The 72,089-nt window shown below is 31.7% G+C and overlaps 1 protein-coding gene across 1 annotated transcript; it reads right to left on the bottom strand.

The window, feature by feature from the left end:
- Window positions 1–17,937: 17,937 nt before the first annotated feature.
- Window positions 17,938–47,280, bottom strand: slou (homeodomain transcription factor slouch). The gene is made up of 2 exons (XM_015519465.2): window positions 46,178–47,280; window positions 17,938–21,084 (listed from the first exon to the last, which is right to left on the bottom strand). The coding sequence occupies exons 1-2, from the start codon at window positions 46,899–46,901 to the stop codon at window positions 20,432–20,434; spliced, it is 1,377 nt and encodes a 458-aa protein (XP_015374951.1). The 5' UTR covers window positions 46,902–47,280; the 3' UTR covers window positions 17,938–20,431.
- Window positions 47,281–72,089: the final 24,809 nt, after the last annotated feature.

The following is a 72,089-nucleotide window of genomic DNA, read 5'->3' as shown; positions in this document are numbered from 1 at the left end:
AATCCTGTTACAAAATATTCAATATTAGGTTTATAACTAATACCTACTTACTCATTGATTATTATAATATCAATAGGTTTAATTCAAATACAACAATTGTATTATTTATTATATACATCTATGCACTGCACACTACAGTCACACGATTCGATCAAAATATAGTTTTTGAAAAAATATATTATATTCATTGACCACTACACTCGATAAAAATATATTATATTAGGATGTACAATGTGCATTGTACATACTCAATAATACCCTAACGATTTTTCGCAGAAAATTTTCGAAAAAAGTAAAATTTTTACTCGATCGTTTCATAATATAATAGTACTAATAAGTAATTATAGTAATTAATTAATATATATTGTATATTATAAATTATACAATAATACTCTTTTGGAAGTGTTTTAGGCTTTAAGAACATTGTTTATCGAACACGGTTAAAATTATTATTAGCATATTGTATGGTGTATAGTATAATATACACCGACTACACGTTTAACAATACTGATTCACCTAAATTCTCACACGTAATTTTCAATCAATAAGTCAATATTAACATATTTTATACTGCATAAAAATGCTAGTTAGAATTCGATATCTAAAGGATACATTATTAGTGGAGACGAAATCAACAATTTCCTCGTCGCTGACACAATGTCTAACTGTATATCTGCCACGATAAACCTATAGCTGAAACATACTATATGGAATTATTCACTTTATTATTCGACCACGAAAATAGATAATATTTTGTTATTGCTGACCAACCACCGACCAGCTGAAACTAACCGCTTGGTCCGTGGCATAATGATATAATGTAATATGAATATGAATATTTCGTTGTGACGACTATCATTCCAATGTTTCTAAACGACCTAAAATAATATTGTTATTTGTCGGTACCTTCGCGACGAGCCCATATAATCCCACCGATCGTATACGAAAAGAAAAAAATCATAGAAATCAACTGAATTTCTCTAATTGCATTCATAAAAATAATTCATTCTACGTATTTTATTGTCGAGCAGCAGGTGCTATCAAACATTACGTATATTACGCATGTTGGACATAATATAACAGTCGTAATGCATTTCGGTCGTTCCAGAACTGCAATACGTTTGGACTATTGAAGATCTGTAATGACATGTCGATGTAACGCTATTATTATAATACACATTATATTCGGTACGAGATTCTATAATAATAAAATCATAGTCGTACACCACACCAATATAGCAATCCACGACTTTGGTCGTAAACCTTCGTCGTCGTTTCGACGATTGTGTTGTTTATACACACACACACACATAACCACTCAATTAACGAGTATCATACACAAGTGTGTGTGTGTGCGAGTGTGCGTATATATTATTATTATTATTATATAACAAAGTCTGTCCCGTTCACGTGCGCACGATAAATCAATCGTCGGGTCAATCGGTTTGTGACTCTCTCTTTGGCCATATACCTATAACACGACCCCGTCGTCGTCGTCTCTCGCCCATATTATGGAAACACACCGCCTGCTGCATAGCTCCTCGTGAAATACAGTGTAAGTATAAATATTATTTGTGTGTGTGTGTGTGTGTGTGTGTCGCCATGCTCGAGACGTCTAGTATTTTCCATCCGTCCGTGGCACTGTCGTGAAGCCCTGAACGCCCCGATCGCCGGCTGCGCTAATGTCTCTCTCCCTCGGCTTTCCATCACTCCAGGACCGTACCGGCTAGACAGCAGTTAATAATTAGCTCGATCAGGCTATACGATTACTTTAAACACGACGTGTCTTATTTAGCAGCCGGACTCGACTGCTCCGATCGATGTAATTCAATAATATTTTAGTACCTATGTCGCTATATGCATAGGTATAATAATGTTATAACGAACAAACGAGACAAGTATTTTGCGTTCACGCGTATACATAAATCTGCTGCAAAAGTTCAGATCGCTTTGTTATAGTTTACTTAACACGTGCACTATAATATTAATAATATTATAATAAATTAGATATTATTATAATAAGATAAATAGATACCTAATATTATGTGTCTTTATAAATGTTATATCTTTCACGTTCTTGTTATAATTAAATTGACGTAACTCGTTTAAGCCTATTTACGTAATTTTCCTTTTTTTTATTTTTTCCAATTAACTAAGTAAAGTATATCGTGTTTTTTCTTTTAATGTAAAGCGGCGTTTAAAATGTTTTTACGTAACGCAAAATGTTGTGTTTCGGTAATGTTTTAATTTGGTTAATCGGTTACTACGGAAACCGTGTACTTTGGTACGCAAGCGGATTTACACTAGCAAAAGTTTGTGAGATGGAAATTGTTAATTAATGGCGTTCACTCTCTGCGCCTTCTCTCTTTGTCGCTCTTTCTACGCGCGGCTCGAGCTTGTCTGAGCTCATTTCAAACGAATTAATCACGACGACAGACTCGACAGAGACGCCATTTTGGAAAACGTGAAAAAAAAAGTTAACCGTAGCTCAGTTAAATAGGCTTTACCTACCAACTCCATCAATTAACGCCCTCTTCGTTAATCATTAATGTTGTTACAATATTATAATATTGTTACACGATTTAATAACTCGCCAGTAGGTATATACCTACGCCGCCGCGCTGCGCCGTTTTAATAAGTTATTAAAGAGATTTCATTGAATTTTAAACAAACAAAAGTATCTATTCACTTTAGTTTTATAAATAGACCAGAAAGTTCTACAGGTTTACCTACTTAGAAAAAAAAAACATTAGCATTTTAGTGATCAAAAAAACTAAATCCATAGGTTTGGGTACTTTATATTTCACTAAACGATGAACCTCTGTAATTTGTGAATAAGTTCGTTTTTTTTTCGGTTACCTATTACTATATTTTTTTTTCAGAGAAATAAAATAAAATTTATGGTTAATTTATATTCATAGAATGTAGAATATTATTTATTTTTAAAAAATTAGACTCGCTAAATGACCTCAATTTAACTGTTACGCTTTTTTAAATGATCTGTAAAATTTACCGTGCACCTTACTAGAGTTTGCTTGGTTTTCAACCCAATGTTATATTTTTAGATCTTCTGCTATCATCAAAATGTTTAAATGTTTTATTTTCATGTGAAATAGACAGTTATTTGTTTAAAAAAATGTTATTTAAAATGTACTTTTTAAAATGTAATTCTGCATAATATTATAATTACATTATGATATGTAATAATTGAAGCTACAGTATTTTACAAATAAAACCGTTTATCAGTCTGTTGTTACTATAATAATATTATATTTATTTCTAGTAGCAATTTGTCGAAACTATAATAGTTAATACTTAATATGCATGATTAATACATTAATCATCAATCATTATACCTACAATTAATACATTAATTAATTATAGTTTTAACCTTTTATTTGCTGAAATATAATATCAACACCTAAATGTAAAACAATTTAGAGCATAATTAGGTGCCTATATTATATTTCAGCAAATAAAAGGTTAAAACGATAGTGAATAATTGTCTTATTATTACTGTAACAATATTTCTAAAATTATTACGTTGATATAATAATTAAATTTATTCTTTATCGGTGTTATCTATTATATATAGTGGTTAAACATTTGAAAAATTCTTGGTACCTATCTAATATGTTTTCAGACGATTTATGCGTAATTATTTAATATGCTATATTATAGTCACAGCGATTCAAACATATTTATGCGTAATATGTGGATATAAAAATATAACACGAGAAAAATGTCTCGAGAGATGCGAAAATAGATTTAAATCCGGGCATTTGGTAATGATCCGAATAAGAGTATGTTACGTTTTTAAAAGGACTGTTGCCTTATTATAACTCGTAATATATGTAACAGACTAAAGACAGAGGCGGTACCGGGAGTTAAAAGATATAGTCAGCCAAAGTTAATAAATTCTAATATATCAACGAGACGATTAATTACACCATTTTACTAATTTTATATTACATGAGCCGTTACTCGTACGTCCTAACCGTACAAAATGAACGTCAACACGTGTTGAAATCTTTGATCTGCTCACGATCATTGATGGTGTCAGAATTTTACACTTGCATTAGCAAAAATAATTTTCAGAAACATTATCGACTAATAATCGTCTGATTATTATAAGATTTTGTACTAGCAGTTTGCATGTTTTTTTTTTTTTTACTACTTTGTGAAACAATATCTACCAGTCACATTATACAATACGTCGTCGGACGTATCGATAATCTCAAGTCTGTATATATACTATATATATTATATATTTATATGTACAGGTATGTATTATAAAAGACATCAAATATATTCTACATATATATTGTATTTGTGTATTCATCTATACGATATGTTAATAAGGTTAAGACGAAAGTTTCAGAAATTTACAACGGCGAATTTAAGGTACCTATAGGTATATATATATATATATAATATTACTACGATTCATATAATGATTAGTTTCATTGATCATAACTTTCGGGCCGTATGTAGGACATTTATTAGTTGACCAAAAGTGGCGATAAAGTGGATAGTTTGCTGTTGCATAATTACTGCCATAAGTCCCGTGCAAGCGATAAAACAACTAAAATATCTGTACTTTTAAGATAAAATACACAAAAAATATATTTTATGAGAAACTACTCATACAAATTCAAACACTGTGCACGGTTAATTTTGTTTTTGATGACTTTTATTAAGCAGTTAATATCTTTATTCATTAAACAAGTATAAATATTTAAACCTTGAAGATTTTAGTGCCGTTTTAAATACTATGTTAATTATTATTATTCGATCTCTTTCATTTCGTTGATTTGAATTATTTCATTCTAAATCATTTCAAACGAGAAACCAATTAACGGGATCGTTACGATATCCTTCTAGGGAGAGGGCAAAGTGTTAATCCTTATGCTCGTATAGCGCCATTAAACGGCTTAAAAACCCTCTTTCACTCTATCAAATTATTATAGAACGGAAGTAGGCGGAAACCTAAAGAAGCGAAAGCGACTTTTATCATAGGTCAACAAAATAATGTCGACGAGGTTTTCCAACAACGGGCTGGGAGAATCTTATTTACATATCTAAAAGTTCAGTTGTTACCGCTCCCATGGCATTAACAAAGCTTTGCCGTCAATCTATAAGACTGCCAATCCGGTATGGTGATGTTGCGGAGGGGGAGGGATAGGGAATCGGTAGGGTAGATGCAATACCCTTTTATAAATGGGTTTAAATCCCGTGAAATGCATCTGACTTGAACCTTTTACCAATCGTTTATAAATATTCAACTTGCCATTCCGTGCTCTCAGTATCCGATCACGCGGCTGCAGCTGCTGCAGCTGGTCCCGTAGTGCTTTTAACGAAGAGGAAAAGGTTTTTTAAGAAACAAAGCTACTTTGCCTTTATTTTTTCATTCTATTTTGATACGAAACAGTAAAATACACATGTACCTATTGTATTATTGTATATATTATAATATATATATACAACGATGTTTATGCGACAATATTATAAATCCATTTTGCACACTAATATATTATTGTTATAATTCCACCCACGGCTGCGACTGTTATAAAATACAGATGAGTGCAAAACTCGGTTTTAATCTCAATGTTTTTTATCAGTTCGTATAACCTGAAAATAATCTCGTTTTCATACACTTATTTATATATATTATTAATGCATGTGCATATTAAAAATATATTATAATATGATAGTTTATATATAAAGTAAATAAATAGGTAAATGTATTTGCTTTGAGTATTAAAATTGTTGATTTTAAAAATCAAAAACTCAAGGTCACTGATACAGTAATTGAGAATGTCGTATACATACCTAAATTAGATATGTTTATAATTATTTGATCATCTAGGGTAAAATCAGACGTTAATACGTTATATAGTTATTATTTTTATTATTGGAAAACGTCATAGAGTTTTGAAAACCGTATTTAAAAATGTTTAGAGTGACGATTTTCAAAAACTATAATTTATCGTTTGTTTTAAGGGCAAATATAGTGATTTAGTATTAGTACTATTGTAAGTATTAATATTCAATACTAAAATTCGTGTTAAAATTAAAATACAAATAATTAAGTTTTTTCAATAAATATTTACCGAGTCCACAAAACGTATCTGCAAGTATGATTATACGTTTCGTCATGTTAAAGCGTCAAAATACTCTAAAAAGTTTAACTGGAATTTTCTAACAATAAATAGAAAATATTATGATAATATTAATTTTTTTTTTAACTTTTCTGACAAATTGCCATCATCTGCAGCGAATCTATGATAGTTAAAAGACTACATGAACGTTTTGGACTATTATTTAGTAGAAACAGTCAATGTACAAAATCTTCTCATCAGATATATTAACATATTGATTTATCATATAAACAATAATTATTAAACGGATTAGTCCTTGATATTTGGTTATACGATTTTATAAAAAATTTCTAGTTTCTAAGAACTATAAAAATTCTTACTAGGTACAATGGTTACTCGTGGTAAGTTAAAAAAAAAAAAAATTATAGATATTAATATAAATTCATTCGTTCCAATGAGGTTGATAGTAAAATGCTTTATTTAATAACTTCACTATTACTATTTTAAATTTAATTATTTAATAAAATACCTCAAGTTTGCATGTATAAACAAACAGATATATGTACATAAATGATTTTTTACATTTGAAAATAAATTAAATGTTATGCTTAAACGCGTGTTGAAAATAAATGCTCACTATAAACATACAATAATATAAGCCCTGAACCAGGATAATATACATATTAAAAAATGTTAATTATTTTATTTCATACTACATCAGTTATGTCAAAGTCAAGATTTTTGTCGAGAAAATGAGTATAATTTGTTCTAAAAAACGCAATATTTGAATGTTTTAAAAATAGTATGACACTTTACTAATACATTGATGTTAAACTTAATTAAACAATTAAATTAAAATTATTTTAAATCTGGGAATAACACATTATAAGAGGTCCTTGGAAATGTTGACGGCTGTATAGCAATGACAGACACAAGTCGACACTTAGTTGAGATGTGACTACTTTTTAACAACTACAATGTGCAGTACACGTATTTATATTTTATGATTTTATGTGAGCCTTATAGTAATGGTGACATATAGTGTAATACGTTTGATGATGTGATGATGTTTTGGACCATTTTAATATAGGCTTATATTTTATTCAAGTATTAAGTCGATTTATTTTGGATAGTAATAAATAATACATATATTAATTTGTGTTGCCTGACCTATGAAACTATGGGGTGTAGAAACAGCGTTTTTGTTACTTTTTACAGTCAGTGAACGTTCAGTAACAGTAAAATATTAAATCATAAGACACCGGAACACCACCTAATATAGCATTATATTATAACAAAATACTTAATACCTATATTATTTTTGTATCTTGCAACGATGCCGGATTTAACCGAGCCCAGATTTATTATAATGATAATATCAAAAGAAAAGTTCGTGTGTTTCTGTATAAGCAAGCCAAATCTATCGCATTCATAGTTCTAAATTTTAGTTTTCTTTTATGCAGTCCTATACTTTTAACATATTTTAATACTCTAGTTTTGAAACTTTACAATTTTAAAAGAAGCTTACCACACACTGATTTTTTGGCTACGAAAAACGAATATTTTTATATGCATATATTGAGGTGTTATCCATAAGATGTATATTATATATTATGTATGTCATATGCGAGATGATCGTTGAATTCACGGAAACACACTTGTACAGTGTAAAATGTTTATAGTTGTCGGAAGCGTTTTTCCGTTAATTCGTATATGGTATACGGAAAACTTGCAGGGTGCAAAAATGACTGGTCGATCTTACGAACGTATATGTATATATATATATATATATATCCGCGTAATATGACTACAATATAACATTATATTATTATCGTGTTGCGTTCGCGAGAGGGGTGATCGTCGTCGCGAAATAATTGAGTTTAATGACCGGCTCGCACGTATACGCGGTCCCAAGACACAAACAAAGCGGTACTGCAAAATAATCACAACGCGTGGCGGACGCGAATAATCGAAACGGGGAGGAGGCGCACCCGTCATGTGGAGATGAGATCGTTTCGCGGTGCACGGGACCGTGACTTAGGAGGATGAGGTGGCAGTACAGTATACGTCATGGTATCAAAATATAATGTATACGGATACGAGTCAAAATGACCCGCGTAATGATGCACACACCGATATAATACGCCGAGACCGATGCAGATCGAGTTAATATGTCGTTCCCCGGCAAGAACAATGACACACAACTCAAAAATGCAGCAATTGAGAAAATTACATTTAAAAATAAAATTATAAAACTGTTTGAATATTTCTTTTAAATTTCAGATATATGTTTTGTTCTCACGAGTTAGGGATATGACGTTTTTCCTGGTGGCGCGCCGATTCGTATGTTATTACTGAAATATCGTAAAAATTTTTGATTTTGTGTTATGACACTGTTCGTCTTTCCGGAGTGCGGTGATTTATACCCTCCCCCCCCTCTATAGATGACGCACATAATATATATTTTATATGCAATGCTCTTTCTGGTCCTTTCGGTCCTCTATATTCCTTTCTGTTCCTAATACGTGGCTACACTACCATAATGCACAGGCGACATATTTTATTGCTTTACACATCGATATGGGGTCCTTAGTCATAGTTATGGGGTTCTAACGATACATAACGTAATCGCCAATCGGTGCGCTCAATGCTCATCCATTAATTTTAATAGTGCGCTGCCTTGTACAGGGTGTTTCATTAGGTAAGTACCTATCAATTATATTATTCGGATGTGTGCTGCGTGGTTTTAAATTTTTTGTACATAAAACGACTTCCGCCAATCTACACGTCAATGCGAACGAGAAATTATTATATTATAGATTCTTACTATATTATATTACGTCATGGTATGTCACAAACACGTAGGTATATTCTATATATACCCCCTCCCCCCCCTCAAAAAAAAAAAATCGTATGTATCTTAATAATACACTATACCTATGGGTAATTTCATCAAGTTTTAGAAAATATGTTTATAGTAAATATTTTTTATTTTTTAATGTTAATCCTAAATATTGTAATGTGTATTAAATTAATCACAAACGATTGTGCCAACAATAATCACACTAATTTTGTGAACAATATGATATAGTTATTAGTTACTGTGTTTATAATTATCTTTTTACGAAAAACCCACATTTCTTTTTAACATTAAGTATAGGTTTATGTTTATCATCGAAACATTTCCAAAATAATTATAAATTCCTGCAGTATAAATGTAGGTATGATGATCATCGAACTATAGGTGACAGCGTATAGGTTCACTCATCGTTCGATTACATTGTTATAATATGTCATATGTGCATGGGAGATGCAAAACGGCACGTATATCGTACCTACGTTTCATTTACAGGCTTTGTCGGGTGTACCGTAGGATTTTGAATTTTGGATTTATGAATAAAAATAAATTACCAAATTACCGCTGTATGTTTTGGAAAAAAATATTTCCTTTTTGGTCTACCTCCACCGAGTATATCGTTGCTCAAATATTTATACATATTATACCTATATATATAACATGTTTATTGTGTAATAGTGATATTCATTACAGAAACACCCTGTATATAGTATTAACTTTAAATCGTGTGTGTGTGTGTGTATTCGTCGGTAGACCCTTATATGCCAATTATAACTAACTGCCACCCCAGGGACGGGTATTTGTACCCCCACGAGAGGGTTTGCGCAGCTCCTTCCGGTCGGTTTTATTCCTCAGATGACCATAATAATAATAATAATAATAATAATGCGACATCGCACAATGCGCGGCGGTGGACAAACGACAATCGATGTATTATTTCCGCAGTGTCGATTATATTATGACGACGACGTATACAACCCGGAGGACCGTATAGGTTATAATATAGTCGGCTAATTGGACGGGTCTTCTTCGCCCCGGTGCGATTTATGATAATCGAAATCCTTCGTATACACACACACGATACTCTACCAACCGGTCGCATAAAATTTATACGTTATTATTGGCGTTATTATTGACGTTATAATATACGTTACTACGTTGTATACGGTTTCTCCCCGAGGACGTTATAATGGCCGTAGGTGCGCGCGGTCGTTGTCACGAGATCAAGAAACGATCGGAAATGATTACGATAGTTTCCGATTTCGTTTTTTATTTTTATTTTTCACCGACTACTCCGTTTGTAGTACCTACTATAATACAATATGACGTTTTTAAATTGGTCTCGATTTCGAAGTGATGAAGTCACTGCTCGCACACAAGTTTGAAACGCGGACGAGTGAGTGTCGATAATACAATAGCAATAAAAATTTTTTAATATCATTATTCCAATATATATAGGCTAATAATTATGAAGTCCGATCTGAAGTAGTTGATCTCGACGGTACGCATGATAATCGTGCGAAAACATATTAATATGTTTACGTTACAAATTTAAATTGTGATGACACATCGGCACTATACGCATAAAGATATATATAGTGTTGAAGATGCACATGGCGGATAATATGACCGGATGCGTACTCGTAAGTGGGAACACGGCACTTGCTGCAGACCGTAAATTGAAGTTTCATTAATTTAGGTTCATCGTTTTATAATATAGATCTATCGTTCGAAAGGAGGGGGGGGGAAGAAATCCATATGTGCGAATTCATTTAGTCGTCACATACAAATCTATTATGAAACACAGATTCGAAACGTGTTAAAAATATTTTCGACAATTAAAATTAATGACGCAGAACATGTGAAGAGGTACAGAATATAATAATAGGTAGACACAATAATATATTATTGTCATCTATAATAAGTAATCATTATATATTTTATTTACAATTGAATTGTCGACTAAGTCGATGAGATATTATTTTTTTAATTAAACAAATTTCATTTTTCACAATTGAATTGGTTTAGCCGAAAAAAACATTCAATGATAAATGTGAAACTAAAAATACAATTATAATAGCATCGGGATCAGATGTCGGGATTTTCTTACCGTAACGCGATACTTACATACAACATAGGTAGGTGAAATGTATTGTTTTTGTACCTACGGAATATCATAAACCAAATAAGTAATAGCTGGTGGGCTTACACACACAAAAACTAAGCCGTAAAAATATATTGATATCCTTAAGCCATCAAAATATCAAATAACTTTATAGATTTGATAATAAATAATAACCGCATATATTCCGAACCAAGTATACACAATATATAATATTTTGTGACGATAGAAAGACAAACGTGCCGCAGGAGTCCAATACTTAAGTATCGATAGCGCGGGGATGACGTACCTATCTATATGTATAATGTTATATACCTAGAAGCAAAACATTTTATTCCCTGCGTGTAGATATATCCGTGGTCCCGTGGTCGATTAGAAAATCATTTCAAGGCCTCATCCGTCTAGAATAGTAATTATAGGTACGCTTTTTCATCACATCCGGTGGTAATTTTTTATGTTTTGTTTTTTTTTTTGCCACACGGTGTCGATGAAATCTGAAACACGTAGGTACTTACTGCAAAAATTCACATTATTACCAGCACAACCCACTCGCATATACCTGCATGTATAGCATATTATAGGTATGGCGTATATAGCTGTGATATTAAACTGTTTACATAGATTTACTACAGTTAACAGTATTTATCTACACAATGGCAAATATTGCTTACTATATTACATATTACAAGTGTAAACCTAACTGCCCTTACCTATTAGTATATTATACGAATATATATTTTGGATTATAATTAATCGATTATTTACTGTGGCTATAGGTAATCTAGATATCAGGTACGTTATGTTTAAAAAACATTTCTCAGTCTCATCGATTTCGAATGGTTTTTATTAAACAGTTGAAAACGGGGAAAAAATCTACAGTTGTAAAAAAATCGATCGATAGTTTATTATTATTTTGCTTAATAAACAATATTGCATGTTAACGTAAGAACTAAAAAATAAAAATTTTCGTTTTTACTGCAGTGATTTGAAATGTCAGTATACTTGGGTTGATAGTCTGAGGCAAATAACATTGAAAAGAGACGATACGGAAATCAATAGCCTATGAACTTTGGGGTAGGTATATGATATATTATATAAGTGGAACATCATAAAAGTCGATGGGAAGTTGAGAGTAAATTTTAAATTAAATAATATTATACACTGTAATATTAAAACCTTCGGGACTTATTGGAAACACGATACTACTTGCGTTTTTAAATGACAAATGAATAATTGGTTTTATTTATTTTTTAGCCATAACCGCTTATACCCCTAACTATATATACTCCAGTTAAAGTCATACCTTTAATAAGATATTGCAAACGAATACATTTATTTTTATTATACATAATTTTACCTATATGTATATTGTATATGTAAAGTTATATTACATTAAATTGTATTTCAATGATCTTGTCATTGATAAATTGATAACATCCTTTAAAGAATATTAAGTTTATATTTATAAATATTTTTATAATCTAGTTTTATATATTTTTTATTTTAATACCTACCTATTTATTTCAATTATGATATTTTTTTTTTCGATCATTTTATATCGAAAGAAAATTACAATGTATCAATGTAATAAGTCGGTCTCATATAGCTAGTGTTCTACCAATAATAAATTAATTATTTACATAATATCATATCACACCCTATACAAATATTCAACTTGCTTGAAATTTTATAATATGTTGACATTTAACATTTTCTGAAATCCATATTAGTTCTATCAATAACAATTCAGCAGAAAGTGAGTGGAATACATTTATATTTTATCGAATAATAAATCACACTTTGATTAAAAACCTTTTAAGAAAGTATAAGCTTGTATACGGCTAAACATATTTCAAACGGTTAAAGTCAGAATATTATTTTAGCGAGCTCTTTTCGAAAAATGTATATAATTCAAAAAAAAAAGTTTTGATTTATAGAAGAAGAAAAATGAATGTATAAATAATTCATGTTATTGTATGTGGTACGATAAATCGTAATTAATTCACTATTCCTGTAGAATATTATTGTATTATTCTAGTCGATTTAGAATGAAAATACATTCAATTTTATGTATTGCATTTTATCCGTTTCACTCTAATTTAACAATAATCGAATTTTTCAATATAATAGTTTTGTTTGATGTTCAATATTTTATATTTCTTAATATTATTAGTGATTAAGTTATAAATTACAATTATAATTGAAAAAAAATCTATTTAATTTACAACATTTGCATACTTACCAATAAATATTAAACATAATAATTAACTGCCAGGAAAATTATAAATTTTGTTACAGCCGTGAGCATTATTAATTTATATCGTAGGTTATAATTATAATTTAGTTTAAATATTGATTTTAAATAGGTACCAATGATGTATTAATGTGAATGATAAAATATCTGGATATAATAGGTGTATATAGTTTAATTTAATTTTTTTTTTGTCTTCATTTAAGCTACAACTAGTGAGGTTATAAATTAAACAATGATCTATTTTTATAACAATGATGCGCTATTAATTCTTAGATCAAATTCAAAATTGTTATAATATTAATTTTGACAGTTTCAAATTTCTAAATTGTTAGCTAAAAATACAGTCAAATATTTAATTTGATAAAATGTATTATTTCATATTTGAAGAGCATAAAACCTAATATTGAAGAAATCATTTGGCTGCATACTAGTTGCGGTCATGACGATTTTTGAGATAAACAGATATAACAGTTGCGGTCACGCCAATTTAGGTACTATCTTAATTGCGGTCATAGCTTTATTATACTCTAATTCCAGGCGAAATTCATATTATACGATAAACATATTTTTCGATTTAATGTACACAGCGTTTATAAATAAAATAGATTAAATTGTATACTCCGAACAAAGTTTCGAATATTCGAATAATTTAAACATAAGTATCAACATTTTTAACTATACCTACACAATAAATAATAGTGTGTAAACAGTCCTAAGTATGTTATATTTTCGATATAATATGGGAAGGAAAATGTTGTTTGATACATTTTTCTAAATTAAATAAATAAACGAAATATTAATTTCATATTTAATTATTATATAAACTATATTATATTATATTATTTAGTATACTTAGTTATTATTATTTGAGTAACCGCAACTATTATGTAACCTTTTTGATGGGTGACCGCAACTAGTATGCAACCTTTTTGAGGGATGACCGCAACTAGTACGTAATTTTTGATTATGACCGCAACTAGTACACACCGAATCATTTTAATTTTAATGATGTAAATACTTGGATTCTAATACATAATTAATATTAATATTGCGATTGTCTTGACATGAATATATTAATGTTTACAAATTATTACCGTTGATTATAAACTAATAATACTAAAAAAGCGGGTAAGTCGTAGATGTCGCTCTGCTGTACAGCTAGTATGGGTTACAAGTGGGTTACTGTAACGGATGGAATTAAATTCGAATCCAATGATATTATTATATCATTGTATACGAAAAATGATTCTGAACGGAGACGGTTTATCTGTCTAGGATATATTATTATAAATTATTAAAAATTTTCAAATCTTAGATTTAAAAAGAAAATTTTATATGGATTCCTATAGCCTTAAATAATTTGCGAATTTCGTAATTTTTGTGTATGTTGTCAAGATTCAAACTTTGAATGCTTGTAAAAAAAAATTGTGACTATGTATTTCTTTTATTTTTCAACTGCTATTGTAAAAATATGTTAGGAGCCTTATATTAAAGGCTTTTCTACCCAATAAATACATTTTTATCAATATTAATTTAAAAAAACCTAATAATGATCGAAAATTTCGTATGCCTATAAATAGCTCAACCTAAATTGAAATTTTTGAAAATTGCATGGTGGATAGAATATACTTATATTAACAATTGGTGAAAATTTCATGTGTCTATAGTCATTTGTTTTAAAGTTACATAAAAAAACCAAAATCGATTTTATCAAAAACTGATTGTACGTAAAAATTCTCATTTTTCCCTTAATTTTGAGTTTGTTTATCCTGATTATTTAGAAAAATATTGAAAATTTTTTACTTTTGACCCCCCCAAAGTACCAACTAGATTCACTTTCTGATTTAATGAGGTACTGAAGTCGAAAATCGAAGCTTTTTTACTGCCCCAAAACGTGATGACTGTCACAAAAAAACACACACACATATCATGGTAAAATCAATACATTCCTCGCTCTGCTCAGAATCTAAAAGTCACAACGAGCTTATATTTATTTATACAATTCATTTTAACCAGTGACTCTCAATTTGAGTGTCGTGAGATTAGTAGACTTGCCACGAAATTATTGAAATTACGAAAGTGTCTTAAAAAATAATATTTTTCTCAGTTCTAAAATTTAAAAACTATATAGTACCCATGTAAATCCTGCGTACTTATTGTCCACCATATTTTATTTTTGATACAGGTAAGAATGTTATAGCTTTGATAGGATTACATATTTATTATTGATATAGGTAGCTAGGTATCATTTATAATTTATGTATATATATAATTTAAATGCTTTATTTTTCAAATATAATTGTAATTTATAGAGATCATTTATAACATTTGCTTAGGTATACTCGAACAGAGTACATGTAGACATTTTAATTTTTTTTTTCAAAACAATAAAAGTATGTTTGGTTGTAACTTATAACCGAATAAAATAAAAACTAAGTGTACCTATATTGTATATATATGGGGCTTCAAGAAATATCCAAGGGTGCAGTGGGCAAAGAACCATTGATGAAAATACTGCATAAAACGTAAATAGTAAACACTTTAACTCATAATGTGACAAAAATCGTTCTATAAATACATTTTACCATTAATATTTCACCAGAAAATGTTTTCTTTGACAAATTAACGATACGCACTACAACGAGCAAGTTATCAAAACAATTTAAGTCGATATTTATTTTGTATTTATTTTAGGATTCAAACATTGGTAAAGTCCATTCGTTTATGTTTAACACATGCCGAGATTATTACTATTATGTATTATGTTGTATACATGTCGTATGCAAATGTGTTTTCACGAGGCTTTATAATATAACAGCTGAACGATAATACATAATAAGCTTCGATAATGATTTGTGGTCGATGGGGTTGGTACAGTGTATCCGAAACCAATATCGTAACGAACCCGAAAGTCCATCGTTATAATATCTCCGAGCGGAAAACTTCAAAAACGGTGAGTTAGACAAAAAAATGTATCCCTTTGACTGATATCCAACACCAGTGGCACCCCTATATCATTGTCATCGACGACGGGGATCGCCCGATACCACAAGGAGGTGGGATGTTTAAAAAAATGCATTGTACAAAACAAAAGGGATTTGTTAGGTAAAAGTGTACAGACAATAAATATTTTATTAGAACAATTAATTTAGTGCAAACAATTAGTTTTTTTTTTTCAATTATGTAGTTATAACTAATTATCGATTTCTGGTCATAGCTATTTAAAACAATTAGTTATTTTGTTAAAGATTTACTTATTAGTTATTACCGAACTGTACCTATATGGACTGTAGTTGCAAACATGTTCTAAGAATCTTAAAAATAATGTATTGAAGCGCACTTAAAGACACTCTAAAAATAACTGAATTTGATCTGGACGATAATAGAAGGTTGGACAAAACAAGTCTTACCTGCAAGTAAAATAATTTAATAACAATAAATTATTTCCGGCATTGATTTCTGCAGATTCTTGTGGCTCGTTAAATTTTCACTCGAGTACCTACGGATTGCCAGACTCAAACATCGATGGACCTACTCGCATACATACGAATACTATAAGTGTTCATCCGACAGTACTTCTATACCAGCTTTTTTCAATCTGTCCCACGCGAACCAATATATTATTTACACAATTTTAACTTTTTTAATATTATAGTTCTATTATAATTTTCAATCGTCGCAATAACAAATGCCAATAATTGCACTCGCTTTAATGCATGATTGGCGGTTAAACACAGTTCAATTATTATTATTCCATTATCGGTGCGTATTTTCGACACGGTGTGATGAATATTAATACGATTTCTAAGAAAAATGCGAAATAATTTCTCGTCTACACTTGATACAGTATACAATATACTAGATTGTGAATTATATTATATTATTACGATATATATCGTATTTAAAATTTTCGTGAAATTGTTATTCAGAAGGATTTTTTTTCGATAATTTCGAGTTGTACATGGTCATCCAAAATAAGAATATATCACGTTAATTTTTTCACTTTGTTGGCGATCCATCCAAATTAATTATTCGTGACCTATTATTATAAATATAGTTCGAGTAAAGCTGTGCAGCACACGCGATTCGCGTGTTTTATAGCCGTCACCCGTTTTATTCACATCATTACGTACGTCATCGATCTACTTACTTTTTGTCGCGCGTTGCGTGCGGTCTCCGCAAGTCTCGCGAGAGATCGGCGGCGCGACATCGTTATAATATAAAATAATATTAGAGTAGCAGACCAATAAAAAATGATTTATTGTGTACACAGGCACCCGTCGCGTGCATACGCTGTACGCAGTACACGTTTTTACTAATATATATTATAATGACTATCGCGGTCGATGTTTTTTTAAATTACGCTTATTTAATCCCTCGTGGATTTAGAGGACGGAGTGCAAAGAAAAAAATTTCCTAGAATAACAACCGCTAATATATTTTAACATTACAATGTTTGTGTACGGACACATGTGTCGCCGCTGTTTGGGGTAGGTACCTACGCGTGTATAAAATAATACGATATTACACCATACATATATATAATATGCTGATATCGGGCGCGCAGTCGCGAGGGGGATGGGCCAAATGAAAACAAGAGTGCTTACGAGCGAACATAATAGGTAGTCCGTTTATTTTTCATAATTTATTACTGTACATGTGGTAGTAATTTACAACGAACACGATAAAATAATAATAATATAATACAATATCATATAGTTTATTTACACATATAGCAATAATACTTACGCGTACCGAACAAACAATAAAAATCGACCTAATTCTATACGACGATAATCTATATATAGTACAATGTAGTTATATAATGGATGTGTACACAGTACACGCCTATACACATTAAAATATTATTTTAATAATATTTTATGTTTATGTGTGTTTCGAGTGGTACGTTTTGGAAACAATTAAAAGACCGGTTCGACTGAATAGTAATACAGTGTACCTATATAATATTTATGTAGTTCACAAATCGTAGGTAAATCGGTATCGGTATTCCGACAATACAATAACTATAACGTATAAGTAAAATAATAATACATAATTTAACTGCATTACAATTTCCCATATATTAATGTAATATGTCGTCGGTTAAAAGCAAAAAATCATAAAAAAAAATAATAAATTAATAAAACATGATTAATAAACAATAATATAATATTACCTAACAATAATAATGTGTATAAAAATAGTAATATTTGTATTAAATTGCTATATTATTATTGCAAAATTTAATCTATGGGCATTTACAGGTCGGATATGTAATAAAGTCAAATAAAAAAAAACTGTTACGAATTTACGATAGTAATCTCTGGCCTACTCGACTTGATCAAAGAGTGTAATAATAATAATAATAATAATAATAATAATAATACAAACAATAAACATAAAAACTGATTAACAAAACAACAATAATATAAAACATACATATATTTTATGAGTTTACAGGAGATGTATCATGATGTATATTGCAGAGTGATTCAATTTGTTCCGTATAAATTTCGAAAATGTTGGTTAAGCGGAATAGGTGCCCTTAAAAATCAAGCATTTGCATAAGGCCAGAAATGGTTTAACTAACTAAAATGATAGGTACTATAAATATATAGGTACCTCCTCAAAGTCTGAACAGAACAACATAGTTGAAACACCCCGCGGTATTACAAATACGAGTTTTTAGGTCACCTTATGGTTTGGCTCGGAAAACGTGAAATCTATACATTTTGTAAGACCCGACCGAATTTTATTACTATACATAAATTACACAATATACATAACATATTATATTTAGTATATGATAACAACATTTTTTTTCCTCCACAAGGATAAAACACAATTATAATATATTATTTGCTTTTAAACTTGTCGACCGTTCGACTATTTTGGACACGGTTCGGATCGCTACTAATGACTATTTTCTATGCTCCATATTATGATGTTATTATATACAATAATAATATATTAATTATATTATATTATGATATATAATATATAACAATAATAAGACATAAAATCGTAATAGTTTACATAAGATATCTAATACAAATAATAATATTATGATCATATAAGTTTGTCGTGATGGGCGCAGAAGGGGTACGGGAAAACATTAGTTATATGTATAATATTATCATAATATCGCGATGACATAATTTATTATTATCATTATACGTATGGACGCATAATATGTATATAAATATAGTGCGATCTGGACTTGGATACGTCGAAAACATTTTTTTGTCGTATAACAAAAATACGATTTCGAATGATCTTTAGTGCCGTTTTAAACAATAATTTTATAATTGCTCATGCTGCAGTAGTCACCACTTATTGGATTCACTTTTTAGGACCAGAGTATTTGAGTTTACATTAATCCGATATGAGTCGATAGGGTGAAAGTTCAATAAGAACGAAGAGATTTACATATTATTGTGCGTCAGAATTAAACAAATTTAATTTGACAGCTTAACCGAGCTAAAAATTAACATTCGTTATAACTTGTTTGTTTATTTATTTAAAAAGCATAAAATATATTATTATGCTTTTCTCGTTTGTCAGAATAAAAAGTTAATGTTGAAAACGATAAAAACATTTTTTTTCATATGACTTTGAATGATGCAAAAAGAATATTTTCAAAAACATGGAGGAAATAACATCGATCGGTAAAATATATTATGCGAGGTAAAATCGGGAAAACTACGAAAATGTGGTGAAATATGTCGTTAAAAATAATGCACATCGGCATGCCCACTCGTACGATTAACCCACAAATTTTTTTGGTATAGGTAAATGACCAATCCGGCAGGCGAATAAGTTCATTCAACTCTGATGCTCAGTCCAATGAGTGGCGACTACTCAACCGTATCATTATATTAACAAATTATTGTCGTCGCGGTGTCTGGTCGCCGAAGTCGTCTTCGGCTTGGCGGCGAGCAAATGATGATATCGTACACAATTATTATTATTATTAATATTTGAGATCTGGCCGACGCCGTCTCGTCGCGGTCGTCACACGCTGGGCCGGCCGTGGACGAAGCGGGTGCGGTCGCGTACTGATATTGCGATATTTAGGAACGAGAGACGGGCAATTACGACGGCGGATGGTGGCCGCCGATCGTGGAGTGGTGCGCGCCCAGGTGGTGGAAGTACGCGGCGGCCGCGGCGGCCGAGTAGCTCTGCGTCTGATAGTGGTGCGCGGCGGAATAGGCCAGCGGGTGGAAGAACGGAGGTGCTCCGGCGGCCGACGACCCGGTCGGCCCGGGCGGCGGCACCGTCGGGCTGTTCACGTCCAGCCCGGGGTTCTGTTTCTTCCACTTGGTCCGCCTGTTCTGGAACCATATCTTCACTTGGGTTTCGGTGAGCGACAGCGACAGCGCCAGGTTGAGCCGCTCGCACACCGACAGGTACCGCGTCGTCTTGAACTTGTTCTCGAGCGCCACCAGCTGTTCGTACGTGAACGCCGTCCGGGCCCGCCGCGGTTTGCCACTGCCTCCGTTTTTCGAACCGCCGCCTCCACCTCCGCCTCCGCTACCGCTGCCGCCTCCGCCGCAGTGGTCGGAAGACGACTTGGATTTTTTCGCGCTGCCTCCGCCGCCACCGCCGCCGCCAACGCCAGTCGACGAACTGCCGTCGCCACTGACCTTGTCCCGGTCGTCGCTCATGTCGCTGCCGCAACCGTCTCCACTCACGCTGATGTCCTCGTCATCCTCGTCCATTATGTAGTTGCGCGAACATTCTTCGCCTGTGAACAACAAAAGTCGAATACGACGATGAGTGTTTATGTCGTCAGCTATTATCAAGTAATTATATATTAAAATAGTATATTGTAAAAAATAACCTAACCTACACTCTAGACCCGAACCGACCGAACCGAAAAAATGCCGGCCAGGGGCGTAATTAAGGGGCGATGAGGGGGAAGACCCCTCTCAAAAAACCCCTCTTTATTTCACTGTTGACGTTTTATATTTGCAGGTTGGGTATGTTTTATTAACGCTTACAGATTTTGCTAAACCCCCCCCCCCCAACCAAATTCCTGATTGCTCAACACGATGCCGATTTTATGTGTTATTATTGTTATTATATGACGAACATTTGCGTAATCGACGAGTTATTGATGTCGATCACGCAAATTTTCGGATTTGAGAACGAACCCAAACTAAAATATGGAGCGTAATTGAGATTTTATTGAACAGAAAAAATAGTTGAACAAATATATTTTCAGTATTTTTGAAATACGAAATAAATAATTTAAAATAATTAATTAATTTTTTTAGAAAATATTTATGATGCATACAAATATATGCAAAAGTCAATTAAAATCGACGAAATATTCACTTTTCTTCTATAGAATTAACAAAATATGCATTTTTAATTTTCAATTTTTAAACTCGACATTGCACACCTCGGAATTCCAGCTTGGTCTGCTATATAAATCGAGAGCTTACCGAACAGTATGCAACTCATGTAAGTTCCAAACTCTAACTATAAACCTGGTTAAACCGTAAACCGCGCAAACACGATGTATAGGTATAGGTATAAAATTGTAAAATATCATAAAATGCGGACGAAGAGATGTTTTTTTTTTTTGCACGTCGTGCGATTATGTCGTAGAACAAAACATTACGTTTTCGTGGCCCAACTCTAACAACAGTGTTTTGTATACAGATTTATAAACATTTTATTAAATAGGTAGGTACACACCACTACAGCGTGTTTACATGACGTCGTATACCAATCCGGCACAGCGTTTCCGGAGGGGTAACTTTTCGTTTTATTCGAAGGATTCCGTATAGGATTGTTTTATCGTCGTCTAATGTATATAGTTATATAAGTTGTCACCATCGCGTATATATATATATATATATATATATATTATATATATTACCGTCGATAAGGGTGGTCGCGTCGAACGACGAGTGTACTTATAAAATAAGAGACGTCGAACCGTTTTTCCGCGGCGCCCATATGACTACGACGAGTATATACATAGCAGGTATAATTGAGTTGGGGGTTTTTTTTTGAAAAATATATAGCTACGAATACCTACTAGGCACACGATTTAAAAAAAAAAAACGGCCTATAAACTTTACGCATTTTCCAAGAAATATCAAATAATCATCCTCCTTATACCGGCCAAGTGTATTAACGAATCACGCTTTTTTTTTTTTTTATGATTAGCGAATAACTGCGGAGAACTCGCAGTGTGAAACTGTTTTTCAGTTTCTCCGTCCGTCCGATTTCCTTATGCAGAAAGGTCATAAAATATTCCATTAAAAATTCAAACGACCCGACTAGAATATTATTTGTACTTACACAATCCAATTCCGTTTTCCCGGAAAAACAAATGGCATTCGTTATTTGCAGGGAAAGTTAAAACGCAAACCGTAGATATATACCTGCTCATAAAGTAAGTATAATAGGTAGGTACATAATAATATTTATTTTGAGAAATTAGCTTTATTGCGGTGAATTGTGTTCAGCGTTTTGCCGTTTTCGGCGTAAAATATAAAACTGATAGGTACATAGTTTAAAACTCCGTGAGCGGAGATCGCCTGCAAAATCGAATAGTAATAATAATAAAAATTAATAATGATGAATCGTTGTTGTGATTACATTGATGAAAACCGTCGACGAAATAGACGATAAAACAATGATGTGTATAATAATTATTATTGCGCTCTGCTGCTGCAGGTATGGCGAGCACCGGAGATTATACGCCACGGCCTTATCGTACACGTTGATAAGAACGAGTCACAAAATATATTAGTTATTTATTGAAACGATATAAAAGAACTCATCAATAATCATGCTGGCCGCAAAAGATGCGAATTCGAATCCGTCGTTAGCAACACAGCAGTTCGTCTGATATCGAAAAAAAAAATATTACATAATACCCTAAACTTCGCTGTATCAATTATAAGTGGCAGGAACCTAACTGTAAATCTGCGTTTGCACAAAACTCCATGAAATCGAAAGTTGTGTATATCCATATGACCACATCTTACGGACCTTCTAAGAAAGTTCGAAGTCATATTAATGAGATTCGGGATCGGGCCAAACGCAAATTAAGCATCACAGTCATCTAATTAGCGAAAATAAGCCTCCAATTTTGCCCGTCACATGTAGCGCCTGTAGGTATACCAATCAAACACATAATGATGGAATAATGTCGTTCGTTCTCTGAACTAAGACTGCTGGTCGCACAACTACCGGAACATCTTTCAGAATCTTTGGGATGCAACAGATATACACCACCGAAATAAAAAACAAATCTTCAAAACAAAATATAAAAAAACTCCTACATTATATTATATGCACATAAAATTGTCTTAATATCATTAAAAAAATAAGATCTCGATGTGATATTGGTAATAATATGTAACCCAAAGGCCAATGTCGTCGACGGTAATTTTATTTTTTAATTTATAAAAAATAATTATACAACGATAATGACATAATACATATTTTATATGTTATACAATAGGTATAGGTATATTGTTTTGCATTAGTTATACATCGCGTGTAATTGTATATAGAATATTCGTCGTGTTTTAATAACACATATTATTACTATCATACAGTTTCCAAAATGTCGGAGAAGACCAGAAGAACTCTGTGAGGTAGACGTGCTATATATGTATTATATCATATTATTATTATAAATTGTACAACGGAGTTATCATCATCCCTCCCACACTACTCCCACCCACCAACCCACGGTGTAATGGCAGTGCCTATATATATATTATATAAAATGTAAACGATTATAATAATATTATATTGTAATAATGACACGTAGCGGCGATACGGTTGGATGGAGACGGTCGCTAAGGTAACGTCGCCGTCGTCGTCTCACATAATGATATTATGTACACCTTGGGGGTACTTGTATATACAGAGTGATTCACCAAGTATGCAGTATGCTCAACCTCTTTTAATTATTTTTTTTTAATAATGTATTTTTTTATACCTACTCCGATTTTCAGTTTATACTTTTTTTTCTTCAAACAGCGACGTTTTTTGCTATAAATAATTGTTAAGCGGATGATTTGTGTATTTAAATCGAAATTTGAGTCACCAGTTTTTAGACAGTTATTAAAATGTGTGCATTGATGACGAATATAATAGTTATTTTGATTTTACATAAATATGTAATATATATACTAGTATAATGGTATTTAAAGTATATCTAATAAAGATTATAATTTATTATACTTACGACTTTAACAAAATACAAAATTTTAATGAGCATTACATCATTATAATAAATATATAATTTCTAAGCCATCATGGCGTCCAGTATATCTTTAAAAGCCTATTAACACGGACCTATATTATACCGAGTGCATATAGTAGGTACCGATACAAAGTCAAATCATTTAATAACTAATCATTTAATATAAACTATAACATTTCGATTGATACTGTAACCATGAAGACTACGTATTTTATTCGTGGATAGTGGACTGTATATTTCGATTTAATATTTATAATTTATTATTATTAAATACATTTGATTGTTTTTATTTATAATTAATAACACTTAATTAATACCGGTTCGTAGCGACATTACGATCCCCGGACAGTGAACGACAACTTTCGACCGTTGCTGACGACGACTAACTGTTAATACAAAATTACAAATTTACAAATATAAATTATTACAATCATTACGATCGATGATATCTTATCTTAACACACTGATATGGACAAGTGATCATTATTTTGAATCAGCGGAGTACTAAATATTATACATAGAAACGCTACAGATATATCTGTATATACAGTTGGTTCATGATAAAAATGTTTATAACTCGTCTGCTCAACAATTTATCGAAAACAATTGTGGCTGTCATGTGAAAAAAAATAAGTTTTTTTTGTCACAGCTGTCACTGCTTAATTGGTATAGTGTAATAATTAATAATATATGGTTCTTGCGGCGTATATCGTATAGGTATGTCTTATAGAATACCGAAAAACCTAAGTTTCGATAAATTTATATAATTTCAAAAATATATGAAACCACTCTGTATAATATTATTTACGAGTACGCGCAGTGCAGGTGAGCGGGTGTGTGTGTGTGTGGATATTACGAATGTTCGTGTGTAATGATTAGGGTATGGTACGGAGGGGTAGTTATTGTGTATTAAGACGTATTACCATCGTCTGGCGTCGGGTCAACAGCGCTCGCAAACGTTGAAATTGAATATAATATATAACACCACTGCAGTCATTGTCTAGTTGGCTGTCAACCAGACATATTTTATCACTCTTATTATAATTATAGGTATTATCACTTATACCTATATTTTATCGTATAGTGATGTAATACTATACGGTTACTGTATATTATAATATGTGCTACCTATATATAGGCATTTTATGTGTATATACTCGCTGTAACTACGACAGACGCCATCTAAGTTACTCGTTCGAAATGGAAAAAAAAAATGTTTTTAATTTCTCACCGGCCATCGACGTTGACGACGCTGTTAGGGCATATCTTGTACTATTCCATATTTATGTATGGTATATCTATATGATGTTTTTATAACATATAAAATGTTTTACATTTATAAAAACCAGAAAGTAAACTAACAAATTACAATAATGTTTAAAATATTGTTGTTATTTTACCTACTACTATTATTATTATTATTATAATTTTATTATTGTTACTGTATATATATATATACATATAGGTAAACGCAATTATTTACCGCTTATAATAGGGTCCGCCGCAACCGCCACCGCCTCCGTGGTAGCCATGGTGACGTTATCGTTTGTTTACACAGCCTCTATTGTTTTTCCCGAGGCCTCTGTCGCCCACCCCTTCATCGCTAGAAACACCCCCGCCCCATTTTCGTGAAGCTCTCCCGCCTTCTCGCCCACAACCGTTCAACCACTCCCGATTTTCCGGGAAATGATTCGCACCCTGTTATCGCGCCACCGCCCAGCCGAGCAACTTCCGAAAACCTTCCTAATGGTATTTAATAATAATAACGACAACAACAACAACCGAATTCCGATCTAGCCTCAGCGTTTAAGTTGCGTTTGGTCAAAACTCGTCATTTTTGTCGCGGACCAATCAATATCTGTTCGTATTTGACATTCAAAAAATATATGAACACTAATTATATTATAAATATATGCTGTTTTTATTTGGTTGACTTTCAAGGCCGATACTTGCACGATGTACAACTAAACTGTTTCTAAGGACTAAGATCGTTGAGTGGTGGTGCAGTATGCCTTATTGGCTATAATTATTATTTAACAGCAGCAGAAAACCGTACAAGGCGTTTGTAAAACCATACCGCAGACGAGATCCTTTGACGTATATATTATGTATGTATCCACTTATATTATATCGTCCTTTCTAGAGATCGGTGGGTGAGCAAAACGTGTCGTGCTGATCTTAAGTATCAGTTGTCCACCGAGTGGTAATCCGGATTCCCCGTTTTTATTTGAACGTGTGACATTATATAGATTTAAATAATGAATAGCGATACTAATGTTAGACAATTATTACAATCCGGGATATATATATGATATATGATCGTATAATATTATTATGAGGTGACTTTACTTTCGCGATCATTGTGACGGAGACTCTGACGGTTTACATTTTAGCCTAATAACTGTGTGCGGTGTACCGATGAACGCGATCGATACCTAAATATTCAAAGTCCGTTACGATTTTAGATCTCACACCATGGTCACGCGGTTAGGTCGAACTATATATAGAGCTTCAGGTACCTGCAAGTACATTATATACCTTATACCTATACGTTTAAGCGCCGTTGGACTTTTCGTTTACAGAGTTTCGGGTTTAAAAGATAATAATGATAATATATACTCGCATCGCATTTTAATATCGTCTCCGAATCCAGCGAGGATAGCGAGAAAAGGAAAAAAATTAATACTGCTCGAAATGTGACGCAGGTGTATGTGATCGATATTGTTTGGACCACGCCCGTCAATATTTATTTAATCGATTTGTTACCTATATATATTATATATACATTTATTATGTCAACTAGGGAGTCTCGTGCGGTGTATATATTATTTTTGTTTTTTTTTATCCCCTTATACATTGTTTTCGAATAGTTGCGTCGACTGTTACATAATTTATAATGCGCACATACAAAATACGAAAGTATATATATTTATATATATATATGTATAATGCAGTGTGTGTATACAAGTATACAACAATGTAAATTAAGTTAACGACGACGTCTAATCTACATAATCGGCACACGGTTATCGCGAGGAGTTAGCGTTTCTCGCACATAATATACATTATAATAACTTGTTTTCTAAAGAGAATCAACTGCTGCTCGTCGTTACTTATTTGTAATTATATATCATACAACTATCGGTGCATGGAAGTTATATAGGAATTTTATATGTTCTTGATTTCTATAGCGAATCAAACTACAAATGTAATATATTTTATATGTAAAAAATGACGATGAGTTAACAAATGAACATTTTTAATGCATATTTTTGCGTGGGTCGTAAATTTTATAAAAACTTTTGATATTATATTATGTAAATTAAATATACTTTTACATTAAAATATGTTCTTGTACATTTATCTGTTTTTGTTAAGGCCTGTAATCAACTGTTGCAAAATGAGCTATTATTAATTTTTTTTATTCTTGTTATTTTAATGTTATATTATATAGTGTTAATATTTAACGCTGAATTACAAATATCAAATATTAAATAACGTATGTTATATAGATCCAATAATAGTTTTATTCACGTTTAATTATGTATACATAAATATTATAATGAGATATGTTTAAATCGTAAATTTTTTATGAATGTCTATGATTCGTCATAAAACATAAACACATATGTAAAAACATTGGATAAACCTAACACAAAACTAAAAAAAACAAAAAACATCAAACAAATATGACGAAATCCAGGTACAAAAAAGAAACACAAAACTATTATAAATCACCCCAGGGTCAAAAACGATCTACCCTTAGATTAAGTGAATCACGCGTCTTATGGATTATACTGTTAAGTATAATATCTTTTTAATCCTATGTATAAAAAAATATGAAAAATTGTGAAGTAGAATAAACAAACATCACATATCACAACAGTAAAATTGTGAGAAGCAATACGCAACCAGATCATCAATGAAAGGAAATAAACTTTAAGTTAAACGTACATTGTAAATTTAATTTTAATGCGCAGATGTCGTAGAATAGATGCAGATGTCATTTGAACCGACGAGAAGAAAAGCACTTCAAGTATTTTTGTGTTGGTCCGAAAAAAATTAATGCAACGTAAATGCACGAAGTGAAAAAGTTAACTATACGTGAACTCTTATAATTCGGCGGTCGCTATTATAGTATTATTGTACATTTATATTATTGTATGCTTTTATACCGTTCCGTTTATATAATAATAATAATAATAGTGCAGTGAAGTACAACAATATAATGAAACTGTATGATAATAATATTATAATCGTATTTTAGTGTTTACCATCACCGAGGAAACTTTCGGACCGTCGTCTTCGGCACCCGACTAATATTGCCATACCTCCGCTCGCTAGATACCGTGCCCCTATATTATTATTATTATTATTATTACGTATACTTTCTGTGCGAACCGCCTATCTTTCAACGTTGTCGTCCACCCCGACCAACTCTCATCCCTCCCTTCACGTGTTAAAACTGTCGTGAGATATTATTGTTCTTTACGACGGTAATTATTATTATTATCATAATCATAATTTCGTTGTGCACTCATATTAATGTTGCGATTAAAGCATAATATTATATCGCGTTGAAACTTTGGCCGCGGTGACTATCGATCGGTGAGCTACATATTCCATATTACATTAAATGTAATGGTTTTGGAAATATTATTGTTTACGTTTTACCTCGTGTGTAATAATAATTAATATCATATCGCATAATACGACACAGTATACACTGTTAACAACCACCGTCGTTTTCATTCATATTATATGATAATTGCGTTGCGTATAATACAACCATTAAATTATTATTTTATACCTACCCAACAACAATACTAACTACTGCAGCACTGAGACGAAATAATATTAATCCGAGTATTAAGAAATCAAATCAAATCAATATACATTATTATACTTCATTAGTGCACAGCACGATAAAAATTAAAAACAGTAAATTCAATTTATGAAGTAGAATATTATACAAGCGAAAACACGTATGAATAAAAACAATTTATCTAAAATATTCATCATATATTATATAATTATTAGATTGCAAATTTAGATTTTTTTTAAATATTATTTTATACGTTCCAAGGTACTTCTAATAACTATCATTTTTTTCCAAAACACACTTTACTAATTAATAATTGCATAGTTTTCGAAATGATTACCTCTCTTTTTGACTCTATATCTGCAACAGACAGTCTCAGTGTTTGTGTACGTATATCGGACTACAATAAATTAACAAAAGAAGAACACGTGCAATAAACGAGGTATACATGTTGATAACATACATAGGTATTGTGATGTTCACTGAGAACGAAATTCAATATTTTCATTCGAATCATCGCGTATATTATATGGTCATTGTCGTTGTTAAATAAAGATTAATTTTTACATTTACTGATCAAATAAGAATATTGTATCCCTTTATTATTGAAAAATATCGACTATACGAGTTAAGTAGATAGCTTTTTGTCAATTCTCGTTCGATCCATAACTATAATGACAATTATTTATTTGAGAGTATATTCTTGCATGGATACTTAATTCGGTAAATACTTGCTGCGCCACTCACGGTAAAATTTAAAAATATATGACAAATACAGTAGGTAGGTATATGGTATATACCTACATAGTATACCAAAACGTTTCCCCGTTTTCCTGAATTAACCTCATGGAAAAGTACTTTAAACACCCTGTAAATAGTAATTTATTATACTGTAGAACGTGTCGTATACAACAACCATGTAAAATATCCGTGGCAGTCTATAACTGCAACATCGTAATATTGCACTCCAATAAACAATATTATGATACCGTGAGTGGATCAAAAATGTGCATGCGCACAATACACCTCACATACCGTACACGCTGCAATAGATGTCGGTGCATAATGGATATGAGATTATATAATATTATTTTATTGTAACTTTAAGACTTATGGGATATGGATGCAATATAATTTTTTTTTACTATTGTTTTGAAAAAAAACGCTCCTTAAGTGAAAATCCTGTACTAAATTCGATGTACATTATATTTTTATTTTTTATTTTAATTAATAATTTTTTTTCTGTACCTACATATAAAGTGCAGTTAGATATATCGGTGAGCGTGTACCTAATAGATACAATATTATAACAGTATAGATATATCCATATCTTAATGATATTTACGAAGCGATAACAATATATACTCCGTTCGTAGTTTTTCTTTCTTTTTTTTGTTCTTGAACTTACTGCTGAAGATAGGTATTATATGCAAAACAATAACAATAAAAATACTTTTAAGTCATGTTTTTACTTTTCTAAGGTCTAAAAAATAAAATGTTAACACATTTTTACAGTGCATTTTTCTAGATTTTTAGATTTAAAAAAAAATGCGTATCAAAATCCCAGCCTTAAAATAAATATAATTGTATACAAATTATAAATAAATACATTTTATGCAACAAAAAATTAATATACCCATAACATTACAATATGACCAATTGTTATGAGTGATATAATAATGAAGCGCCATTTAAGGTATTTGTATGTATTAATATTTTTATTTTGTAAGCTGTTTAGGTAGGTAATAGTTACGGAGGTACGTATGTTACATCGCTGCACTCTTTGTCGTCAGTAATAATAACTAATAATATAATATAATGTTATACGACTGTGGTAAACTAAAATAACTATAAACAGTGCATTAAATATTTTTTTAGTTTATTGATGTGCAGCCAATTTTATGTTCGGATAACTGCTGACGACAAATTAATGTGCTACGGTTGCTGCAGTATATATACGCACAAATTGCTTGCGAGCGTTTTATTTTATTATTTTCCGCGTCGGAATCGCGTGTTTTTAACAGTACGGAACTTTGCGGAACGAAAGAAAAAATAAACCGTAATGTTTTGTACACTTTCTGCAGATCACAGAACATATAAAACGCTGGAACGCGAAACAAAAATCATCATACAGACTGCCTAGCAGTTAGGATTCGGATATTACCCAAATGTCACTTCAGAAAATTCTATTCATCGAAAATCTGCCTTTTTGACAGTTTTTCTAATCGTAATCATACCACCAAGGTACCAACCAATACCACCAACACTAGAAGTGGACTTTTATTATGAATTTGACGCACAGAACTCAATATTATATTATACGCAGAATGGTTTATGTCGTTGGATGTCTCGTTATGTTTTTTTTCCTATATTAAACACAGCTCGACCTGTAAGTGCCATACAAAATATTACTCTTTGTCTTTATTGAACCGAACTATTTGAGCTTTGAGAATAATTCGAACACTGTGTTATAAATCTTAAAATGTTAGTAGGGTGGGGGGGGGGGTTATGAGCTCCCCCCGGAAATTTCAGATCACCAATAATATATTAAAACGGCTGGACCCGATTTGCACATATACTAACACACAGCGAAAGATTCATCGATTCGACTCACACACCGGTTAATAGATATTTTTATAATCAGTATATATAGGGTCATTTGAAAATTAGATTAATAAATAAAATGTGTACATATATACTATGTGGTGTGAAATACAGTAAAAACGGCTAAAAGAGAATGTGTCTGGTGATAGTGACGAAGAGGAACCTGATGAGAAACCACCATCAACTAAACAAATGCTGGAAACGCTTCAAATTGTATACGTAAAGAGATTCAGCAAAGATGCGATTTTGACGTATTCGAGCAACATAAATCCTACAGAGATAATATGATTATGAAGTTGGCCGAAGAAGGGAAAATCCAATCAACATTAGATCGATTTTTATCAAAAAATTAATTACATTTTACAATACCCTATTATATTATTTTATTTTTAATCGCGTATATATAGCTAGATTTTCGTTTTCATACTTACATATATACCTCGAATCTCAATACATACTTTTAAAGTCAATGAGTTTTTACATTTAAGCATTTTTAAAATTTTTTTCTGGGTCATTCGCCTTATCGCCTCATTCGGTTGATGGACCTCGGATGAGCGGGTCCCAAAGTGAGTCCAACAAGCGGCGACCACTATTATTATTATTGTTCCGGTTATATGGCATTATAAGCTGCAGAGAGACCAAACGTGATGCGGCGAGACACACCCTGTACAACATTTTAATGCTTTTATGCGACCGCCTACGTGTACCGTTCGCGCCGCCGCGGTGACGAAGAGAGCAACGCGGGACGACTGTATATACGGTTAGCGACGCCGCCGGAGCGACACGATTGGCGGTGCGTGGCGGTGTGCGGTCTTTAAGTGCGCGGCTAAGGTGTGTGTGTGTGTGGGGGGGGGGGGCGATTTTTATGGGACAATCGTATAACACGGTCCGAGGATCAGCGGGAGCTTAACTTTCAATTGTGCTTTGATAGCGCGCAAAGCTTATCTCGCAAACGACCGAGCTCGGGCGCGCGCGCGTGCACTTTCCTCGCCCCCGTTATATAGACACGGCGCACACATGCACACAACGATCTCCGGCCCGGAACCAGACGACAACAATTAATTTCATGCCCAGTAATTTGGATTGTATTCAGCCACACGCCCCCGCAAGATCGAGTAATATATATATAATATACGTTCACGCACACACATATATATATATATATGTAACACACTAACACACACCCCTCAAACCCCGCGATGACCACTGCAACCACACGATTTTTCTTTCTATATATAATCGGACCGGAAGTATCCGTCCATCCGCAACATTTTTTTTTCTCTTAGTAGGTAGGTATATACATTATAATATATAGAGGATGGTCTCGGTCTTTATATTGTATATATAAACGGTACGCGTATTATATTTTTAAAATTATTTTGTATTACACATGTTGCTAGAAGTTTGCATCACTAAATCATACTTTTGTTGTAGAAGATGTTTTCAACGTTTTTTTCGAATTCATTCTTTTCAAAATCAGTGATTTCCTTTTAAATAATCATCCTGTACATAAATACGGTGATGAATTCGATCGTCAAGAAATTTAATGGGATTCGCACGGTAGGTGCAGTGTAAGGTTGGCGGATATTTGCATTTCACACTTAGCAACATAATATTACTCATTATATATGTATAATATCATATAAGCATACAGAGTGACCCTCGCCATCCATTAATTGATTATGAAATATAATTTAAATCGTTATTCGTTACGTATACACACAACAATTATATGTAATTAGGTAGGTCATTATATTTTTGTGACACATAATGAAATGATAAATGATTCAGATCTATGTCTATTCTACTATTATGAACTCTTAAGTGTTTTTTTTTAAATTACCGATGAAATCGGAATAATAATTTTTTTTTTATATAGTTTTGCCTCTAACTTTTTTACAGATAATCATTAGAAGATTATAATCTTAACCTGCAAACTAAATGTTTACAAATATATTTTGTTTTGAAACAAATATCCGAATCAAATACTTATGAGCACATCGACCCAGATGATGATTGCTACAATATTATTGGTTTTCTTAATTCAATATATGTTGACATATGTTTGGTTGCAAGCTCATTAAGACGAAAACCAACAAATCCACGAGCATTTAATTTGTCACGGATAACACCGTATCGGATCAGCTTAAAAATAAACACTATGGTATAGTATATATAACATAACGCTGTTGGCATAACTAATACTACACAGAATACAGCAAACATAATATTTTAGTTTGTACCTATAGGATAATATATTTTTGGGAACGATTTTTTTAACGCGCGTGCGCGAGCAGTTTCTCGAATCTCGCGGATGGTGTTTAACGATCTGACGGCGGCAGTATAATAGTTTTATGTTTAATATCATTATAACATTATTATCATATAATAGCGAACCGCGCGTGAAACAATTCGATCACGAAATTTATGCTAAACCAAACCATGCAAAACGTAGTCCCACGCATAGGAAATTCAACGAAAACCGCTGTGATGGGGTTTAATCTCTAATCATCGTACGCATGATATAATAATAGGTAATAATAATAATTATTATAAATACGTATACCTATAACGCGAAGGTGTGTTGTTTATTATCAATGTTTGTATCATCATCAATTCATCATTACGATAAAATATATTTTAATAGACCTTACATTTATATTATATTACGAGATACAATATAAATGCGCAGTTCTTATATATTATTATTATTATTATTATTATTATTATCTAATCAAAACAACATGGTAATATGCAGAATTCGTTTTCATGAAGCTTGTTTTGACCAAATATTTTTATTATTGACCAAAATGTGCGGTATAACTCAAAAAAAATGTTGTCGTGAAATCTAATAGATAGCATATCGCTGCTATTAAGTAAAGTCGAAAATTGCAACATTTTTACCATTACCTATAACATTTACTATAAAATTGTATTTTACAATTGACCGGGAAATAAGTGATTTCTTTTATGTATTATGTCGTCTTGATTATATTAATTAGGGTCACTGCAGGGTCGCTAAACAATTATAATATATATTATGATCACAAAACTGGGTCGCAATTCAAAATAGGCCGAAGCGTGAAGACCATCGATAGGTATAATTAATAATATTGTGATAGATTATAGGTAAATTTTAAGTATTTTACTAGTATTTATTGTATTATGTCATTTAGACGGACGTTTATTGTAAGTAATTTTATGACGTTTTGATAATTAATTAGTATGTCTAAAATCGGATGAAATAATATATTTTGACCGTTTCCGACGATGACGAATAGACACGTCGACGGCGGTGCAGACGGCAGCCAGCAGTTACAGCGGCGGCGGGCGTATATTTATAGTCACGGTGAGTATATTACGTTTAAAGTGATTTTATTTTCAACCACCAAGGTGAAAATAATGCACAACTTTTTCTTTTATTTTATTATATGGCTTAACCATGCCAAGCCTTGCTGTCCGATCCAATAACCGCCGTCACGTCAGAAAATCATATTTTTTTCATTCACAGAGTTTTTAAGTCATAACGTCATAATGTTTAACTGATATTATATTATACCTAGGTAATTATTATTTTAACGCTTATATACATCCGCTTGTCGTTCTCACAATTTGTAAAAAATATTACGATGGCAACCGCCAACTTGCAGTTAAAAGCAGGACGTATGTTATTATTGTCTAGGATTTCAGCGTTCTAATGTCTATATTCAATTTAGAAAAAGTTTTAAACTTTAACGCCTAGTACAAAAACTTTTAATCATGTTTTCCCGATATGTGACTTTTGATCTCAGCAAGAACGATTGTCGAAAAACATTGTATACATAGGTATTATATTTTCCAGCATCGCGTTTATATTTTTAAAAACAAAATAATTTGTGAATTTTTATTTTTATTCGTTCGATAATAACTCTATTATAAATTATAATGCGATTATTTTTTTTAACAATGAACACGTGTCACTACGGCTGCTGGCAGACCAGCTCTAGTGATTTATCGATGCGTCGGATATATCCGCAACGATTGAAACTTGGTGGTATTAGCTAGTTGTACATGCATGCACGTACAAGTATAAGTACACTTATAAGTTAATAACTATTAAACTTGTAAATATTGTAAGTGATTAAATAGCTGATGAAAAAAAAAAAAAATCAAAACGTAATTAAGTTAATCTCGCGATCCGCCTCCGGGCGTTTATATTGCAATCATGTTGTATGTTTATATCGATTTAAGTATTGTTGTTGCAGTGTGCATACTTGGTTAATAGTCGTCGTAATTATATATATATATTATATATTATATATATTATATATATTATATATGTATATATGTATATATATATATGTTCCTAAATATTTTATAGTTCAATGAGATTGACTATAACACAAAAAAACGCACACAACACACACGTCCCTAAATACTTTATCGGGTTATTTTTTTTATATGGTCTCCTTTCCGACCATCACATAATATTAATATACAAAAGCACTGGGGCAAGTGTGCGCCGCACGACGCACAGATGTTTTAGATATTTAGAACATTTTATTTAATTTTTTTTAATTTTTAGTTCTCATCAGTATAGTTATCAGTACAAACTAAAATGCTCGGCGTGCATACCATTATCGTTTACTGTAATAATATACATTTTATTATTTTCATTCAACGAAATACGCGACGACACGTTTAAATTAAACATTTTATTTTTATAAATACTCCTGAAAACATCGAAGCCAAAATAATTCTGATATTAATGTTATTATTATTTTTTTTTTTTTTTAGTTCGATCAAATTTAATTGGCTACCATAATACACCTTTGCAGTCCGTACGTGGAGGATCGCTTGTATGTATATAAATATATGTATTATGTGCTATAATAGGTCGCCGCTAGTGTTTTTATAAACGCGAGGTACGATGAGCGTTAAAAGACATTCCGGTGGCATTAATTACGTCCAACGCTGTCATTTCGGTTTACAAATATCCGTCTCGTCGTGTTCATTAAAATTGCTGTTGAACAAATACAAGAGCTGTGTATTATCCACACCATTATGATATTATAATATACAGAGCTCGGGCGATTTCATTCATCGGCATCAACGAGGGCTACTTTGTATTATTTCGCTTTCCCGTCTCACATATTATTATTATTATTATTATTATCATCTTCTATTAATTTTATTAAACTATTATTATTATTATAAAACGTCCGAGAAAAAGAACAAATTTTCCTTGCTCGATTCTTTATTATTTTTATATACAGTAAGTTTTATATTTTACACGGGTTACGCAGTATTTCCAACAATATTATGATTATATATAAAAAAAAGCGAATAATCAAAAAGCAAAAGTAATATTGTTGAATATTATTCGATTTTCAGGACGGTAAACGATTAACATTGGCGTGAAAAGATCTACATTTGTTATCAATACTATATATGAATAGTTTATGTTAGTTTATTGTTAAAATTTTTTCTCAATTTATAATTATAATGATTTATCAATTATACCTTTTACACATTTACACTGCATAATGTGAAAAAATGACTAACGAGTGTGATATTTTATTCTATATTTCCTAGTATTATGTTTTACACATAAATATATATGTTGACAATTCATTTATAATACAGCGCTATCACTCCCCCCCCCCACCCAGAATACTCTTTTATATTACAGATCGATCGACGAACATCTTAGTCAAACTATTAATGTGATATCGTGGCTTCAAGAGGGAATTTCACTGTATAGGATACTATATATAGAGGCCGTTTGGACTGCACAATCTGACCAACGATCGAAAAAAAATGGTCTTGGAAGTCGGAACGTTTAACCGGCCGAGTTCGAGCTTACTATTATTGCCATAGCTTATATTATACTATATATTATCGCAGCAGGAAATTCGATAAGAACTCTAAAGGCGTCGCATAAAGTTTTACGGAGCGGAACCCATCTCAGAAAAAGGTCGTTTCAATGACCGACGTGTACGCGACAATGGAAAGACAAGGATCTGCAAGCGTTACTGCACACTTTATACTCTTTTAAACATAGCAGACGAGGACGATATCGTTTAATACCCTATATCTTCATTTAACGAAATAATATTCTCGACGGCACGCAAGTTTAATAATTATTATTATATGCATTTATTTGACACTGCTGAAGAGTCTTTAGATCAAATAACATAATATCGTTTAAGCACGTATTTTCGGCTGGACGAAAGAAAGCAAACTCATGAGAAATTTTTGGTAAGAGTCGTCGGGCGACTTTTTTTCTCACTAATATTCCTATCCGTCTCCTATATACACACGCACATCGCCACACGCTCACGCTTGCGTATTGTCTTTGCTTGTGTTATTATTATGTGTGAGCCCGTTCAGTGGCATTTATATTATATACACATGTATACAATAATTGCAGTGTGTACTCACACGAGACGCGCACACTACACGGACGCATAATTAACTCAGATGTTGACGTAAACGTGTCGCTAGAGATCTTAAACTATGTGTAATTTGCGAGGACAGCGCGAGATTCACTGACAGATTACTGGCCGACAGAAAATTTAAGCGGTCTAAGTGCATAGGCCAATAAGAGAGTAACATATACGTATTTAAATAAAGTTTTTTTAGATTAAAAAAAAAAACATAGAAAATGACTCAACATTAAAAAATAAACATATCTACATTTATATATAATAATATTGTATACGATATTAGCAGGATCATTTAAAACAACATTACCTAAATATAGACCATAACAATAATAATAATATTTAACCATCATAAATTAAATAAATATATATATATATTTGTATACATATACGTATACTGCACGAGGGTAGTTGAATCCATTTCAGTTTTGCGAACAATGTGCACAAAAATGTATATTATATTAGAAACTGATCAAAACATCCAAAACTATGTGAAATTAAGTCCAATCTCTGTAGAAGTTTTTATTTTATTTCCCTTAGAGTTTGTAACTTATTAGGTACACTATCACTAGTACCAGCTACAATTGGCTACTATTGATTTTAATTTACTAATGATTCTTATAATTTATAGGTGATAGCATTGATTACCTCTCGATATATGAATTAAAATTTTATATAATAGGTATATTATACTATAAATTCCTAAATTGAACATCGTGTACCTACACATTTACCAAGCATTGTACACTTTCTTGTAAACAATATATTTCTTACAAATTTTTCGAGTGTAAAATATGCGCGGTGCATGCGTTCTAGTCTTCAACATCGAGAAAAAAATTCGTACCTACATATGGCTACATTGCACATATATACGTTTTACATTGACCTTAATAATTATTACAGTTTATGATCATATTATCAGCTACATCATATCACAAATGATTTATAGGTATGTATATCTACACAGTGGCGTGCTCAGCTTTTTTGAAAGGAAGTGGTATGAATTTTGACTATTCTCAAACCACGTTATACATTTATTACATTAATATTGCTCTGTCGTTTCGTGTATTTTATATAACAACAATTAGCCAAAGAAGAAATATGACAATCACTCCCCGCTAGTTCGTCCCTGTATCTATACATATCATATAAATATAATATAATATAGGTATGATGAGTGGAAAAGTTTAATTTAATTATATAGATTTCAAGTCATATATATAGGTGTGTTATGATTAAAACTCAACATCATATTAATAATATTTACAAATGTATCATACCCAAACCACAATATCCGACACATCATATTATTACTGCAGCATACTGTTGCAATTGTTGTCAAATTAATCTATAACATTTCGAGCAAAAGGTACATTACAGTAATGATTTTAAGCGTAAGCTAATAATTAATGTAATGTTTTAGGATAAAATAATAATTTATCGATTAACGGTCAATATCAAAATTTTTTTAAATTAAATAATGTGGGAATCATATAGGTACACATACATATGGCTACAAAGGTTGTTGAACACACAGGAGGCGGTTTTAAGAGAATACCTAAAATTATGGTGTTAGCAAAATGCGTAGGCAAACAATGCATTGTATTTATCGGAAATAATATAATGAATTAAATATTTATTTACAATACTACCCGTATCTGTCAATAATATATGTTTCGATGTATTTTTTAAACGATTATAATACTGGTGAACCGACGATCCGATTAAGACGTATACTCTCGCGCGTTCTATTTGATTTATTTATCGTCAATAAAACACATATTATACTATCTAGGTATATACATGCATGACGAATAAAGCAAAGCAAGAAAATCCTAAATCGGTCGGTAAACGCGAACAATGCGTTGCTGGGCTAAATGATGGGATTTTAAATCATCTAAATCCTCTCTCTGACGTGTTTTGTATGTGGAGGGCGCGACGCGTATTTCCGCGACGGGTCGGGGTGGGCAAAATGTTAACCGGCGTTTAAAATCCGTCGATATAAGATGGCGAGGATTTTATAAGCCACTGTTATCAAAACAGTGAGGTACTTTAGGGAATTTAAATGGAAAATTAAAAACGCATTACCGCGATAATTGTATTAATACCATTTACATATAATCTCATAATATTATACAACCCGAGAAAGCCCATAATTGAAGTTATATTTGTTATGAACAAAATATACGATAGGAATACGAATTTTTGTTTATTATTTCAATTATTCGTGTTTACATTTAGTATTTATATAATATAATATATACCACAGATTCAGTCGGTACCTTTAAATAATATTTCACACAGTACCTATACTATTACATATTATTATAATATAGGTCATAAGTATAAGCCATTATAATATACATATACGTATACTATAATACTATATTTATATACAAGTTGATTTTTTTTTTTAACGGTGAACTCCAAACTATATAGAACCTATTAGACGATCAATTTTTTAACGTTTTCACCACAGCTTGTATAGTTGTTTGAAATTTGAATCCATTAGAGTAAATTAGTTTAATTAAAATGCCTACGAATAAAATAACATAAAATATTACAACAATAATATAGTTTTGCACATAATATATTTTCATTAAAAATGAAGTCAGTATTTTTATAGTTATTTAAAATTTTGCATAACAATATCTCAGAGAACCGCCAATTAGTAATTACTGCAGTTTAATAAATTACCATATTATAACCATATAGGGTTTAAAAACTTTAAGCACTGCAAAATTGTTTATATAAATATAATTAATTTTATGGACTTTGCACATTAAATACATACCAATATGTGATTTTACAGGTGTATAGGTATACTTTATAGACTTATAATACATATTATTATACGTTTTTTAGGTTTCAGGTGTATATATATATATATTATATATTTTAACGAAATCACATAACCGGTCAGGCGGCTGTCGTAGTCAGATGGGGGAAAAAGCAATTCTGAAAATTACCCTACTTGACCGGAGTGCGGAATACAATCGTTTTTTCGGTTCAACTATTTCAATTAATTTTACGGGCGGATCAGATTAAAAAGTTTTTTTACGCCTGGCACAGATAAAGAAATCGTGGATTTTTCCCGCACTCTCCGTTTATTTAGATAGATATTAAAGACGATGAGTAATATTTCACTCAGCTAAAAGTATTTAACTTCTGAGTTTTAAATTAAAGAAGTTTTGTAAGTTTTCAACCACTTCGTTCGACATATGTCAAGTGATTATAATAGCGTGGTAATATAATAAACATATATAATATCTGAGAGAACTTCAAATTTACGAACATAACTATTGATATTGTTAAGGAATTATTATTTAGAGTAGCTGTATGTATTTAAACATCAGATTGTTGTTTTCTCGAAGTATCCTATATAGGCTATAATATACCTATAATAGTATATTACTATATTCTATATAAATGAAATAATGATTTAGTCAATTCTGTTTCAAATTTCTCAAAAACGGTGTTTAATGTCGAACATTTAACTATAAATTACATAGTTATAACTTCAAGATTTAACGTCAATATAATACCAGAGTATCAAACTATGCGAATACTGAAAATAAAATATAATAGGTATACACACTATTTATCAAATTCTATCCTCACTATATGAAGCGGTTGTTATTAATAACTTGTTTCGCAATTTTCACTACTCGATTGCCGTAATAATATTTTTTAACTATACTACTGAGAGTTTTTGTAATTATTCACGCCATGACATCATTATGGGCATAATAAAACACAATATCTATTAATATCACCGAAATTGAATTAATTACCGCACATATGGCACATTAGGTATGGTTTTACAAATATAGTTCGAGTAGGTAATTGTTTACAACTAAATATAATATAGGTATAATATTTCCAGTGCGCATATATTTGTACATAAGTATTAATATATATCATTGGGCGCCTAATTTGTGTAACTTTAGCTTTTAGCATATAACTCTTAATCACGTAAATTTTGATTTTTCTATGGATAAAATATAAACGCGTATAGAGAAATCAGCAGCTATAGTTTTACTGCAGTATCGATATAAATCGAGTATTTCATAATTTAAATGCAGTAAGTTTATTTAAATATTTATTAAAATATTAATAACTGTTTAAAAAGTTATAATATATAACATATGGTTTAGATCACGCTAAAAAAGTTTTTAAAAAAATTGACTCATCTTAAACTCACTTAATTGGATCAAATAGTTGTTGATTTTTATTATTTTAAGCACGCTATTGATTTTTGTTGCTTTATGGATGTATTAAAGTATACAAAGTTGTTAAAACTATGGCGTTAAAGATTCTTTTTTAAACTTGAATAAAAGATTTGTATTAAAAGCTTTCGAAAAAACGTTTGTAACAAACAACTGACGTTTTGTTTACGTTTATTCAGGTTTTTTTTTTTAACTTTCCACTACATTATTTTCAAGCCAACGGTTTACTCTGATGACAGGTGTATTATGCGCATTGTGTTTAAAAATATTACACACGCAGGTAGATTTAAAATATTCAACTGACATTTTCGGAATATAAATTACACAAAAACAAAACTATTCAAAATACTCAATTTTTTTTTTTTTTTTGCTCTTTCCGTGTTTTATTTGTTATACGTAGTTTAATATAGATTTTATATTATTTAATGTTTATTTAAACATATAACCAAGTTTTATTCCTATAATGCCATAGCTGGGCTGATATATAGGTATATACGAATAATGATATAGGTAGCTTACCTAATAGGTAAACGAATATTGTTGCGTCCGCCAATACCTAACCTTTTGTCCGTCAATTTAAATTCAAAAATTGTAAGTTAAAAATTACCAGATGTAATTGAAATGTTATGATCGATAAATACTGAACACGTGAATCGAATGTAAAAAATACGAGAAGTTGGGAAAGGTCACCTTACGAGCGTTCTAAATTTGCGGATTCCTGTTGTATTTTAATACAATGCAATAAACTATATTATCCTAAATTACGTTTAAAAAGGATTTGGTTGCCTTTATATTTTGGTAGTATATTATTTTGGATGCTGGATAGTATGGATCTTTATTAAATACTTATAACCATAAAAATAATATTATCCTAAAAGCAGTAATCGTAACTATGTAAATTAACTACGAATAATATAGTGAATATATAAAATATATCTGAATATCATCAATAGTAATTATTACTATGTAGGTATGTACTGATAAGTGATAACAAACATATAGACACAACGGTGATTTTAGGTGTCCTAAACTCGTGTTTAGAAACCTAAAACAAGAAGATCATTTTTCAATAAATGTTATTATGATCGTTACATAATATGTTATGAATTTATAATGAAGTAACCGTACAAAATTATGGGAAATGTTTCTGTGTTAATTTAGGCATATGAATGTAATTATTATTACAAAAAGCTGCATAACATTATAATATAAAATATTTTGTGGTCAATAAAACTCATTATATTGCCGTGATTTATTTGGTTTTCAAATATTTAAAATAAAATAAAAATTTTATCCATTATGTTATTTGTCGACATATAATTAAATTAATTATGTCAATATATACGATCATTTCATTATTCAATATTGTATTTTAAATTTATTTTAAAACCATAATTTATGTTAATGTGTATACAAAATTAATTACTCCAATTTTTACAATTGGCAACTATTTTCAATTAATGAATTAATAAAATAAGTCGTATAAATTATCACAGCTATAAATATTTTTTAAAACAAATATTTTACATACATTCAATCTAAATATAATTTCACAATAAGTACCTATATAATATGGAAGTAAGTAATTTATTTACAGACAAAAGACTGCAGGTAAGAAATAATCTACGAATGGTGTACCTACGAATGTTGTATTTCTACGTGAAAATTATGATTATAAATCGTACACTACAACTCATTAATGATATAGAATAAAATAATTTTATTTAATCATTTAATGATTCAAGAAGAAAAAGAAATAACCCAACCTATTATTTTGGTATATAAACTGTATACAGGCATTGCACGTTTATAAATAACATAAACTTTGCTATTGTAACAATCTACTTATTGAGTTTTTCTATTATTAAAAGAATAAGTATATATATTAGCTGAAGCTATTTTTCGCGGTTTTGCTCGAATATCAGTAGTTTTGTTATGATGAGTGATGATGAGTAAGAGAAACAAAAAACAACATTAATAATATGCCAAACATAATTTTTTTGTATGCTTATAAAAACAGTAAGACATACCTATTTGCAATAGCCAAAATTATCACTAAAATCTAAAACTTTGCTAACGCCATTCACCTTTCATACCTTTTAAATTTTGAAAAACGTCGAAATTCGCTAATTTTGACGACGATAATCGTCATCAATACCAAAAGGCAATAATAGTTTCAAATAAAATTTAACATAAAAATATTACCTCACAAATCACAAACACTTCTATAAATAGTGATTCTAAAAATCACTTTTTAAACGATGACAACAATGTAAAATTAATACCCTCATCTTAAAATTTCAAATTTATATCCATGCAGTTGATATTTCCGTAATCACGCATTATAGCGTGGTTATTTAATTTCATTTCCTTAAGGGTTGATTAAAAAAAAAAAAATAATAATAAAAAATGATGCCTATAAAATAATGTCTTTTCTTCGGTTCTCAATACAGATTTCATCAAAATCGGTTTAGTCATCATGAAAACGCAACAAGCAGACAGATTATTTTCGAATTTAACATAATATAATATTAGGTACATAGATATAAAATTATATTTTGTATAGATACGAATAATAAAATATAATAAACTGTTTTCAGTATGACAGTATAGCTGCCGTCATCAGCAGGTATATATTTTTGTCTATGCCTATATAGTTGGAATAACTAAATAATAGATAGAATAATAAAAGTATGAAATCTACCATTATACCGGACTGCAATCGACTATTAACACGTTTGGAGTGTGAATGATGACGTGCAGGGGAAGGGGAGTGTTATTATTTTCCACGATGTAGGTAATATAATATTATTATGTAATATATTTAGATGTGCGTACTATAATATTATATTATATACAGGTCCAATTTTCACCACAGAAACGTAAATCGGTCTCCATGTCAAATTATAATAATATTACAACAATATAATATTAATTATGTAATATTAGGTATAATATATTAATTTATTATAGGATTAAAAATGTACAATGTCTTTAAACAACCCCAAAAATGATTTTATGCAATAGTAAAAAATCAGAACACTATAAAATGCTATAAAATATTTTTTCTATTATTATATACGTTGCTCGAAAAAATGACGATTAGTAATATTCGATTAGGTAAAAATTTTGTTCAGCTACATTTAACTATTATAGGATACTTTAAAGGGAAAAAATTATAAAAATGTAATATTAAAAAAGACTGGATTTTTACACAGTAAAATGCCCTAAAATGTTCAAAAAAATAAATATAACATATAAAACTCGTTGAAAAAAAAAAGAATAATAGTCGTGATTCTGAAAAAATGTTTATGAAACGTATACCGGCCGTTATAAAACGATTATTTAGCGTCTAATAGTCATAACTTTGGAAAATGTTGAATGTGTCGAAATCTCAGCAGCCTCAAATGATTATAATCAATCGTAAAATTAAATATAACCGTGTGCGATGCGTACCATAAGTCCATAAAAAATACTTTTATTTGTGACGTATATAATAATAAAAAAACATCACTCACCGGCTCCAGAAGGATCGGTGGAGAAATCGACGCGCGGCCTCCACCTGGGCAGAACAGTGGAGGGCGCCATCAGTTTTCTGGTGAACTTGTTCGGGTCGAGTATATTCTCGACGGAAAACGCGAGCCGGCCCTTGCTGTTGCCACTCGTCTCGTAATCGTTGGCCGCGGCCGTGCTGTCCATCGGGACGATGGCCGCCGCGCTTCCTGCAGTCTGTTGGTGCAGGCCGCCGACGCCGCGGTCGCAGCTCAGCAATCCGTGACCGGCGCCAACCCGGCCGCCGTGCAACCGGTTGTTGGTCAAGTCCACCGGGTCCTCGTCCACGTTTAGCTCGTCCACGTTCAGCTCGTCCACGTTCAGCTCGTCGTCCTCGTCGGACGATAGCCGGTCGTCTGCCGCGGCCACGGTCACCACGGTAGTGCACGTCGGTCCGGTTTGTGCGACAGTGGTCGCCGTGGTACCGGTGCTGGTCAACTGTGGCGAGACGGGCTGTAGCTGCTGCTCGTTGCAGCCGGCTGACGTCAGTGCGTCTGGTTCGGCGACGCAGCTGTCGGGCGCCGCAGCCTGCACGGCGGCTGGTTTCGAAAATGGACTTGCTGAATGGTGACGTATGCCGTTCAGCCTCATCTCGTCTGCGTAAACGTTATTGTTGTTGTTATTGTTATTGGAGTTGTTGTTATTGTTGTTGTTCTGGAGCAGACGTTGCATCATCATCATGGTCATCATTGCGTTCCCGCAGTTCGCTTATCACTGCTGTTGCGAGCCACCGAAACGCATCACTGCATGCACTGCAGCAATGCAGCGGAAAACACAATAACGTTCCACTTACAAATAATCGTTTATTATTTTTATAATATATTATATTATTATTATTATTATTATTATTGTTGTGCATATATTATTGTAGGTGTCGTCGTGAAAATTCCTTCGAAAAAAACCTGAAATGCCGACGAAATACAGTACAGTAACGAAACGAACTATCTTAAACGACTATCGCGACGACTACGGCGGCGACAACGACGACTACGACGATCACGACAACGTTCGTGTACGGTACGGATCAACACGTGAGTAGCAATAATTGCGTCGCGCGCGCACAGTTGTTCCGTCGGCGGCTTTGGCGGCGATTCCTTTTGGTAGGGGCGAGTGTGGCCAGCGTGGCGGTGGCGGCGGCGGCGGCACGGCGTTGGGCGTGCACCGGTCCGATTGGCGGGCAGCCGATTTGTGGGCGCGGCCGGTCGTCGGTGATTTTCTCCTCCTCCCCGGATCCGTCAACGTTTTTACGTTTTCGTTGCCACTCGACATTCGGCGCCGCGCCTAACACTATTACGCCGCGGCCGGGCGTTGATCAACAATCGCGGCGCGACTACTCCTCCCCCGCAACGCAAAACCACCCCCGCCAGCCATCACACACCCCCGCCGCCAAACCATCCGTCGCATCACTCACCCAACCAGCCCCCCTCCCTCCCCGTGTGACCGTCTCGCCGACCACATCACTTTACTCTTCCGAGACGGGCGTATCTGCCGCGCCGTCCGCTCGTTTAACCGAACACAACCCTCAAGCCCGCCGCTCCGTCCGCAACGTCGCTTCTGAAATTTGTGCACCGGATATAGATAATTATTGAGCCCACCTTAATTTCACACGTTTACTTAAAACCGGGACCATATTATTACTGTATATAATTATATAATATTATAATCCTCTGCAGCCAGGTTTCGACTATATCTATTATATACCTAACCTAACCGCTGCAAACGCCGGTCAATAAATCACTGTATGGACTGGTATGAACTGCAGTGGCGCGCTGCTATATACACAATAGCGAAAGTTTCATGACAATAATATACTTATATACCATCGTCTATATAATACGATTACAATATATTATTTATGATATATGTATATTATATATATATATATATATATATTTCAAATAAATATATCACGCAAAAGCTCAGAGTTTTCTACGTGGATATATATAATTAATAATTAAACATGACGTATGTGCGTAATACCCACATCAGTGGCGTACACAAGCGGTGGCGTGGGGTGTCAGATCGCCTAGCTATCATTTTTGTTTTTCTTACATTATGTAGGATACACTATTATATATAATATAATATTTTGTCATATTATTATGATCTATTGAGCTATTGCAGAATTTTGACAATTTTGTCAATACTGAATATACCATTATAATTTTATATTCGTTTATTTGAAGCAAAATAGTGTTTATTTGATAAAAATGGTTGATGACGACTACCTATATATGATATTATACTTTGTTATAGCTTATCTTATTATTTATAGAGACAATACTATACAATATAGAGTATATAACAGTATAAGTATAACTACATGGGCACCTATATATTATTATATTATATGTGCAGGGATATCGAACTTCGATAATTTTATTTCTTTTGATTGTATTTAAAATTCCGATTAGTGGATGGTGATGAGTATATTGATTTTAAAACGACGTCTGTTTATTTTTATTTTTGTGGCTGATGAAATGTTTTTTTGTAGAAAAGTGCTTGTTTTATTATTAACTTTGACGTAGCTAGGTCTTTGCAGATGAAACAAAATCTTAGAGAGAACTATATATAGCCAGTTTAGAATTCATTGTCACTTCCCTTTTTAATTTACAAAAGTTTGGTATCATAATTAAAAGTAAGTATATATCAATAGTATGAATGCACGTTGAGCGCGTTGAAAATATTTAGTTGGTTGAAAATAAGAGGTGCATGGAAGATCGCTAAACACAACATTGTCAGGAAAATAAATACATATTGAACATATATAATGCGTTACCTATACGTATATTTATAACACATCCACAATATTAATCGTTGGAAAAACGGCTCAATCGGATCTAGTTGCCAGACCTATTGTTTAGAATTTTAGATGGTGAGAAGCGGCAGAGTAGGTATAGTCTTCTACAACTTTGTTCACATCAGAAAAAAAACAATATATTCGATAATATACCTATATAGGTATACCTAATGGCTGCAGTATAATATAGGTATTAATATCCAAGACAAATCCTCGAGGGGACGATTGATTCTAGAACGTTTGAGAAGGGCAAGCCCACCCCCCATTTTTAAAATCCAGTTGCTACGAGCTTATAGCTGATCAAGAAAAAAACATAATACGACATTATGGAAATTTATTGCTACTATATATAGTACTATTTCAAAAAAAAAATCTCTTATACTTATTTCTTAAACTATTAAAGTCAATTATATATAAGTTTTATTATAATTATTTTGGTTTTGACTTACACGTCGTTAAATACACAATCGATAATATACCTATTATTGTGATCTGCTGCATTAATAGTGTAGTAGTGCGCCTGTATATTGCATAAAAAGCGTATTATTCTTATAGGTATAGAAAATGTATATAGTCAACTTTTCATTTACGGTTAATGATTTTCTCATACACATGCATATATTATATTTAAATAATATAATATACCTACCCTATGATCTATTATAATGGAGGGACAATATAACATTATTTTTCGGGCTAAATATCAAACGCACCGTTGACTGCAATCAAACATACTATAATACACATATTCTATCCCTCGAAATGATACATATATATTATATATATATATATATATATATATATATATATATACACGGTAACGTTATTTACAAACATACAAACACTCGTTACTCACGCACCCTTATCCCGAAAAACTAACCGAATCGTACTGCAATATGTCTTCGCGTGCGTCCGAATTTAAACGGCGAAAAAATACAGCGGCAGATGGTTAATTCCATATATTATATACAATTAAAACGATTTCCAAAGCTATCGCGGTGCGTATGATTATACTATATAATATAATATCAACTCGAATAAAACATTTGATTCCGTATCATTAACGCCGTTCCTATCCTATTATATATAGATGATTATGATTATTATTTGTGATTTTTTTTTTTGCGTTCAACCCGACTATACGATCCTTTTTATATCATATATAATATACGCGCAATATATATATATATACCACGACCCTCCGCCGCGCGCACGAATCATATATTATACACATGAGCATATATTCTGTTTATTTATATATATATTATATACATCTATACGCGGAGAACGAAATAGAGGGAAATTAGATTTATTTTTAAGTCAACACAAGGGACCTGTATTGTTTGATAATGGTTCGCTAGGGGATACTCTTTTATAACCGCAGTAAAACACCCCAAAGTGTTGACATAATACGCATGTGCCGGCCGGCGGTGCTATAGAGTGGCGGGAGAACGATATATGCGCGGATAGACTATATACGCCAGCAGAGTGGTGCGGTGCAGGGGTGGCTGCATTCAGTTTGTAGGCAGTCGTCGGTGGGTGGCGGTGCAAGGGTGCACCAGTACGCATGATAGACTGCTTTTTAAAGTCATATAATGCGGATGCGAATGTTGTCGAACAAGTGTTCGGATAAATCCCGCGGGATATAATATAATAAGTATATGGCGTGTGGTAAAGTGAGAGGGATCTCGCGATAATGTTGAAAAGAGAAAAAACAAAGCGACGTATAGATGACGACGACGTCGTCGACAATGACGATGAGAGAGCAGGCCCACTGTGGCTCGGAGAGTATTAATAATATGGACCGTGAAATTAACGTATAGGTCCGCAGGGTCGGCGGTGGTGATGGCTATTACGATTATAATGTTGGTGATACGACCGAAATCATCACACAGTTTTGCAGCAGAACGATAGTGATGAGCTGATATAATATATATAATAATAGTAATTCATTATTCAACGAAACAAACACGCTGATACGTGTGGGAAAAATAAATTACCATTTCGAGTGAGATTGGTGCTGTGCGTCTATATTGATACAATACGTCGGTAAATTATAATATTTTACGGTATAGTAATATGCTTCACTCGTGTGGATGAGGTTAAATCGTTTGTGAACTCGAAAACAAGCTCACATATAATATATCTACAATGCGAATAGGAGAATCATCATGATGGGCAAGACGAATCGACGACAATTTTATTAAATCTCAGTAGGAGAACTACTATTACCTATATGTATAATATTATGTAGTTAATAAAATGTATCAAGAACTATTGAACGTATTCAAAGCCCCGAGGGTTTTCTATAATAAAATAAAGTGTTTATAAAATTTACATTTGTTATTAAATGTCTTTCTTATAAATTTTTTAAATGCATATTATTGCAACATGAATACGATTTAAACTATTAATTAATACAATGAATTGTTCTGCAATGATAAAAATATTATAAAACATTATTATTATGATGGTTACTTAATATACTCAATAATATACAAAAGTGCTTATACTATTTTAAATTGCAGGTCATGAATAACCGATTTATTAAGAAAATTCAGAACTGTCATTTGAATGCGATCACAGATAATCAAAAATAATCAACGGGTGCCATTTTTAAAGCACCTATATAGCCTATATACAAAACGTTACTATGCAATATGATTATTATGGTAGGTCGTAAGGTGTGCATTTAGGTAATTATTTTAATGGGTAGAACGTTTTAAAATAATTTTTCCGTTTATCCTTTTTTCCGAGATTTTTGTAATACCTACATCCTATATTAAATACACGCACTTGGAAAAGATCGGTATATTATGTCCTAGTCTATTTGGTTTTATTTATTTATACTTATTAAGCCGTTAACGCCAATCGGCTCTAAAAAATATTCATAATTTTAATATACAGTTTTAAGAGTAACAATGATAGTAGTGTAAAATGAAATATACATAGCTGTAAAATATTGATTGACAAACGTATTATAGGTAGGTGCAATCTATAGAATCCAATCATTCTGTAGTATAGTCCATCAATATTAATTTTCGTTAAATTGTAGTTCTGTAATTCAGTGTATTATTTGTGAATTGACTATTGACCTTCGTTCAATAAATAATGTAAAAATTGAAAAAATATCAAGACCATTTTATTGCTACATGTCTATCTATTATTGTTAACAATAAGGTGTCAAATCCGTATTATATTTCATAATTTAAATATCTTTCATATGGCGCTATATTAACATTTTATACCTATGTAAAAATATAATGAAATAACAATAATATTTATATATATATCTGATTGGTTTGTAGTTAATATTATATCACCTAACGATAGTGACGATTGAAGATCGAAATTGGGTGTTTTTTTTACACTATATAATTAAGAGATCATTTGTCGAGATGTGATTATATCACTGCGAGTAAATATATATAGATACAACAAGGTTTAGAGAGCTAAAGTTAGCACTTTTGACGTACACATAATATGATATACATAAGCGTGCGCACGGGGGAGGCAGGGGAGGCGGTTACCTCCCCTGCGAGATTTTTCTCTACACTAAAATATTATATTATATCTACCAATTGGTGAAAATCGGGTGGGGGAATTGGAGTCTGGACCTCCTTAGCTAAAGTATTGCCTCCCCTGCCAAGAATACCTACGCACGCTTATGATGATATATATTGGTAATCGTATATTTGTCTGGTATTCATTTATGTATCTATGTATCAATGTATCCATATAAACATTTAATCGTTTGAGTCTGTATGCACTGGTTGATCTTATTTTCTTATCAGTATTATTATAATTATAAATATATTAAATTATTGTTGTTACAGTGGGTTGGTGTCGCAAATCTAAGGAGTTTGTGTGGTCATTAATTATTATTGTTTAATATTTTATCTGTCCTATATTAGCTGAGATTAATAATTACTATTATACATTATTATTATCGTATGGTTAATACGCATTAACGCGATACTATATATATACACGCATTTAAAGTCAATAAAAATTTATTTTCCAGCATGTATATATCATATATACAGCAGTCCAGTGTTATATTAAACATTTGTGGTCCTTTAGCCAATTAAAACATCGGGCCCTCCTGCATGAAAATAAGGGTTAACAGAAAGAGTAGATCGATAGTATTCGAGTGGAGTGTTCACTTCTCACAATTGTGTAATAGTATATAATGGAAATCACGGATAATAAACACCAAAGTGGTGACCGGAGTGGAGGCGCATGATGGAGGGAGTTTTAACGAACGATTTCGCGTTTCAAATGTAGGTACCTACATTGCAGCGAATATCAGAAGTTTCTTGCGCGCTTTCGTCGTCGTTGTCGGGTCGTACATAATGGGCGAAAAGCAGTTAACGAATGCCGCGCTCGCGTATAACGAGGGTGTACGTATTATATAGCCTCCACCGTTGTATTATTTATCGAAACTAGCGAGTTTAATATCTCTACCTCCATCGCCGACTCCCACCCCTTACCACGCGCGCTCCCTTGTATGTGTATATAAAATATGTTTAGTCGTCGCCTCTCTTTCTCCGATCCATACGACAAACGCCCTGTATACCACTCTATACATTCTCTCTCTCTCTCACTCACTCTATTTCTGTATAATATACCACACTGGTGGTCCCCCGACGCCAATCTCATTCATATTTTAAACGGCTTGTACAACCTTAACGGTTTTCTCGTTATCATCACGCCCGCGCTTTATGTAATATATATAAATACACACACACACACACACACAATAACACGCATATATCTCCGCCACCCGACCGTGTTCTTCTGTATATACATACATATATATGGAAAGTTACGCATATATGTATTGTGTGTTGTTGCAGGGGTGAAGGGTGGTGGTAAGAGCCCACGTAACAATGTGTCACAAAACGAGCGCGCGCCCCAACCGAAATAGGAATATGAATAATAAATTTCATCCGCCACCACCTCCACGGTGTATTATATGTAACCCCTACTGCACTCTTCAGTGTTGTACAAATGGATATTTAGAGCGATATATTTATATTCGTTTAGCGCCGCACGAGGTGTTATAATATGTATTTCATAATAGTAATAATAATAATATATATATAGTTACCACATTCGCGTAGTTATCTATAATATTATTCTTGTCGCTTAAGAAAACATACCCCGCGCCTCGCCACCTCGGTGGCTATACATATATAAGATGACTACGAGTAGGTACAAAAACTGTCGGAAAACACGCAAACATTTGCAACGGATGCCATCGCGACTTTTTCGTTTTCGCCGCGTTATTTATACGAGCGGCGCGTCACATTATAATATTAATATAATGTTTTTTTTTCATCATTATTATCGTCGCTGTATATTCATCATCGTCGTCGTCGTTGTCATTCGTCGAGGGGACCGAAACACTGCTGACTTTGGCGTACCGGTATGATTGTAACCATATACATATTATATTATGGGTCAATAATATTATAACATTAACATGTTATGCGGTTGTATATACGCGAGTCATAAAGTATAATATATATTTACACCACACTCTTATGAATTTATCACCTCCGTGAATCACCAACCGTTTCACGAACCGAGAAATATGTTTATTTTTTATTTTTTTTGTGGGAGGAGGAGGATGCAAACGGAGCGACGACGTTTCATCATGTTATTTAGATGACGACGACTGCAGTTGCGAGGTTATAGATTATTTTATTTCTGCTAATGCACGAAACCGTATTATACGATTTGATATCAGCTGTAATAACGGCGCCTGATGTGTACTACGTTTTAATAATATTTCTATATCGTCGTATTCCAATAAATTATACAATAATAGACTTTTTAATTATTGTCTTTGATCCTCGGCGGAAATAGCGAACCAGGAATTGATTCATGTGTGACGATTAATATTTTAATTCGTACGGCAGAAATTTAGATTAATGATTAATTTTGAGACAAACGTAAATATTTGGATCATAAACACAGTGCCTTAACTAGCTTTATGTGCGCCCTTGGCAACCAATGTCATAAATTAATAATGAATTTGTAGTATTTATATGAAATAAAAATTGCGCCCCTAGCGCAATCATTTTAAACTGCGTCCTTGGCCACCGCCCACCTTGCCAATGCCTAGTTACGGCACTGCATCATAAACACTTGATTCCCTTGGACAGCTTGACGTGCACCCTGCTACAGTTACGGTCGCGAGATACGACTGACGACGGCGACGACGGCACGGCGGAGACTTTGGCGTGGTGTATAGAGATGAATGGAAGGTACAAGGATCTGAGCAACGTCGGAAACGCTCAAAGTGATTCAGTTCAGTTTCCGGTGGCGTGTGACTTCGTAATGGCGGCAGCCATTGCAGACAACGAAGACGTGACCATCGTCCCTTCAGACAGGGTGAAAATTACCGATAGTGGAGGTCCACGGTGTATTGCCCACGCTGCATGCAGTCCGCTGCATGCTATCGGCTTTTCATCCCGCGGTAATCCCACATCGAAAGTGTCTCTGCCGCGGTCACTGCCGATACGCATGCGCAAAAATCTCGATCCTCTCGCTCTGTGTCCATCGGTTTCTGAAGCTAAAACTATTTTACAAATCCCCACCCAATTGCCATTCCGTATTTTCCAATCTTTGTTCTTGTGTCTCCTGACCGATATATTTTTTTTCTTCTTTAATCGTTTTCTATAAATGTAAATAGTAACTTTATTCTACTTTTTTTTATTAATAAAATTCGTTGTTTTCAAAATTATTTGTTCAATTTTTTATTTTAACTATGTATTCAAAGATTATATTTCTATAACTGAACCAATACTGTGTGCATCGTTTACTTTGATAAATAATAGGTACATTTTGTACGCACAAACGATTATTTTTTCTTCTTTTTTCGTATTGTTGAGTGTATAAATCAAATGTTACAGATTTAACAACTAAAAAAAATCATCTAACAGAAAACTTTTTTATAAAGAGTAAAGAGTTGATAGTATATTATAATGACTAAGAACCTATACAGTATAACGCTGCACGAATATTATAACGAACCCCAATCAATGAACAAGAGTAGCAAAGAATCGATGTTGAATAATAATAATGCTTGATAAGTTTGCAGTGATTCTGTGAATTTATTTACGATTTTCAAAATATAAATATTATACGTGAACGCGACTATGTCCAAAATAATAGTTATTGCAATGATGTTGATGAGCGAGATGTGACTTATGAGAATGTTATTCTTCCGGTCGTCCAGTCGCTTATCGTTTGTCTGACGATCATTTCGTCAACGAGCTTCTGCAGGATCTCTAGTCCCCGCTACATTTTACATATCCTTGATATGATCATCACCATAGTCATAGGTCGAGCGAGTGGTTACACATGCTGCACACTCCGGATGTCCTTAGCATATATATTTATGGTATGATAATAGTTTTTACACTAAACCAGTGGCGGTCCTTGACCAATTCCAGGGGGAGGGGGGGAGAAATATTTTTCACATTAAATACAATAAGTACTCAAAAATAGAAGTCATAAAAAAATTTATTTCATGTAATAATGTTATATTTTATATTTAACCCATGGTGGGGGGGGGGGGGGTGATCCCCTGTGAACCGCCACTTCACTAAACACACAATGCTCGCGTGACCTACTTTTTTCATTATTCACGAGTATATGTAGTGATATATATATATATATATATATATATAATGTTGTGTGATATATTATTAATACTATTTACTAATACATTTAGTAGGTATTACACCATTGCGTTTTACTACTATCATCACGATATAATTTGTACGTATTATCATGGAATATATATATATATATGATATATGGTCATAGTCACAGCTCGCTACAATATTATATTATTATGTTCCAAGAAATATTTAAATCATCAAACATTAGACGCGAAGAAAACTGGGAAATAAATCATTAAATAATAACACATAGCAGCGGCGAATACGGCAATATATACTTATATATAAACATTATTATATGCGTGTATCAATTGTAAAAAATACGTATTGTGTCTGTATGGAACACATCAACGTCAATTTAGTTGAATATATAGTGCTTATAAAAATATAAAATATAATATATTATGGCAAATATTCAACATCTCGTCGATAAAATAGAGGATTTGCTTGATGCTTTTCTCAAAGTTTTAATTAAAAGAATTATTTATTATCAATAATAAACAAAATCGAAACTTCCATTTAATATGTTGCTCGCTATAGATATTTATTATGAAATGATAAGTTTTTATTTTTAAATTGTGTACTTAATTAGATGAGATTAAAAGCACGAGTGGAGAGATTAATAAATAATAATAATATATACGTATAACATATAGATAAATATCAATCCCACGATTTGGTCGTTATGTACATAATAATATCATTGTATAATATTGTATTATTTAAATAGTATATTATAACGATAATTTGTAATATTATTATAAGCGTTGCGGTCTGTTTATTATATTATGTATAATATATAGTATATAATATATAATTGTGTTTTAATTAACGCCTAATTGACGATTCCGGTAAAAATTGTTCAAAAATTTCTCCAATGGAAAACTAAATAATAACTATAATTATTGTCATCACGAGTCACGGCAACAGTAATAACCCATCCATTAGTTATTATTCGTCTGCAGAGTAACTGCGTATTATTGTACACAATAATATGCTGTCGCCACTTGGCGAAATCGATCTTTTCACATTAAGTTGTCTATTTTGTGAAACGAAAACGGCTTCATCGCATTTGGTGTATTACAAAAATATTTCAAAAAATGGTCGCTAAAATTGTAAATTATATCTATTATTCGGTTTTGCACAGTACCTATGGTCATCCCACTGATTTATACTGATCAGTGATCACAGATTTATATTTGTGGGTCATCCACTTTGTGTATCTACTGAAATATAACTTTACCGCAGACAACTATAATTATACATATTGTTTATTATATTATGGCTTAATGTCATACAAGGCCTTAAGCATATAAATTATTCATGTTGTGTTTATTTAAAAATAAGTTAAGTGTTATACTCATACGAATTAAAAAAAATAAAACATGCAATTCTTCATTATTGTATTCCATTCATCGTGCACATGTTATTTATTATTTTTTACACTGTTATTAATTATTATTTGGATAATTGAAATTAGCTCTTGATTATGCAAGGTCATTTATATTTTTATAGATATTTTCGATTGTGAAAATTAATTATTACAATATTTAATATCAATACAATCGGTAGAAGACATGCACGCCAATATGAGATGGACAATAAATAAATCATATCGTACAAAAGCCTACTTATAGATACCTAGGTATACCTAAAAAATGTATTACCTATCTGATTATTATAAAGCGTAAGAGTTTTTGTATTATAAGATATTATATTTTGTAAGTATGTGCTTAGTAAGTATTTGCATTTTACTAAAAAATGTTATTCTGTATATTTTGAAATACGCAATATCTAACCAAAATATCAACCATAATATCAAATAAAATATTAACATTGGCACGAATAATGTTTATTTTGTATGTTTTCACCGCTTATTAACATAATATGTATATGTATATTATACTGAATATGTCCTACAGATTTTGACACAAATGATTGTACATCATTTTCGCACCTTGGGCACTTACGTAAGTGTAATTTATTACACTCATTAATTCGACTGATTAATTTACAGGATTACATAAAACGAATGTATATAGGAAGTACCCACCTACAAATCGAATTATTCCTGCCGACAAAATCAAAACTTTTTATAGAATTTCTTTTCGTTTCACTCGATCAATTCTATATGGAATGAAAACAAGTCTAAATTCCTTTATATTCAATGATGTGTGTTCGATTAAGAAAGAATATCACCGCTCTCGCGATCCCCTTGGGACTGAAAAATCGTGTGCGACCGTTGATGACATATTGCAGCTATATATTGGCGGACCGCACAAGACTTTTGGCTAGAAAACCACGCGATATAATGAAATGAGTATAGAATCTCCACTTTAACCGCAACGAACCGGATTCGGGTAATGAATCACCGCACGCAGTACATGGAACCTTGTGATAAAATATCGTACTAGATAATTAAATATGGGCTCGGGTACGATGTGAAAAACAAAGACAATACGGCCGAGGAGGGTTAGGAGCGAGCGTAAAACTAAACATAATAATAATATACAAAAATACCAAAAACCGTCATCGTCATCGTCGCCGGCGTATATATTTATAAATTATATAATATAAAGTGAGCGTTTATCGTTGCGCGAGAATAACGACGACGACGACGAGGAACTGGCCGCGGCGTGGTACAAATATGCGAATGCCGGAGAGATTATATTATATTATAAATATGATATATAATAAAAATTGCCGTTGCAGCCGGTGCGGTGGTGGTGGCCGAACCCGCGGGGACCTTTGCATTTTTTATCACTATATCTGCCATCCCGTAAAACATTTCCCGACACTGATTCGCGTAGAGCATTTCATTTCTCCACACCCCCTCCCACATAACATGCCTACACAACATATCGCGCCCTCGCCCTCTCTTGCAGCTATCGTTTTCAACACTCTTCCGCAACCTCTCTCTCACACTTCCTTCTTCATTTTTGCGTTGTTTATCTTCGCCCTCGCATTTGATCCCCCCACCCCGTCTTCGTAGTCATTAATACATAATATAGGAACCAAAAACGTTGGAGTTTTATCTTTCAAACGTTAGTCAAACCGCCGCGATCGCCCCTGTGTTGTATACATAATGTAATATTTATATAATTTATTATACATGTATATATACTATGGGAAGACATTAAAATTGTTTAATAATATTACATTAATTAAATGTATCAATTATAAATAATGTCATGCAGACATCATATACGCCATATACTGAATGCATAAAAATTCATTAATTGATAACATTAAGTATACCTGACGGAATGACGGACAATACAGTATATTATATTATAATTGTTCGTAATTCGCGTGAAATACTTCAAACTGAGGGCGTGATGTGTCGGCGTACCATTCATGTCTGACGATGACATACTAATAGATACCTATATATACCTATTAAAGCTACATACCTGATACCTCTATCCCTAAGAGATAGTGGTTTCATATTGGAGTTCATTGAACATTTTTTTATTTCATTGAGCGCAATATTGGTCTATTGACCCAGAAAAGACCGAGCACAATTGGTATATATATCGACCCAAAAAGTACCAAGTGCAATTTTGGTATATTAAAAGATCATTTTAAGCGCAATTGTCAAACTCTCGTTTCAGTGTAAACATTGTCAATATTTAGTCTGCGTGTATACTGCAGCAGATTACGAATCTTTGGCCTCTCTTTTTCTAGTGTTATATGTGTATAATGTAGTATTAGGTACATATACTAATACTATATACGTTAAACATTATAGCGTCGTTTATGCGATATTTATTATTTGGGAGGGTAAATCATACGACCTTTGGCAACTACGACGCTCGACAACACTATATATGGTAATAAAATGCTCAGTGTTGTCCGATGAACAATAATAATTTGTCATAGGTTTCGCATCATCTGGCCTCAAACTTGAGAGCTAAGCCCCTCGAGTTCACTCCAAGTCTGTAAATAAATTGTAATCGTGCCGTTAGCCGTTGATGAGCACCTGCAACGTCCCTCGGCCATTATTTTCTATTTAAATAAATAAGCCTTGGCGTCTATGATGGCCATTGTTATACAAGGAGCTTAAGGTTAACAATTTTGAAGTATACAGTATTCACATATTATATAAACAAGAACAGATTATAAGCTATATTTATAAGATTGTTTTTAATTAAAAAGGCTTTTAATTTGACTGATAGGTATCTGGATGGAAAGCTTATTCCGACATGATATTTGACACCTCAGATTCTCGTTGGTCCGTTTCATAGAAACGGCATTCGGATACAATGTGTTTGATTGATAGGAGTGTACCGCAACTGGCTCATTTCGGTGGGTCTTTTTCCTCGGCTGCGTGTTATTAAAAGTATAATATATGCATAAAACCGTATGGGTATATAAGTTTATGGGTTATCGTGGGTATATACCGCATATTTGAGACGTGTATTAATATAGTTACAGCATAATATTAAACTACGATTCATACACGCCACGGACGTGTCGTTATTGTTCATAGATGATAAATATTTAGTAAATATTTAAGTTTTTGATACAGTTTGAATATATTGAATTTATATAGGTATAGATATCTATTTGAAAGTAAGCCCAACATCGTTGGTAATAATTAGATAATACAAAGACACATATTCAACAATAATGCAGACTTTGGATTAAATAAATGAAATATATTATTATAACAATAAAATGTATTCTAAAACATCCACCTTAATTGAAAAACACATACCATCTTATGGTGGTACGAGGTATCCGCAAGAGTAGGTACGAGAGATCTGCAGGTAATGAATAATTATAAGAAAAGTAAAATAAAGGACTTAAAGATTATCGACGAGAGGGGGTTTTAGAGGAAAAAGAAATACAGACAAGCTACACCACAGGAAGAGTAAACAGGGTATAATTTATCGTGAGTGAGCAAAGTGAATATAATATATTACATTAGCCATTGTGTATAGTTATGTCGAGTTAATACCTGAACAAGAAAAAAAAAATAATGAAACAATTACGTCCCCGTATTTATCATAGTAAATATCATTCAGTTTAAATAACTGAAAAATTATAGGTAGGTATAAGTATAATCACTTAAATTGTATTTTATTTTAAATTTCGCTAGACTAATTGGTTCTTTATGATTTGTATTGTGACTCAGTTCGTAGGTACAATATGCCATATTAATAGGTACCTATAAACATCATCAGTGGACAGTGGCTTTATTTGCAACTATAATGCATCGATAATAATATATACATGGATAAGACCTCCTTGCTATACTCTTTATATACCGCGATATGCTGTGAGCGAAGAGTCTAATAGTTATATGATATTGGTTATATATGCGGTTACAGATACTTGTTTATGATAAATAATATTTGTATCAATCTGATTTGTAACAATTTTTGAATAAAATACGGTACTTAATTTCAATATTATTTATTTAAAATGGCGTATATATGTTTATATTGCGGTTCCACTTCAAAAAATAATGACGAACATACCTTGTATTTTAATTCGTAAATATAAATTACACTGAATTAACATTAGTTATTCTATTATTTATAGCAATAAAATATATGAACGATGGAACATGCTATTAACTTGTAAGCAATTTAATGCAAATAGTAATAATCGATGTGTGCCAAAAATTGTGTTTTCGTTACCACTAATGGTTGATACCACTCCTTAATAATTATAATAAACCACTTTGGTAACTATAGTATGCTCTTCGATCACACTTGAATACATATGTATTATGTCCTATCCATGTATGGTATGTATTATCTATGCTATAATGTCGTAATATATTATTGTTGGGCGTTAATGCCATCATATAGGTACAACCATCGGGACGTAGGTGCTTAATGTAAATATATATGTAATAAAATATAATATTACCTATGGTCTTATACGTGCACTTCCGTTCTTCGTCTATAATATTATGACATTATTATTATTGTTATTATCATAATAATTTAAACGCGGTCGACTGCAATTTATACATGATACCTAATACCTATACGTACATATTATTATACTCGCGTATAATATTATAATGTTATATCGTCGCGCGGTGGCGGCGGCGGTCCATCATGCATAATACAGCCGAGTCGGAGTTTTTTTTTTTTCATTCGACCCGCACGGTTTATTGCACCCCGGGGGACATTAGTTTTTAAACAAGTGCAATTCTCACCGTAATCACGTTTACGCGCCCGTTCCCCGCGTGATGTAAGTATATTATATATTTTTCATGCCATATTTATGGGCTCGGCATCGTCGTCGTCATCGTCATCATCATCATCGCGATGGCGGGCATACAATTCATGACGTATATATAATATTTCGTGTGTATACGTGTACCGTGCAGTTATATATAGCGTCGTTGCAGCAGGCGGATCAATGTAATAATGATGATAATATATATTATGTATTTTTGTATGTATAACGGCATAAGGTTAGAAAACGATCATTTTTCGAAAATACATATTATTATTATTATTACGGTATTATATACAAAACGCGTACCGTACAATCATAATAATATGGTCCCACGAGGGAATAAGTCCTATGTTAACATCCTGCGGACTGCGATACTGCAACGAAACATATATAATATTATCAAAAACGTAATTTTATATATTAGGTATGTATATAATATAATATCACGTAATGATATAATATTATGTAATTAATATCACTATTATTGAATTTTAATTTCATTCATAATGTTGAATCGAACAAGTTTCTTATCGAAGAGAATATTTATTGATAGTATATTAGGGTATTATAATATTGTAGAGAGTGACGTAAGAAGTTTAAGCGTTTAATAAATTGGATGACAAATAATAACTAGGTATTATAATGTGTATTTGTATAATGTATATGCAACGTAATAATCCTAGAGTATAATAACATTTTAGATTTCATGGCACGCACATGATTAGAATTAGTGTATAACGAATTGAAATAAATTAAATTACAATGATAAATTATAGTACCGTGTTATATACTTACAAATTCATAACGATACATTTTTTTGGTAAGCTAAGAATAATTTTTAAGTTTTGCCAATACGATTTTTTTTGGTTTTAATTATTATAACTAATTTAAATTAATTTAGAAACATGAGGATGATTCACCAATTATGCTCACTTTAATTTTATCGTTTGAAAATTTATTCATTCAGTTTTGATCTTTGACATGTTTAATTGAAATTCAGACCATATTTTTTAATACTTTGAGTATCTGCACAATTCAAGGAGTATATCCTGTAGTGATTCATTTTTTTCTAATGAAAATCCCACGGTATTTTAGAAGTACTGAAAATTGTTAACCAGTTGAAATCTTTGAAAATATTAACACATCTACAAAGTTATTATTTTTAAAGTTATTAAACTTAATGTAGTAAAGAAAAACGAAGGTAAGCATGCTATTAGGTGAATCACTTTATATATATAGTTAACTTTATTAATGGATTATTATAATATATAACTGTAGATTTTTTCAATTTTTTATTTTTAAATATTATTTTATACTATTAATCACCATGAATCATTTAATTTGTGTCAAGTGAAGTGGCATAGGTACCTACTGCAGTTTATAAAAAACTTATTATAAATGAGGCTCGAAGCACATTTGTAAATTCATATAATTTATTATGTATTCTGTATTATATATTTATAATTTATTTATAATACTCCTAAACACGTTAAAGTCGGTAAATAAATACCGCAAGTATAGTTATATGCCTTCGGGTTCATTTTAGTTCCCTCTTATTTACAAAACTATTTTAGAACTCATTATTAGTTTGGGTTTGTATACAAACACTTTATAATTTTGTCAAATAAACAACAATAAAATGTACAAAACAAACTAGTCGATTTTAAAATTATGAGCTCTGCATAATTTTTTTTCAGAAAAGTATTTTGTTTGAAATGTGTGTGTTTCTTTGAACTAAAAAATGTTGTTTTATTGTTTTTAAAAATTAAATTTAGATAGTAATTGTACATGTAATTTTATTTCTAATTATTCGAAATAAATTATGAATTAAAAGTAACTGTATCTATATAGATTCGTCATCATATTATTACATTAAACCCTGCTACGATTTTGCATAATATAGAGACACTTAAATTTATATGATTTATGGGATATAAAAAAAAATTAACCAATTCACTTGGTGACTCGGTAAATAAGTCCCTGTAAAATAATTTAAAATACGATTCTCTCTCAACCCGCCGTAAAATTGTTGATTAAAAAAATAAAGATTGTTGCTTTTTGGCTTCTTGTATAAATTTATAAACGATTTCATATTTTGTCCCTCTTTGTTGATCGCATTTCTTTCCACGTACCACAATTTGACATACACTCATGTAGTAATGTCCTACATTTCATGCAAACATTTAACACACAAACAATGGACAAAATAGTCCACCTGATAGAATCCTAACACTAGGAACTGAACTTAATTTTGACTTCTTCTTATACTCTCTGCCAGACATAGAAAGGCATTATTCTAATTTTTAATGTTGTCTTCTGCGTTCTGCCCTATTATTTTAATCTCCTATATCTTATGTTGAAACTCTAATATTAAGCTTATTATTTTGTAATATGTTAATATTGTAAATTTATTATCCATCTATACTTAAGTTTACAAGGCGTAAACTCCATTATAAATAAATAAATAAATGTATTAATTAAAAAGTACGTTTTTGTACGTGATTTTTTTTTAAAATTAATTCAGTGGTATTTTTCCCCTAAACTTTGTTTGTTCCTCTTAAATTAAATTATTTAGAAAAAATATGTAATTTAAACTTATATCTTCAAAAAATTATGTCCACGAAAAGTTCTAGGTATTTCTAAAACGCCCATGTAATTACTAATTGTATACTAATCATTACTGTATTTTATACTATTATTATTTATTATACTATATATAACAGTCTACCTACGCATATATTAGAAAATATATTAACTAATAATATGTGACTAGCACAAAAATAATTGCAACAAGGTCAGTAAGCAATAACGTTCAAAAAAACATTTCAAAAACGTTTTATTTTAAACAAGATCAATTAAGGATTATTTATCGTTTAGGTATTTTTTTTGTATTTGTTTTTGTGGTCTTGAGAGATTAATTCTTTCCCGTCTATAAAAAGGGAACTCTTAATATAATACATTAATATGTCAAAATCATGTTCTGCAGTGTGTCATTATCTCTGCGTAAACCGGTGCTGCTGGCGGATATTTGGCAGCTCGTAAAAATAATAATAATATAATACGACGTTCTGATTCCAATTAGTCGAACGACGACACAGGCACCGCTGACAGACAACCGACGGTGGCAGTGGACCCACACTAATAATACACGCGCACATACACGGCCGCGCGAACCGATTTATTAATGTCAACTTAAAAACTAATTTACGCGTTTAGACGTAACCTTGTGAGGTTTTTGTATGGGTTCATTTTTTTTTTGTCGTATACCAACATATATGTATATGTGTTCATTTTTTTCCCCTATAGTAGGGTGGTGGTGGAGATTTATTACTCGCGGCAACGACAAATAACGTTGTGTGCGAAAGGTAAGGCGAAAGCAAGTGACACGGTTAATAGCACTGTAGTTTGGTACAAACTTGCGTTTTGGTTGAACGGATATGAGTTTTGAACGGGATGCGAATGCAGTGAGTAGAGGTATAACTGTTGGAAGCAAAGTATCGCTAGTCTTCTTCTGCAGAGTATTTCTGAAATGGGCTCAAAAACAATCCTGTGACGCTCATATTCGTCTGTTATTCAATATCTCATTATATCTAATAATTCCATAAAGCTCTCAAACTCATACAAATACAAACGACCATAATTATCTACACAATTAACTCTCTTTATACCTGATTAAAAAATAATAATATCTATTAACACCTCTCATAAGATGACTACCTAAAGTATAATATATTATTAACTGCAAAGTTATTCCGAAAAATGCTAATAAATTCAAACCAGGTACCTATATCTTTTATCAGTATATTAAGTACTTTTGAAGACACTAAACAGTCTAAACTAAATTTACCCAATGACTTAATTACACAAACTCTCAAAAACTAACCCATAAACTCTACAACAGAAGTACTTAAAGTATACTCCTACTAATCTTCGTCTGACCAACGAGCATAACGGAGCAAATCATACGTCCCGAATAATCGGAATAATCTATTATGTTTGATACAAGACTGAATTTACCTATTACCAAATGTAAAAGTAAAAGTATTATGTAGTGAATTAAAAATTAGGATTTTTTTATATTTTAATGCGTCAGAGCAAGTATTACCAGCATATTGTGACTGTTGATAGTTTGTGCGTTTTAAAATACTAGATAAAAATATTTTTTAAAAGGCTACGAGATTCACTAGATGATATTCTTGTTTTAATATTTGATAATAATTTCAATTTAGTCTAATATTAAACATAACAAAATTAAATGGATTATTTAGAACCTATAGGTTAGTTGTCTATGTTGATTTGTAAGACACTGCACGCGGGCATCATATAGTGTTTTTATTTTAAATAACATTATATAATTATATAAACCTTTTCGTAAAAAATACTTATTTATTTCAAAGACGCTGATGAGTAGCTTCCTCTTATCCTTTCTCATAAATATATATATATTTTTTTTCGTAAACGCAACTATCCAATTTAAATTTTATTCATCATGTGCATAAGTAGGTATAATTTTTATTTAGATTTTTTTCAGTTCGATTAAAAACATTTAAAATCAAATTTATTGAGTTAAATAATTCAAACATATCAATATTTGAATTACATTATGTACCTACTCGTATAATATGTTCAATAATTATTACAACTGAAGTTGAAATATTATGGCAAATAATTATTATAAAATATTCGAACATATACAATAGGTACCTATATGTACCTAGGTATAATTTATAACTATAATTTATTAATATAAAAGATTAGATACATAAAAAATCATATAAATCCAATATATTACAGTGAAACGTCTCTATAACGGAATCGCATTGTACCAAACATATTTCCGTTATAAATAGTTTTCCGTCATACAGAGGTAGAAATTGCATATATTATTTGGATTGGGACTATTGACATTTTCCGTTATAAGGAGGAATCCGTTTAAGAGAGGGTCCGTTATAGAGAGGTTTTACTGTATAAAATATAGTAGGTATTGAATTTATATAGCTGATATTATTTTAATTGCATGAAAGCGTACGTAACTGCAAGTGACAATACCATAAAGCGGTCAGTGTCACGAAAGCGTCGCCCTATATAAATAATCTTTGCACAAAGTTTAATTTTCCAAGCACAAATGCACGAGTACCAGACTTTCGAGAGTTTGTTTATTATTACTACTGAAATGCCATTATAAGTGTTGACTGAACATTATATGTGCACTTATATATTTTCCGTTGAGTTTGAAAAGTTTCAAAATGGTCTTCACGTCTTGTTTAAAATAATTTGTCATTCCGAAACTATATGCATTATGATGATTATGCAATGACCATTACCTTTTTATGAACACGAGTCCACTGATGATATTTTTTTAAATTATGAATGTTGCTGATTTCGCATTAGCCGATAATAAATTTTAAAGAAGAGTTGCGTTTACACTCGCAGGTATTAGGTATACGCTATGCAATAATTATAATATAATTTCAACTACAGCTGACATCAAAGCGACAACATGCACATTTAGGTTTTAGTTGTAATAAATACATCAGAAATTTATCGTTTTTAATTCTTTGACAAAATTACGGATCAACCCACGTTGGTAGTTCAACATGAGCTATTATACAATAGGTATACGATGAACTAATATTGATTAGATAACATATAGTGACAACTGACTCAATTTAATTTTAAATTAAAAAAAAAAAACTAATTTTCTAATTAAAAAATGTTGGTACACCTATCTTGTACCCAAATTAACTTTTATTATCAAAGAAAAACTAGTAGAACCAATTGTAGCCACTCGTATAACCTGACCTCCTATAATAGAGCTAAATTCCAATGTGATGTGTTTAAGTAATGGTAGTATAACGAAGGAAAAATTCTCGTTAAATTCTTCAAAGATAAAATGTCGCTAGTTTAAATCGTTTTTACAAAATTGGTGTCTGTTTTGTTATATTTAAAAAAAAATAATTAATAATTGTGCGACGGTATAGAGGTAAAACAGCAGAGGTATACATCATTATATTATGTAGTTTACATCGTTAAACGATATTTATTAATGTTGATAATTTTTAACAGAGTCGTTGTTCCGTTTGATTTAAACGTGAGTAGGTAGGTATACATAGGTAATATAAAATATGCGTTTGCTAATATTGAACGTTCGACGTTCACAATGTATTATATAATCAAAGTCAATAATCGTATAATCCCATGTGGACTGATCATCAAACCACACAGGAAAAACAATTCAAATTTTGTACATAATAATTGATGACATATAACATTGTCTGAAGGCTTAGTTCAGTGAGCTAAATGTTGATTGTACATATTATGTGCGTGGCTAATAATGCGATTTGATTAATATTATCATTTACGATTATATTATATTATACAAACGCGCATTATATAATATAATAAAATCCCAAATTATGCATAATATACTCGACGATTTGATAATATAACCACAACATTCTATATTATAATATATATATATACACATTTATTATGGTTTAAGTCTGTCCTATATTATAAAGCAATTTAATCAATGATGGTACCTATCTAACTATATTAAATTATGGGTGGTTAATTATACGAGTATATATTATAATACCCTCTACCAATACTATATACCTATTATATTTTCGTCAGCTTGATTCCCAATATTATCGTCCAAATTAAATCTAAAATGGTAAGGAGAGGAAAGAACTTTTTTGACCATTTTGTCGGCATAATTATCTATTTCGCAAAGGCCACATCTCCATTGGTTTTTATAGTGATAACTGATAATAATATGGAGATATGACTTTTTTTAAGGTCTTATAATCATTGGTTACATCGGTGAAACGGCATATTATAATTTTTTATATGGAAAATAAAATATAAAACTGGAGTTATGACTTTATCAAATAATGCGTTTTTTTTTCATTGTTATATCACAAATAACACCAAAATCAAAAAAATTAAAGTTACAACAATATTACAAGATAAGCCAATCGTAAAATTATTAAATATCAACAACTGTTTTTTTTATAAATACCTATATTTGTAAAAAAATTATATACCATATATAATCTACTAAATATAATATTTAACCAAATAATGACAACTTCAAAAAAATATTATTTTCCTGATCTGAAATTTCCTACTTCTAAATATGAGGTCTGACATATACGGATAAAAACACAAACTACCTGGGAATAATAGATTTTAAATTAATTATCTGCGTTATTATTAATCAAGGTGACGAAAAGCTAATAATTATCATTGGAAACTTTCATTAATTATAATTAATCATTATTCATTAGGTTTGCGCTTTTTGTAGAACTCAGTTTTACGTAAGGCTTCAAAACTAACCAATACATTGTAGTCTTTATTCAATTATTGGTGCTTTGACCCTTGGATGAAAGGCCCGGAGGTGCCTGATGGGCACGCTCAACACTCCCGCAGTTATGTAGCCATTTATTGATTATATTTATATTATATTTATTATACATTTATACCAATCACTTAAATACTATTTAATACTTTAAATTACACAAGTATGAAATAAATGTATAATAATTAGTGTTTGAATATTTCATGAAATATTTCAAAATGTGTGAAATATTTCAATTATCATAATTTTTGTAGTTTTGTCTTGTAAAATATTAAATAATTAATCTAAAAAAATAAAAACCTCATTAGTCATTGACACACATTTTTTCTCAGTTTCAATGTATAATAATATGTTGTATTTTTTTGCTGTACCTATTATTTGATGTAAAAATGTAAAATAAATAAGGAATAAGTAGGTATCGTATATTGTATAGGTATGTACCATGGACGTGGTTACTTATATAGTTATATACTTATATGTTAAAAATCAGATCAGAGTTTTCTTGATAATGAATCTTTATGACATTTATTTGTATAGGAAACCAGTAGGTAGGTACTTATAATAGGTATATATATTATAAAGATCATATTTTTCTTACTAATAATTAACATGTAATTATATAATTAAATATAAAAAAAAAACATAATACAAATATTAAATATAATAATTAATAAATATTAAAAAGAAACATTAAAGCCCTGATTTTTAGGAAACCAGTACTTAGGTATATTAATATATATTATAAAGATCATAGTTTTTTTTTGCTAATGAACTTGAAATAATATAAATTATAATTACTGTAATCTAGTTATCTCCTAAATTGGTGGGAAGATAAAATTGATAATGTAGTAGGGCCAAATAGTGAAATAATTAATAAAAATCCAATATTTCACAAAACATTTCAAAATGAAATATTTCTCATACTTCAAACACTAATAATAATATATCTAGTGTTTATTATATATAAATTATATAGGTATATTGGTTATACTCAAATATTTTAAAATAAGTAATTACTATTATAGCCCCCCCTCCCACATCTTCCAAACCTTTTATCATTGAACGAGTTATTAGGTGTGCGAGAATGTTTATGGGCCGATCGTAAATTGTGGTGCTGGTTACGGACGAGTGTGGTAAAAACTTAGACGTTTGGTCACAATACGAAATATAACCTCTTCGTCGTGCGATTTAATGCTGGCTGAATAAACAGCAGTCACGGATTGAAATGTGGCGTCCATTTGTTCGTCAACGTTGTCTTCGCGGTGTATTCAATTTTTGTTTGTTTTTTATTCCCTTCCACTTCCCCTCCCTCCCACCGACGGACGCGGAGCGGCAGGGCTCTATTTATAATAATGCGGCCCATGTGTTGTTCATATCGCGTTTCATTAGCGTTTAACTAGCGACGAGTGATTAGTTTTTCCGGGCCACCCGTGGCAACTTTTCAAAACGCACTGCAGTACAGAGCGTTTATCCGAGACGGGAGGATAACCGTCAATTATACGCTGCAGATTTAGCTGTTCCGCACCCGCCACACCGTGTATTTAATGTGTGTCTTCCTCGGCATTTCGTGCAACGGTGCAACACAATAACACACACATACCTCGTGACTGCCGAGTTTACCTTTGTACCGTGTTTACTTATATATATATATATATATAGGGACGCATTTATGGTGTATGTATAATATATGTATTACAATTACATGTACAAAGTGAATCAGTGATCCACCAAGCACGCCTATCCCATTTTTAATTTTTTCATTCGGCAGTTAAAATTACTTTTAATTCTAATTTTTTAAAGTTCTGAATAAAATA

This window comes from Diuraphis noxia, unplaced genomic scaffold, assembly GCF_037042655.1.
Source record: "Diuraphis noxia isolate RWA-SAM2 unplaced genomic scaffold, SU_Dnox_SAM2 contig0003, whole genome shotgun sequence".
In the NCBI taxonomy this organism is placed as follows: Eukaryota; Metazoa; Arthropoda; class Insecta; order Hemiptera; family Aphididae; genus Diuraphis; species Diuraphis noxia.
Note: the sequence above shows the minus strand (reverse complement) of the source record. Positions and strands in the feature narration are given on the sequence as shown.

Excerpts from the sequence above, each read along its gene's own strand:
- slou (XM_015519465.2), bottom strand. The coding sequence starts at position 46,901 with ATGATGACCATGATGATGATGCAACGTCTGCTCCAGAACAACAACAAT. Across the intron at positions 21,085-46,177 it reads CACCGATCCTTCTGGAGCCG|GCGAAGAATGTTCGCGCAAC; the intron begins GTGAGTGATGTT and ends TGTTGTTCACAG.